Source organism: Primulina huaijiensis, chromosome 4 (assembly GCF_012295235.1).
Source record: "Primulina huaijiensis isolate GDHJ02 chromosome 4, ASM1229523v2, whole genome shotgun sequence".
Classification (NCBI taxonomy): Eukaryota; Viridiplantae; Streptophyta; class Magnoliopsida; order Lamiales; family Gesneriaceae; genus Primulina; species Primulina huaijiensis.
The window spans coordinates 9,968,401-10,040,489 of record NC_133309.1 but is presented as its reverse complement, the minus strand read 5'-3'; positions in this window follow the sequence as shown (position 1 = coordinate 10,040,489).

The following is a 72,089-nucleotide window of genomic DNA, read 5'->3' as shown; positions in this document are numbered from 1 at the left end:
GGATGGTTCGATGATGCTCCGTATTGATTACCGGGAGTTGAACAGGTTACAGTGAAGAACAAATACCCACTTCCGCGGATTCAGGACTAGTTACGGCCACTTAGAGTTCCTTGTGATGTCGTTCGGTTTGACGAATGTGCCAGCGATCTTCATGGATCTCATGAATCGCATATTTCAACCGTATCTTGAGCAGTTCGTGATAGTATTTATAGACGACATTCTCGTCTACTCAAAGAACCATGAGGAGCACAACAGACATCTGACCGCAGTTTTGCTGACCCTACAGAAGCATATGTTATTCGCGAAGTTCAGTAAATGCGAATTCTGGTTAAAAAAGGTGGCGTTCTTATGCCACATCGTTTCTAGCAGCGGTATTGAGGTAGACCCAGCGAAAGTGGCATCAGTATGAGATTGGGTTGTGCCGCAAAATGCATCAGAGATCCGCAGTTTCCTTGGGCTAGCAGTCCCCACAGTCCTCGTATCCCGGTCATTTATAAAGTCCAAGGACCCGTACCTTGGCCCGGGGACCCATACCCCGGTAATTTACAAAGTCCAAGGATCCGTACCTTGGCCCGAGTACCCGTACCCCGGTCATTTACAAAGTCCAAGGATCCCTACCTTGGCTCGAGGAACCGTACCCCGGTCATTTACAAAGTCCAAGGACCCGTACCTTGGCCCGGGGACCCGTACCTGGGTCATTTACAAAGTCCAAGGACCCGTACCTTGGCCCGGAGACCCGTACCCCGGTCATTTACAAAGTCCAAGGATCTGTACCTTGGCCCGGGGACCCGTACCTCGGTCATTTACAAAGTCCAAGGATCCGTACCTTGGCCCGAGAACCCGTACCCTGGTCATTTACAAAGTCCAAGGACCCGTACTTTGTCCCGGGGACCCTTACCCGGGTCATTTATAAAGTCCAAGGACCCGTACCTTGGCCCGGGGACCCGTACCCCGGTCATTTACAAAGTCCAAGGATCCGTACCTTGGCCCGGGGACCCGTACCCTGGTCGTTTACAAAGTCCAAGGACCCGTACCTTGGCCCGGGGACCCGCACCCCGATCATCTACTGAGCTCGTGGACTCGTCCTCGGCCATTTACTGATTTCAAGGGCCTGCACCCCATTTATTTAACAAGCCTAATTACCTAAGGAATTTTACTTGATAAGGGTTGATTAAACCCCGCGGGGATCGGGAAGAAAAGTCAATATGACACTTGAAGATATGTTGAAATGATTATTCGAGGCAAGAATAAACAGGAAAGAAACATTTCATTAAAGACAGAAATATTTACAGGGTGCCCGAAAACTCGGGAAATAACTAAAAAACTTTAAAAGATAAAAGATTCCTAGTCTACTTAGGATCTTGTTTCTCCTCTTCTTCCTCTTCTTCCGGGAGGGAAGCTGCAGCTTTCTCCAAGTCAGGAAAGTCTTCCTGATCGTAGGGAACTAGGCCTGCCTTCTGGAACTGCTCTAGGCACTTATTGAAGCCAAGGTCAAAATAAACGAAAGCTTTATCAGCTACCATCTTTTTGAATCCCTCGGAAGACAAGAATTTCGCCATGTCCTCCTCACGGGAAATCTTTTCCTGTTCCAGTGCGACAATCACCTCTTCAGCTCGGGCCCGGGAGGATTCCGCTTCTTCCTTAGCTCTTTGCGCCTCCAGACGAGCCGCCTCTAAGTTGCAGTCATATTTCTTCCGGGAGGATTCTAACACCGACCGGGTTTCAACTAGTTCCACTTGAACTAGGTCCACTTGCGGTTTCCAGCCGGCCTTTTCCCGGGACAGAACATGCTCGTGGACCTCTGTCATCCGGTTCACCTCCTCTTGGAGCTTATCATGCATCTCCCGGGCAGTGGTGGCCTGATTATTAGCCCCCTTAGCAGCCTGAGCCACTCGCTCAAAGGCCGACATAAGCATTTGCAAACCCTGAAAATATAAAAAGGAAAAAAGAGGTCAGAAAATTGATACGTGATTCAATGATAGAACAAGTAAAGGACTTGCGGAGAAGGACCGGGCCACTCCTTCGCATAACAACTCATTAGGGTGGAGTCCCTGAAGATGCACCACTTTGTCAGGGGGCAGAAGGCCCCGGATCATCTTTACGAGATCCGAGCTGATATCATCCCCAAAGATATTGGGAAGGACCCAAGACCTCCCACCCTGAGGACCAGCAGAAGAATTGGGAGTAGATGGTCGAACTACCTCCTATAGGGACCCGGACGCTAATTCATTTCTTAATTATTCTTTGGAATAATTGGATCAATTAAATCAATTGGGTCTAAAATTTTTTTTTTTAAATACTATGCGGAACATAATGTAATCAATCTGATATACATATCACAAGTTAAAAGTACAAGTCTTGTACAACATAGATCCATATCAAACTAGGGTTCAACAACTACATATCAATTGATGAAACCTATTCTACTGTTGGGTCCGAATCTCCGCGCTAAACTTGTTCTCTCATTCTCTTCTTGACCCTGATCCTGTCCCACCTGTTGTCATGCACACATACCGACACAACAACAGCCGGATAACTCCGGTGAGAATAATATTCCCAGTATAAACAATGTGTACACGCAATCATATGAATCGATATAAAAGCATGCAATAGATATCAATCACATGTATCTTAATCTGAAGGACATGAATCAATATAAAACTGTAAATAACCATGTAACTCAATATCTCAGACTCGACTCATTTCTAATTTAGGGATCCCAATTTCTGGACATTGGCATAAGATACCAAATCTCCGCAATATAAGCCAATCTGCTCCTACGCAACATCGATATAAACCAAGCATCCAGTGTCTTGGCATATCCGCCAAAGACTTGGCACCTCCGCCATTGACTAGGCACCTCCGCCCTGACTCAATACATGCTTTGCTATAACTCAATAGACGAAGCATATTAATCTCATCAATTGCAATCATCAATGCAATAAAATAAAGTATGTGATTTAGGGAAACTGAAGTAAGATCTAACTCGAGTTATATCCTCCCGGTTCAACATTGATTTATACCTTTCGTTTTTCAGTTGAAAACGTTGTTTCTTTTTCTATCGGTTTCAAAGGAAGTCTCGATGACGAAGCTGTCAATACCAATCTGAAATGACAATGTCGAGTAGCACAATATCAACATATCAGTCCATGTCAGACATGTAAGGATCATTATTCACTCTCGGTACATTTTGACATTATAACGGCGTCATTTCGATATACCGACAACTCAATCATCAATCGAGTCAATATCACAACATCATATAAATCTCATAACCTCAATTTGTACAATAATCTGATACCAAATCCGTATAATCTTAATCAAATCAACTCTGAAAAATCATAACAATTTCATACGGTATCTGTTCTTCAATTTGATTTCGATTATACGATGCCTAATATCTCAAGAACACCATATGTTAATCATATCTGATTCCTTCAATATCATATTTTCAAATCATATGAAAACATAAGAAAACTTACGTCCTTGTGTAGCCGTTGTCGAGAGGAGCACGGTACTGTGTCCGGATCCAAAATCAGATGGGCAGATCTTGAACAAGCAAATTTCTAAGAACTGAAGATTATCATCTTATATATGCATGGCTAGGACCAAGTGGCTCCTCTTTTGAGCTGCACGTCTCGCGCATATGTGCGACCTTCCTCGCTCATATGCGCGAGACCTATTGTATCGACTTATCGGAAGTCATCAGCTCGCGCATCTGCGTACACCACCTCCGCGCACATGCGCGACATTCTCTGTACTCGACATTGTCAAGTGCACCTATTCGCGCATATGCGCACCTAATGTCTATGCAATAGTCTTCCCGCTCTCTCGCGCATATGCGCGTCTCTCTCTCGCGCATATGCGCGGGGTTCTCTGCCGGCCTCGCACATACGATATCACATGTACCTCAAATCAAATCTCGGAGGGGTCCGTCTATAATCGCAACAATTAAGAATCGTTAATCTCAAACTAACAAAATCGAATCTCGAGCATTACATTTCTTCCCCTCTAAGACACGATTTCGTCCCCGAAATCATACACAATCAAATCATATACACTAAGAAATGTATAACAGAAGCTAAACAGGAAACTCACATTAGTTAAATAATTCTTGGAATTTCTATCTCATGTCTGCTTCAGTCTCCCAGGTAGCTTCTTCAATGCCATGACGACTCCACTGAACCTTCACAAGCGGAATATTCTTCGTTCTGAGCTGTTTTTCTTTACGATCAATAATCTAGATCGGCTTCTCAAAATAACTCAGAGTTTCATCAAGTTCGGCCTTGTGTGGCTGAAGAATATGTGAAGCATCAGGAATGTACTTTCGCAATAAAGATACATGAAAGACATCATGTATTCAAGATAAAGAAGGTGGTAATGCGAGTCGATAGGCGCGATCTCCTATCATCTCGAGAATCTCATACGGCCCAATATATCGTGGAGACAATTTCCCTTTCTTGCCAAATCTGACAACGCCTCTGAAAGGTGAAATCTTCAAAAATACTCTGTCTCCTGCCTCAAATACCAACGGTCTTCGTCGAGCATTGGCATATTTGGCATGTCTGTCTTGCGCTGTTTTCATTCTCATCTGAATCAACTTCACTTTCTCAATCATATCTCTAATCATATCAGGTCCAATCTTAGGTACCTCAGAGATATCATCCCAATGAAGAGGGGATCTACACTTCTTGCCGTACAACTCTTCAAATGGTGCCATTTCTATACTCGTCTGATAGCTGTTGTTGTACAAAAACTCACAAAGTGGCAAAGAATTTTGCAAACTAGTGCCAAAATCAAGCACTACAGCTCTCAGCATATCCTCCAGTGTCTGGATAGTCCACTCTGAGTGTCCATCGGTCTGAGGATGATATGCGGTACTCAGATGTAATTTCGTACCGAGAGCCTGCTGCAAACTGTGCCAAAAGTGCGAAGTAAACCGAGGATCACGGTCTGATACAATCGACTTTGGCACTCCATGCAATCTGATCACTTCTCTGACATAGATCTCTGCCATCTGGTCATGTCTATACGTCATCTTGTACGGAATAAAACATGTTGATTTTGTCAATCTGTCAATCACGACCCAAATCGCATCACAACCTCTGGAGGAACGTGGTAGCTTCGTCACAAAATCCATAGAAATGTGATCCCATTTCCACTCAGGAATAGACAAGCTATGTAACAAACCTCCTGGCTCTTTTCTTTCGGCTTTCACCTGTTGGCAATTCAGACATCTGGCTACAAACTCTGCAATATCTGCTTTCATCTGTTTTCACCAGAACTGTATTTTCAAATCGTTATACATCTTTCTACCACCAGGATGAATACTGAATCGACTACAGTGTGCTTCTGACAATATCTGTTGTTTCCATTCTGAAACATCTGGCACAACAAGACGATTATTCACATATAAGACACTGTCATGAACCTGATATTCGGATTGATGTCCTGCTATGATCATCAAAATCGAGTTCTGAACATTCTGATCAACTTTTTGAGCTTCTTTAATTCTCCATATCAGCTGTGGTTCGACTTGGATAGCACACAATCTCAGTGGCTTACAATCTGTCTCAAATACCAATCCAGACAAACAGAAATCTTCTATCAATTGTGAAACACCAATCGTCGACAAGGATAAAAAACATACCTTTCGACTCAGTGCATCAGCTGCTGCATTTGATTTTCTCAGATAGTACTTGATTTCACAATCAAAATCTTTCAGTAAATCAAGCCATCTTCGTTGCCTCATATTCAATTCTGACTGTGAAAACAGATACTTCAGACTTTTGGGATCATAATAAATCTCAAATTTCTCACCGTAGAGGTAGTGTCGCCAGATCTTCAAAGCAAATACAATGGCCGTTAATTCAAGATCATGAATTGGGTAGCGAGTCTCGTGTGGCTTCAACTGTCTCGATGCATAAGCAATCACATGCCCTCGCTGCATCAAAACACAACCCAATCCTCTGTGAGAAGCATCACAATAAATAACAAAATCACCAGTACCTGACGGAATAATCAACACCGGAGCACTGGTTAATCTCTTCTTCAACTCTAGAAAACTGAACTCACACTCCTATGACCACACAAATGGCGCATTCTTCTGAGTCAGCTGAGTAATCGGCTTAGCAATACTGGAGAAATCTTTAATAAATCGACTATAGTATCCTGCTAATCCCATAAAACTGCGTATATCTTGTACAGATGTCGGTCTCGGCCAATTGATCACGACCTTAACTTTGCTAGGATCGACAAAAATTCTATCTCCAGATATAATGTGACCCAGAAATACAACTTGTCTCAACCAAAACTCACATTTCGACAATTTGGCATACAGTTTCTCAGCCCTCAGAGTTCTCAATAAAATTCTCAAATGTTCAGCATGATCATTCAAATTCTTGGAATAAACCATAATATCATCAATGAAAATAATCAGAAAATCATCAAGGTACTTCTGAAACACACGGTTCATCAGACCCATAAATACTGGTGGAGCATTGGTTAAACCAAATGGCATGACAATAAACTCATAATGTCCATACTGTTAGAGTAGGTGCACGTCGAGCCAAGTGTTGGCCGAGTGTTCACAATGAAACTCTATGTATAAGCAATCTTTATTTTAATAATATTTGAAATTATTGTTTTGGCACATCTTTATCTATATACCCATGCTAGTTGCATAGATAAAGCCCTTGAATATACAAATAGTAGAAAGAATATGAGATGCTCATATGATGAGTATCATGAAACTCATATTTGGAATACTGTATATTCTAAACGGTTCCTAGTCGATTCAGCCGCCGCTAAGAAGGATATAGGCCGCTCGAGCTTGAGACTAGTATCTGCGATGTGAGTACCATGTTTCATTGGTAGGGGACATTGTGATGTCCGAGCATGCAGATAGGTGCTCCTGGTAGAGTGCACTGAACAACCCTCCATTAAAGGACTTTCCAAGTGGTTCTCACTTATCGAGTGGAAAAGTCCTAGTTTATGGTTGTACACCATTAGTCCTTATGACCCGGGACAACATTGAGACTCTATGTGCTAGAATTACACTTTGACTTGTTTACCGACTCTCATGGGGTCATCAGGTGGCAAGGTTGGGTGTTCTGTCGAAACATATAGGAGTCGATGCATTGTAGTCGGGGATTCACCGCTTACCTACGGGTATGGATATCCTATGTGTTTTTCATGTATATGTAGTTTGAAATCTCTGATCAGAGTATGGTGGTAATTATGAAAGGGGTTTCATAGATTACACCATCGATGCAACTACGACATGACACATAGTATCGATTCATTGACAACTCTCGATAAACCAATGGTTGTCGAATCGGTCGGGATATATGAGTTGAAGGGACCGTACTGTACGCTAACCATAATTGAATGGTTCTTGCAGGCACTATCATTTGATACCTAGGGAATCATGTAAGCGATGCTGCTAGGCGTTTAACATGATTGGTTGGGTACTATCAGACTTGAGTTCTGACGTTCTTATTATCAAGGAGTTGATAAATAAGAATGGAGCAATTGGGGTATGCTCATATAAGGACATGTTTAGTCCGAATCACATGGAGATGTGAACCCACGGCTAGTTGTATCAATGAACCATTGAGGGCCACACAAGTACTAGCTTTCTAGATCCCGTTGAGAAGTAAAATAGTTCAATGTGTTGAACGGCTTATAAAGGAGTTTATAAGCGTAAGGAAAATTAGAAGTATGACTTCTATAAAGGAGAAAATAGTTCAATGTGTTGAACGGCTTATAAATGAGTTTATAGGCGTAAGGAAAAATAGAAGTATGACTTCTATGAGAGAAATGTAAATTTTAATTTATGGAAGTGTTCCTAAATTAAAATTTGGCCAAGTGAATAATGTATTTGAAAATTGTGATTTTCATAAACATTATTATGGACTAAATTAAATTAATTCAAGTGTTGAATTAATTAAACACTAGTGGACCTAGTAGAGTCCAAATGATTAAATTAATTCAAGTGTTGAATTAATTAAATCATATTGAGTCTTGTAGAGCTCAATTTAAATAATTATTTAACTAGTGGGACTTGAGTAAATTCAAGTAATGTTTAATTAGTCTCAAATATGTTTGAGATAATTAAAAATAAGTCTATGGATTTTTAATTATTAAAAATCAAATAAAACTTGCATGCATGGAGGTGAAAGGTTGGGAGACAACTTTTTGTATAACCAAGGCTTGGCATGCAACTTTTTTACTTTAACTTTTCCCACAACCAAAAAAAATGTCTCTCCTTCTCTCCTAGCATGAATAGTGGCCGAAAATACTATTCATTCTCTCCATTTTTGTTCTTCAATGGTTGGAGAAAACACTCACTTCTCAAAGAAAAATCCTCATATTTTTCTAGTGCAAAATATGAGGGGATCTACCTAGTTGGTGGTGGGCTTTATTTTAGAGCAAGGAGTGCTCTTTGGAAGCTTGTAGAAGTTCTTGCCATACAAGAGCTAAGGTGTTTACATCTTAGTTGGAGCCAGCATCAACCTCAAGAGGTTGATAGGTATTTTTCTAAACACACTATGCATAGTTTGTGTTTTTTCGTATTTGCTACACCAAGATATGGAGGTGGCCGAAATTTTTATTTATAAATTTGTTTTTTAAACTTCCGTTGCGCTTCCGGTCACCGTAACCGATCCCCTTTCACATACCTGGTTCTAAAAGTTGTCTTTGAGATATCAGAATCTATGACTCTCAGCTGATGATATCCAGATCTCAGGTCGATCTTGGAATAAACAGAAGAACCCTGCAACTGGTCAAATAAATCATCGATACGAGGCAAAGGATATTTATTCTTTACCGTAGCCTTGTTTAGTTGCCGGTAGTCAATGCAAAGTCTCATTGACCCGTCCTTCTTTCTCACAAATAGTACTGGAGCACCCCAAGGAGAAACACTCGGTCTGATGTAACCCTTGGCCAGTAAATCTTCTAACTTATCTTTCAACTCTTTCAATTCTATCGGTGCCATTCTGTACGCTGCTCTAGAAATAGGAACTGTACCTGGTATCAGTTCAATGCTGAAGTCTATTTCTTTGACTGGAGGCAATCCCGGAATCTCATATGGGAAGACATCAGCAAACTCACATACCACTAGCAAATTAGCCAATGAGGGGCTCGATTTCAGTACGTCAACTGAATATACAAGGAATCCCTCTCCTCTTTTTTGCAATAATCGAGTCATAGACATAGTAGATATCAAAGGAATTCTAGCTCTAGAACTCTTACTGTAGAATTTTCATTCATCAGCCATATCAGGTCTGAATTTCACAATCTTATGGAAACTATCAACGGTTGCTCTGTACTTGGTCAGCATATCAATACCGATAATACAGTAGAAATTAGACAACCCAAGTACAATACAATCTAACTCAATCTCATGACCATCATGCTGTAGCATACAATGTTTAACAGAATTCACTGATATCAATCATGTCCCCAAAGGAGAAGAGACAGATAATACAGCAGATAAAGATTTCACATGCAATGCATGAATCAATGCAAATCGCTCCGAAATAAATGTATGGGATGCACCGGTATCAATCAACACGTAAGCAGGATAACCACAAAGAGAACAGTTACCTGCAACAACATCATCTGGTGCTTCCTGTGCCTGTTTCTCAGTTAAAGAAAATACTCTGGCCTGCTTTCTAGGAGGCTGGCTAACTGTCTGCTTCCTCCTGGCCTCGGCTGTGACGGAGTAGGGGCTGGCTGGAACGAGTGAACAGCAGATGCTCGTCTATCAGGCTGTGCCCCTGATCCAGCTGATTCTGCTCCTTAGGATCCCTGGGAACCTCTCTGTGGAAATACTCTAGCAAAATGTCATTGCTGTCTGCAGATGCGGCAACTACTGTGGGGACCCGGGTCCGATATCTAATACTAATAATTATAATTGTAACAAACCAAATGATCGAGTAAAATACATAATTTGTGGTTCACAAATCCACTTAAACATCGTCAAAATAATTTAATTGTCTCAAATGTTTGAAATATAATTTTCAACATGCCAAAATAAAGAAATCCCAACATCATAAAATAGCTCCTAAGACCCGAGAATCCCACTCTAACTCGTATCCCCTCGCCTAGAGCTGGACTCTAGCATCCCAAGCCTCGCCTCACCTACCGTCAAGCACATGAAAACAAGAGGTACCGGACATGCCGGTGAGTACAAACCTAGTATGATACAATCAATAACATATGAGATTTAAAATGACAAATAGTTCACATGATATTCATAAAGATGCAATATAATGCAATGCATGATCAGAAGCTGTGGGCTATCAATAAATCTCAAGATCAAGTGAATCATCTGGTCATACGGTGCCCAAGGAAAAAGAATCCCCCAGCAACATCCACCGACTCATCCGCTCGAGGTGGGGTGCTGTATTCTACAATCCTAGGACTATGGTGCGCATATAGAGAGTGTTCAGGCCATAGCAGCGACCTCCGCATACACTATGCCAACTCAACTATAGCCCCATACGTCCAACAAATCAATAAATCAAGGCGACCTCCGCCATATCAAATCTGAATCAACAAGTGGCTCAATATGCAATGTAATGATGCAAATCAATATCATCATTTCGATATTATAATAAACTCATCTCAAGGCCACAATCATCATCAAATCACAAGTAATTCATCGAGCCATAGAATTTTCAATTTAAAATAAAAATGATACTTTTACCTCGTATGTTACCGACCGTAACATACCTTTCAAATATTACCAAAAGAAGATCGAAATGTGTAGGTGAGAAGTCTTGAACCTCTGAATTCTACTATAACTCAAGAACTTTGATCATCTATCAAAACAGAGTAGTTTCTGTTCAAAATTCATAATTAATCCAATACTGCTTCAAATCAAGATCCGTAACTTCTTAATCGTAATATGCCATAAAAACATTTATTGAATCATTTTATCAAACACATGTCATGCGTGCTAAAGAGTTAACTCTTTTACTTTGTCATTGGCTTCAATTCAATTTTAAAATTCAAATCAACACAATTTCAACATCTCCAACATCTCAATATCTCAAATATCAATTCAAATATCAATTCTAAACTTTAACGCACTTCCAAACTTGAATAAAATATAACATACTTACACCATCTTGAGGATCTTGAAGAGAGGATCACAAATCTAACTTCATTTCATAATTTCCTTGAACAATTCTCCCATATATTGAAGAAGAAATGTAGAAAATGGAAGGAAGGAGGGTTTCGTTGGAGGAGAAAGAAGAAAATGAGGAAAATTATGATACCATTAGATTTATATGCCTTCCCAACACCAAAACACGTTTTTTGTACAAGTGTTGGGTGCCATGGCGCGTGTTTTGGCGCAGGGTCGCGCACCATACTGCCCAACACCCAAAATTTCAGCACTGGGCGCGCCATCGCGCCGGATCCTGTGCAGGGGCGCTCAGTATTCTGCCAAGAACGCATTTTTAACTTCAGAATTTGCGAAAGTAGTAAACTACAAAGTTGTAGCCCTATGTCTTGGCTTTCATCTCCAATTAGTCTTTTGTCATTTAAAGATCTGAGTAAAAAGTTATGCTCAATCTCCCAACATATGTCATTGTAGGAACGCCGATACGCACGACACACTTCGGGGCTCTTTTGGCTCGTCTTCCCTAATGATTTGACCAAAACTCAAAATAAAAAAGTTATAGCCTTATGTCTTATCTTTCTAATAAAAGTGGCATCACATCAATTGGATCAATATACAAAATATTATGCTAAAAACTACAACTACTGCCACATTTTTCATACCGTTTCTGCACTTCCATTACCTATTTAGCTCAAATTCAACCTTTGATTCTACCCATCCATTATCTATTCCATTCAATAACATTTATTACCATTCATACCATAAAGTAAAGCCATAAACCATCACATTTTTTTTCAAAATTCGGGCATTACAATTCCTCCCCTCTAAAAATATATTCCGTCCTTGAAATCAATCATCTCTTTCAAGTCTAAGATGTAATGATCAATACTGAAAATAAAACCGAGAATAGAAGCGTACTTCATTTGAATAACTCTGGATATTTATGTCTCATTTTATCTTCTAATTTCCAAGTTGCCTCTTCGACACCATGTCTGTTCCACTGTACTTTAATTTACGATATCAATTTATTTCTGAGTTGCTTATCTTTTCTATCTAGAATTTTAATCGGTCTCTCAATGTAGCTCAAATTCTGATCTAACTCAACTTCATCGGGTGGAAGTACATGAGAAGGATCTGGATGATATTTCCTCAACATGGACACATGAAAAACATCATGAACACCTGATAACGCAGGAGGAAGAGCTAATCTATAAGCCAAAACACCAACACGTTCCAAAATCTCATACGGACCTACAAATCTCGGTGATAATTTTCCTTTCTTTCTAAATCTAACTGTACAACGGAAAGGAGATATTTTCAGAAAAACTCTGTCACCTTTCTCAAAAATCAACGGCCGTCTCCTGATGTTCGCATACTTAGCCTGCCTATCCTGGGCGGCTCTTATACGACTCTGAATAAATTTCACCTTCTCTGTCATATCTCTTATCATATCAGGTCCTACAATTGGTGCTTCAGATAAATCGTCCCAATACAAAGGAGATCGACACTTCCTGCCATATAATGCTTCAAATGTTGACATTCCAATGCTCACTTGATAACTGTTGTTAAAAGAAAACTTGACAAGTGGTAACGAATCCTGCCAACCAATGCCAAAATCCATAACAACTGCTCTCAGCATATTCTCTAATGTCTGAATAGTACGTTCTGACTGTCCGTCTGTCTGAGGATGATATTCTGTACTCAAATGCAAACGAGTACCAAGGGCCTCTTGTAAACTTTGCAAAAAATGAGAAGAAAATCTGGGATCACGATCTGATACAATTGACTTAGGCACACCATGCAATCTCAAAACTTCTCTGATGTACAATCTGGCCATCTGATCATGCCTATATGTCATCTGATAAGGAATGAAACACGAAGACTTAGTTAATCTGTCAACGATAACCCAAATTGCATCGCAACCCCTCGACGACCTCGGCAATTTCGTGACAAAGTCCATGGTGATATGGTCCCACTTCCATTCTGGAACCTTAAGGCTATGCAAAAGACCTCCTGGTCGCTTTTTTTCTGCTTTCACTTGTTGACAATTCAAACAACGAGATACATATTCTGCTATGTCAGATTTCATTCTTTTCCACCAAAATTGTTTCTTCAAGTCATTGTACATCTTTTTACTTCCAGGGTGTACACTGAATTTACTGCAATGAGCATCACGCAAAATCTGCATCCTCAACTCTGAAATATTAGGAACTACAATACGATCATTCACAAACAAAATACCCTCATTATTGACCTAAAATTCTGATTGATGTCCTGATTTAACGAGTTCAACTGATTTCTGAATGCTTTGATCCAACCTTTGGGCTTCTCTAATTTGTACAAACAACTCGGGCTCTGCTTGAATCATAAATACTCTTACATGTTGAGTATCTACCACAAAATCCAAACAAGAGAAACAACATTCTTCTACTAAATCAGATACACTGCTAGTGATCAAGGACATACTGCATACTTTCCTTCTCAAAGCATCGGCTGCTGCATTAAACTTGCTTGGATAATATTTTATTTCGCAATCATAGTCTTTCAACAAGTCTAACCAACGTCTCTGTCTCATGTTCAACTCCGCTTGTGAAAAGAGGTATTTCAAACTCTTATGATCAGTGAATATCTCGAATTTCTCACCATACAAGTAGTGACGCCAAATCTTTAAGGCAAAAACCACTGATGTTAGTACCAAGTCATGCACTGGGTATCTAGACTCATGTGGCTTCAACTGGCGTGAAGCATAGGAAACAACACGGCCATGCTGCATTAATACACAAACCCATCCTTGATGTGAAGCATCAGTGTGCACTGTAAATCCTCCTACACCTGATTGAATAGTCAGAACTGGAGCACTAGTCAATCTCTTTTTAAGTTCAACAAAACTAGCCTCACATGCTTGCGACCAAATAAATGGTGAATTCTTTTGTGTCAGCTGGGTAATTGGCCTCGCAATCTGTGAGAATCCTTTAATAAATCTGCGATAAAAGCCTGCCAAACCCATAAAACTACGTACCTCAGGAACTGATGTCGGTCTAGACCAATTGATGACTGCCTCAACTTTACTCGGATCAACTGATATACCAGCCCTTGAAATCACATGTCCAAGGAAAACCACTCTATCCATCCAAAACTCACATTTGGATAATTTAGCATACAACTTTTCAGTTCTCAAAATCTGCAAAACAGCTCTCAAGGGCTCGGCATGCTCAAATTCAGATTTTGAATAAATAAGAATATCATCAATGAATATCACAACACATTGATCTATATACCTTTGAAACACACGGTTCATCAAATCCATGAATACCGCAGGCGCATTGGTCAACCCAAAAGGCATAACCAAAAATTCAAAATGCCCATACCTGGTACGAAAAGCAGTCTTAGGCACATCTGCCTCTCTAACTCTTAACTGATGATATCCAGATCTTAAATCAATCTTAGAATATACAGAAGAACCCTGCAACTGGTCAAAAATATCATCAATCCTTGGCAAAGGATACTTATTCTTTACTGTGGCTTTATTCAACTTTTTATAATCGACACAAAGCCTCATAGACCCATCTTTCTTCTTCACGAATAAAACCGGAGCACCCCAAGGTGAAACACTTGGTCTTTTATATCCTTTAGCCAATAGATCCTCAAGTTGTTCCTTCAGTTCCTTCAGTTCAATTGGCGCCATCTTATAAGGAGCTCCAGAAATAGGCTGTGTACCTGGCATCAACTCAATGTTGAACTCAATCTCTCGGACTGGAGGAAATCCTGGAATTTAATCTGGAAATACATCTGAAAATTCACTAACAATTGGAATATCTGCCAATTTAGGTACTGACCTTGAAATATCAATTTCATAAACCAAGAAACATTCTGCTCCTTTCTGCAACAAACGAGTCATGGACAAAACAGATATCAAAGGAATCTTAGCTCGAGAACCCTTACCATAGAATGTCCAGTGATCTGTCATATCAGGCCTAAACTTAACAATCTTCTGAAAACAGTCTACAGTAGCCATGTATCTTGTCAACATGTCAATACCAAGTACGCAGTCAAAATCAGACATCTCCAACACAATACAATCAAGCTCAATGACATAATCCTCATAACGAAATTCACAACCACTTATCATTTCTGCTGACCTCATCACTTTGCCCAGTGGAGTAGAAATAGATAATGTAGATGTTAATGGAATAGAATGCAGTGAATGCAATGAGACAAAGTGCTCTGCTATGGAAGTATGTGATGCACCAGTATCCATCAAAACATAAGCAGGATAACCTGAGAGAAGACAATTACCTGCAATGACATTATCTGGAGCATTATGTGCCTCATCCTCAGTGATTGCAAAAACTCGACCCTGTTGTCTAAGTGGTTGTCCTACCCTGTGGCTACCACTCTGTTTGTTTTGATCTGACCGGTTTGATTGCTGATAGGAATGAACTGTAAAGGTCTGACGATTCTGATGAGGTGTCTGTCTTGATGTTCCCCCACTCTGAGAAATATCACTGCCACGGTTAGGACACACTCGAGCATAGTGTCCCACTTGGTTACACAAGTGGCAAGCTCCCGAGACTCCTCTACACTGATCGATATAATGTCTACCACCACACTGACCACAAATCGGACCTGAATACCTAGTACTCTGAACTGAACCAGACTGTCTCGATCCACTAGAACTCGAAATTTTACTACCATTCCTCTTAAATTGCTTGCCTCTAGCCCAAAACTGCTATCTTATGTTACCACTGTTACCGCCACTATTACCCTGTCTGAACTGCTATCGATATTGTGGCTGTTGGGGTTGTTGCATCTGAGAACCTCTTTGCCTAATGATTCCGGTTTCAGCTCCTTTGGCTCGATCAAGAGCCTCAGCAAAAGTGTTAGGCCTTCCGGTATCAACCAGGGTAAAGATATCAGGGTTAAGACCATTTATGAAATGATCGGCCTTAGCTTTTTCATCAGATGCTACATGAAGAGCAAATCTAAGTAAATTCGAGAACTTAGCAACATAGTCCTCAATATTCATATTCCCTTGCTTTAAATTTACAAACTCGGCTCCCCTATCTTTCCTGTAAGAGGTAGAAAAGAAACGCTGATAAAATTCAGATTTAAAAATATCCCAGGTAACAATCATACCTCGACCCTCTAAAGATTTCTTAGTCATGATCCACCAACTCTTAGCAACATCCAATAACTGATGGACAACTAATTTGATTCTACGATCATCTGGATACTCTAGAGATTCAAATACCTGATCCATATTTTCCAACCAGTTCTCACACTCTAATGCATTCTCTGTACCCTTCAACATCGGTGGGTGCAAAGACTGAAATCTGGCTAACAGTATCTCCATCGGAGTCGGAGTTATATCCATCTGAGTATGAGTAGCACTACCCTGATCTTGTGTCACTGGTATGTTCTGCCTAGGTCTATCACGACCTCTACCTCGAGTAGCCATTTCTGATATAAAATAGATCAAACACATATAAAATCACAATATCATAATCATCTCAATCTTGTATCAATCATCTCTGGCTCTCGAGACTCAATAATCTCAAAAATCTCGAATAAAGCTCAACAATATAATATCTCAATTATAATCATGTATTTCACAGTATGGCACAATGAAAATACTAGCAAATATATCACATGATCAAGAAATTCGAACTGACTCGATTTACCCTTTTCCCAAATATCATATGCTCTGATACCACCTAGTGTGGGGCCCTGGGTCCGATATCTAATACTAATAATTATAATTGTAACAAACCAAATGATCGAGTAAAATACATAATTTGTGGTTCACAAATCCACATAAACATCGTCAAAGTAATTTAATTGTCTCAAATGTTTGAAATATAATTTTCAACATGCCAAAATAAAGAAATCCCAACATCATAAAATAGCTTCTAAGACCCGAGAATCCCACTCTAACTCGTATCTCCTCGCCTTGAGCTGGACTCTGGCATCCCAAGCCTCGTCTCACCTACCGTCAAGCACATGAAAACAAGAAGTACCGGACATGCCGGTGAGTATAAACCCAATATGATACAATCAATAACATATGATATATAAAATGACAAATAGTTCACATGAAATTCATAAGGATGCAATATAATGAAATGCATGATCAGAAGCTGTGGGCTATCAGTAAATCTCAAGATCAAGTGAATCATCTGGTCATAGGGTACCCAAGGAAAGATAATCCCTCATAAACATCCACCGACTCATCCGCTCGAGGTGGGGTGTTGTGTTCTACAATCCCAAGACCATGGTGCGCATATAGAGAGTGTTCAGGCCATAGCAGCGACCTCCGCAAACACTATGCCAACTCAACTATAGCCCCATACGTCCAACAAATCAATAAATCAAGGCGACTTCCGCCATATCAAATCTGAATTAACAAGTGGCTCAATATGCAATGTAATGAAGCAAATCAATATCATCTTTTCGAAATTATAATAAACACTTCTCAAGGCCACAATCATCATCAAATCACAAGTAATTCATCGAGCCATAGAATTTTCAATTTAAAATAAAAATGATACTTTTACCTCGTATGTTACCGCCCGTAACATACCTTTCAAATATTACCAAAATAAGATCGAAATGTGTAGGTGAGAAGTCGTGAACCTCTGTATTCTACTATAACTCAAGAACTTTGATCATCTATCAAAATAGAGTAGTTTCTATTCAAAATTCATAATTAATCCAATACTGCTTCAAATCAAGATCCGTAAATTTCTTAACCGTAATATGCCATAAAAACATTTATTGAATCATTTTATCAAACACATGTCATGCGTGCTAAAGAGTTAACTCTTTTACTTTGTCATTGTCTTCAATTCCATTTTAAAATTCAAACCAACACAATTTCAACATCTTCAACATCTCTATATCTCAAATATCAATTCTAAACTTCAACGCATTTCCAAACTTGAATAAAATATAACATACTTACACCATCTTGAAGATCTTGAAGAGAGGATCAAAAATCTAACTTCATTTCATAATTTCCTTGAACAATTCTCCCATATAATGAAGAAGAAATGTAGAAAATGGAAGGAAGGAGGGTTTCGTTGGAAGAGAAATAAGAAAATGAGGAAAATGATGATACCATTCGATTTTTATGCCTTCCCAACACCAAAACACGTTTTTTGTACAAGTGCTGAGCGCCATGGCGCGTGTTTTGGCGCTGGGGCGCGCACCATACTGCCCAACACCCAAAATTTCAGCACTGGGCGCGCCATCGCGCCGGATCCTGCGCAGGGGCGCGCAGTATTCTGCCAAGAACGCATTTTTAACTTCAGCATTTGCGAAAGTGGTAAACTACAAAGTTGTAGCCCTATGTCTTGGCTTGCATCTCCAATTAGCCTCATGTCATATGGAGACTGAGTAAAAAGTTATGCTCAATCTCCCAACATGTGTCATTGTAGGAACGACGATACGCACGACACACTTCGGGGCGCTTTTGGCTCGTCTTCCCTAATGATTTGACCAAAACTCAAAATAAGAAAGTTATAACCTTATATCTTATCTTTCTAATAAAAGTGGCCGCACATCAATTGGATCAATATACAAAACATTATGCTAAAAACCACAACTACTGCCACATTTTTCATACCGTTTCTGCACTTCCATTACCTATTTAGCTCAAATTCAACCTTTGATTCTACCCATCCATTATCTCTTCCATTCTATAACAATCATTACCATTCATACCATAACGTAAAGCCATAAACCATCACATTTTTTTTTCAAAATTCGGGCATTACAACTACCAAGTACTCCTTTGCATTGCTCTGTGGGAAGTCTCCCTCCGCAAGTCCAGCAATAAGCCCCGGTGTAACTCTGTCTGGAACCAATGGAGCTAGAAGAACTGCTGCCAGAATTTTTAAACTGTTTCCCTCTAGTTTTCAACTGATCTTTCCTTCCACTGCAACTACCACTCTCATATCTGAGAGGGTGTTGCTGGAACTGAGTAGTAGATGGCTGATGTGGTCTCGGTGCTGGGGCAACATACGAAGCTCCTTTCTGCCTAATCAGGCCGGCTTCAGCTCTCTTTGCTCTGTTCAGGGCATCAGCAAAATTATTCGGTCGCCCTGCGTTTACAAGTGTAAAGATCTCGGGATTCAATCCATTGATGAACTGATCAGCAACAGCTTCGTCATTTTCAGGAACATGTGGAGCAAACCGCAACAAGGTAGAGAACTTGGCCACATATTCTTCAATATTCATCTGACCCTGTCTCAAATTTGCAAACTCTGCTCCCTTGTCTTTTCTGTACGATACTGGGAAAAGTCTTTGATAGAATTCATCTTTAAAGACCTTCCAAGTGATAGTCGTACCTCGATGCTCCAAGGCTCTCTTCGTTGTGATCCACCAATTCTTTGCAACGTCATGCAATTGGTGCCCAATCAGTTTAACTCTCCGCTCATCTATGTAGTCCAATGAATCAAACAGCATCTCAATGTCATCTAGCCAACTCTCACACTCAACTGAAGTCTCAGTACCCTTCAGAGTCAGTTGATGGAACGACTGAAATCTTTTCAGCAGGGTTTCCATCGGTGTTGCTGTCACATCCATCGGATTCGCAGAGGTACTGCCCTGTTCTGTAATTCTTCGAGGAGGCATATCTGATTATCAAAAGGGTTAGCAAACATAGTTGACAAATCAGCCTCAGTCCCCTTCTGATCATCTTACCTCTGATCCAGAATCGGTTCTGATTAATTATCAATAATACATGTTACCAATCAAATCAGATAATCAGTTAAACATGTATATTCCAAAGCAGTAAACATGCTAGCACACAGAAGTAGGAAAGAAAACTCAATCTACCCCGCTCACTAGCTTCTATCTCAGGCTAAAGGAACCTACTGCTCTGATACCACCTGTTGTGGGGACCCGGACGCTAATTCATTTCGTAATTATTCTTGAGAATAATTGGATCAATAAAATCAATTGGGTCTAAAAAAATTTTTTAAATACTATGCGGAATATAATGTAATCAATCTGATATACAAATCACAAGTTAAAAATACAAGTCTTGTACAACATAGATCAATATCAAACTAGGGTTCAACAACTACATAACAATTGATGAAACCTATTCTACTGCTGGGTCTGAATCTCCACGCTAAACTTCTTCTCTCATCCTCTTCTTGACCCTGATCCTATCCCACCTGTTGTCATGCATACATACCGACATAACAACAGCCGGATAACTTCGGTGAGAATAATATTCCCAGTATAAACAATGTGTACACACAATCATATGAATCGATATAAAAGCATGCAACAGATATCAATCACATGTATCATAATCTTAAGGACATGAATCAATATAAAACGGTAAATAACCGCGTAACTCAACATCTCAGACTCGACTCATTTCTAATCTAGGGATCCCGATTTCTGGACATTGGCATAAGATACCGAATCTCCGCAATAGAAGCCGATCCACTCCTACGCAACATCGATATAATCCAAGCATCCAGTGTCTTGGCACCTCCGCCCTGACTCAATACATGATTTGTTATAACTCAATAGACGAAGCATATCAATCTCATCAATTGCAATAATCAATGCAATAAAATAAAGTATGTGATTTAGGGAAACTCAAGTAAGATCTAACTCGAGTTATATCCTCCCGGTTCAACATTGATTTATACCTTTCGTTGTCCAGTTGAAACCGTTGTTTCTTCTTCTATCGGTTTCAAAGGAAGTCTCGATGCCGAAGCTGTCAATACCAATCTAAAATGACAATTTTGAGTAGCACAATATCAACATAACAGTCCATGTCAGACATGTAAGGATCAATATTCACTCTCGGTACATTTTGACAGTATAACAGCGTCATTTCGATATACCGACAACTCAATCATCAATCGAGTCAATATCACATCATATAAATCTCATAACCTCAATTTGTGCCATAATCTGATACCAAATCCGTATAATCTTAATCAAATCAACTCTGAAAAATCATTACAATTTCATACTGTATCTGTTCTTAAATTCGGTTGCGATTATATGATGTCTAATATCTCAAGAACACCATATATTAATCATATCTGATTCCTTCAATATCATATTTTCAAATCATATGAAAACATAAGAAAACTTATGTCCTCGTGTAGCCGTTGTCGAGAGGAGCACGGTACTGTGTCCGGATAGCAAATCAGACGGGCGGATCTTGAACAAGCAAATTTCTAAGAAATAAAAGGCGTAAGTATTTCTTCTCGGTTGTTGCAGCTGAAGTCTAAAGAACTGAAGATTATCATCTTATATATGCATAGCTAGGACCAAGTGGCTCCTCCTTTGAGCTGCACGTCTCGCGCATATGCGCGACCTTCCTCGGCGCATATGTGCGAGACCTACTGTATTCACATATCGGAAGTCATCAGCTCGCGCATATGCGCGCACCACCTCCGCGCACATGCGCGACATTCTCTGGACTCGGCATTGTCAAGTGCACCTGCTCGCGCATATGCGCGAGACCTACTATCTCTGCAATAGTCTTCCCGCACAGCTCGCGCATATGCGCGTCTCTCTCTCGCGCATATGCGCGGGGTTCTCTGCCGGCCTCGCACATACGATATCACATGTACCTCAAATCAAATCTCGGAGGGGTCTGTCTATAATTGCAACAATTCAGAATCGTTAATCTCAAATTAACAAAATCGAATCTCGGGCATTACATCTCCTCTGGTTCATCCTCCACAGTAACCGTCTCAATCACCGGCTCTGTCACGGCCTTTTTCTTGCGGTGATTCAAAGGGGTCGTGTCCTCTTCATTAACTAGGGAGGTGGTCTCCTCTCAGGTATGAATATTATCCCCCTGTGCTTCAACCTCTGCCTTGGCCCGGCGCTCCTCAATTTCACGGGCCTCAGTTGCCGCCCGGGCTTGACGTTCTTCATTTTCCTGAGCTTCCCGAGCTCTTTTCTCCACCCGGGCTTTCTTCTGCTCGGCTTTCTTCCGGGCAGCTGCTTCAAGAAGGCTGGCCTTGATCATTTCTTCCTCTTCTGCATCAGAAAATTGGTAATTAGAAAAATAGCGCAAGTCTAAGACAAAGTTGAAGGGAGAATAATTTACCAGCCTGTGACCTGGCTTGGTCAAATTCATCTATTATCTGATCGACGGGGTCTTGTGAAGACCCAATCCCGTAGTAGATTAATTTTTTTCCCCCGATCTGTACAGATGACAGGAAGGTTTGGCCTTCCAAGGCATCCCGCACATGAGTAAAGGTGGGAAGAAGTTTGAAGTCTCGAGGTAGTTCGGGTTGAGGGGGCATGGAAGAAATAAAGCCTGTCGAACAGGTCGGGAGAGTTGGGAGTTGTATAAAGAAGAATTTTGTTTTCCACCCCTTCAAAAAAGAAGGGATGTCTGTCAGAAACCGATAATGCATCCGAGCCATGAAAGAAAAGACCCCGTCATTAAATCGGCAGGAATAAAAATAATGAAAAATGGAAGAATTGATGGGGATGGTTTTCATACGGAACAAAATAAAAGTGGCTGCCATAATCCTAAATGCGTTTGGGTGAAGATGATTAATTGAGAGCCCAAAGAACCGGGCAACCTCTTCAAAAAAATGATGGATCAGGAACCGAAACCAACTCTTAAGTTGTTCGACAAAAAAATGTGATAACCTGGGGGTGGGGTGTCCGGGTGATCGTTGGGTTGGGGAATTCTTATGTTATAAGAAGAAGGAATTGAACCTAAGGACCTAATTTATTCTATGTTTCCCGAGCGAAGGGTGGAGGTTACGGTAGAGAACCATAAGGGTCCTGTAACCTTTTCTTTCCCCTTGACAATAGTAGGTCGGGAAGAAGAGATTTTAGATCTTTGTTGAGAAGCAAGTCGGGAAGAAGAAATAGGGACGCCTACAGGAATGTGAGCATATTGCTCGGAAGGAGTCGGGAAGTTATCCTCTAACAGACCCCTAACGTTCCTACCAGATGTAGAAGAAATGGAATCTGACATGACTAAGGATAAAAAAGGAAGGGAAAAGCACTTACGAAATAAAGACGGTAGTAGAGGGCTGGTAACAGAGATCGCCGGAGAAGATTTGCGCGTCGGAAATTTCGAGAGAAAAAATGGCAAGAGTTCGGCCGCTTTTTTGAATTTGAAAGTGATTTTTGGAAAACTAGTGAGATGCTATATAAAAGGATAAGAATTAATCTACACCGTTGATTTAAAATGAAACGGATGGATCAGATTGACATGGGAAATCGCGCAGGCTATTTGAAAGGACAGGCGCGGAGTTCAAGGCGTCATGATGATTTGTATTCTCGGGATACGAACGGACTCTGACAACTTGTAACTCTAGGGCTTACATCAACACTGACAACATGACATCATTATCATCTCGGGGAAACTAAGCAACAAAATGTCTCTCCTGACCGGGCATACAAGATTAATTGGGACAACGAGTACGACTCTAGCCCGAATATTTAAGGAGGGAGTGATGATATCTCGGGATGTCCCGGGACATTCAGTGCTCGGGATCTCCTGATGACCCGGGTCCCAGAGCCGAGATATGGATAGAGCCCGGATCAGAGGAATGGATTGATCCTGAGTCGACAAGGTGACAACCTGAGGGCAGATCCAATTCTCGGGATGGTTGGGACATTGAGAGTGACTTGACAGGAAGTGTACAAGAAGAGGCCAGTCAAAAGGCCGGGCCATCGGAGCAGCCGAGATATAATTTCCCCGGGCTATTAGATGCCCGAGCCCTCCTGTAATTTCCCGAGAGGCATTCTGCCCAAGCCACTTCGATATAAATGCTGCATTTAATGACGCTGACTGCGTAGGGTGTGCACAGCCGACCTATCTCTGACAATAATATAAATGGTTGGCAAAATTAGGTGGGCTGGATGTGACTAATATACGATTTGACATGTCAGAATACAGGGTATAATCAGCCGCCCTACTATAATTAATAATCAGCACAAAGAACGAGATCATCATTACATCCTCTACTATAAATACCAGGTTTTATCTTTGCATTTACTATCTGTGGACACAATAAATACTCTCATTTATTGCTCATCTACTCTCCACTCTCTGCACCAATTAGATAGCCATCACTTGGTTACATTAGTTTTCTTGCTTGAGTACCCTACTGACTTAAGCATCGGAGTGGTCGCGCCGGACACCCCTCCGGCGCCCATTCACGTGGTTACCTTCTTGTTTACATATCTCTCAAGACAATCAAGGGAGGAGAGAAGTTTTTAGTCCGGACGTCCAACTCATATTTCCCTCGATATATTGATAGCAAACCCGGTAGAGTATCTGACCCAACTCACCCTTTTCACCCGGGTTACATCACTAATCCTCACTAAGTTAGGTCATAACAATGTATCAACGTCCTAATGAGACAATAGCGCTAAAAACCAAAGCCCCTCAAACTTTGGACTAGCACCTATACGCTGACCATGTGGCGTTGCAGTGCTTATTTAGCGCCTATGCGCCCAGTATCAGCGCTGCAACGGTACAAGTTCGAAGACCAGGCGCTGCGGCTTCTGAAGTGCGGCGCTGCGACAGCAATGTTCCCAAACACCTCAATGCAACCTTCTGCCCTACTATCAACCAATCCGAGCCAGCCTCAAACCAACACGTCCTAGCTCACCTTTGAACCTGTTAGAGTAGATGCCCTGTAAGTCAACTGTTGGCTGGGGAATTTATTGACCCAAGTGTAATAAACAACCTGTTAGAGCAGTTGCCCTGTAAGTCAACTACTGGCTGGGGAATTTCCAAATAGTACACGCGATGCCACTATTATATGTGTCACATAGTTATCGAGTTTATATGCAACCCTCGATGAACCAATGGTTGCAGATTCGATCGGGATATATGAGATGAAGGGACCGTACTGTACGTTAATCATAATCGACTGATTTCTGCAGGCACTATCAATGATACATAGGGGATCATGGGGCGATGCTAATAGACGTTCTTACCATGATCCGATGGGTGCAATCAGAAATGAGTTCAAACATTCTTGATCAAGGTGTTGATCAAAAGAGTGGGGCAAACTAGGGTAAGCCCGGATAAGAATAAATGTTATTCTGAATCACAAAGAGTTGTGAACCCACGGCTAGCTGTATCCCTGAACTATTGAGGGTCATACAAGCACTGGATCGTTTGTTCCCGTCGAGAGAATAAATTCAAGGAGTTGAATTTATATTATGATATAGTAAATTCAAGGAGTTGAATTTATGATAATTAAATTTTGTGAAAATAAATTCAAGGAGTTGAATTTATGAGATAGTAAATTCAAGAAGTTGAATTTATGAAATTTGGAGAGCCTAAATTGTTTGGGCCTAGGGTGCGATTTTCTGATTTTTCAAAACTTTGGATTAAATTGATATTTTATGAAAATTAGTCAAATTTATATTTGAAAAATTAATTTTTGGAAAATTAATAATTTCTTGTAAAATAAATAATTAGAATGTGATTTTAATTATTTATGGTAAAAATGAGTTTTACAAGAAATCAATTATTATTGATTTAATTGGAAATTAAATAAAGGTGTTTATTTAATTTATTAAATGTTTTAATAATTGTGGTGGTTAGTGATAAAATTATTAGATATATGATTTATCAGTTATTAAAATTTGTTTAATTAATTGATGTTAATATTTGATATTAAATGCATGAAGGATGATCGAGAGCTTTGACCAATGTGTTATGTGTATGTTAGGATAGTTTACTGTTTTATTCATTTTGTTAATATTTGATATTATTAAAGTGGGCCTGGTTTATGGCCCGTTCCCACCCCATGAGATGTATCCCTTATGTGCCATGGCTATTTAAATGTAATTATTAGAAATAATGAGAGATCAAGACTGGAATATGGTGGGCCCGATGCACAGGATGAAGACATGTAAAATATTGGAAGCTCTTGTAATAGTTGTATTTGCATCCTTGCATTCACCTAGGTTTTGGACCTGGATCCATGTATGGCTCACATGGATCTAATAGTGTTGGCGATCGATAATCCTTATTTATTGTTGAATGTAATATTATGATATATATGCGATATATAATATTATGCATGTATGTATATTATTAGATAATTTAGTTGCCTGAATCCGGCAAACATACAAACTCGTGGCACGCGATTTAAAAATTAAAATGATGAGACAATTTTAAATTTAAAATCCCTCATTTTGAATATGATTCAAAATTTATATCAAATCGTAAAAGTAAAAATTAAAAGAGTTTAACTTTTCCTTGGCTTCCATCAACCGTGGTTGCATGTTGATCGCTACCCTCGGACAGTGTCTGACTCATATTATTGGAGAGGCCTGGACGCCGGAAAGATGTGATTTCCACCGGACATATGATGTGAATTGAGTGGAACTCCCATGACTTCGGCTCATATTATTGGGGGAACTCATGGCGACCGTCTACTACAATTCAATATTGATGGGTCGGTTTGACACGCGAAAATAAACGCAGTCACATTATTGGGCCCTTATTAAACGTGAGGCAAAACACGCGGAGGTTGCATATGGATGCTATTGGATTCTACCTTTTAGAAATTATAATTGGCTGATATTATTCAAGATTATAATTGGCTAATTGGTCTCTACGTACCCACTAAGGAAATACGATTTCCTTTTTTCATCAGAGAGTGGTGAAAATGTCAATATAGTGGGAGGGAATTTATAAAATAAAAATCTATATTTTATATCTTAAAATTATTTTAAAATAATCAGCAACAATTGTTCTGTTTCCATATCAGTATATTTTTGATTTCGTCACGTAATACATTTTTGTTATTAACAAGCTAACCGAACTAAACATTCAACACTGGTTGAGAAATTGTTCTGAATTCGGAGAAAATGCGTACACACTAATGTCAGTCCTGTTGAACTGACAAAGCAGGCAAGATGGTAGGACCATAGTATGCAAGCTAAAGTGTAACATGCTCGCTTTTATGTCAAATGAACTGTAGGGACAGTTTGAGAAAATGTTGAATGCTGCTGACATTCGAATGCACTTGCAAAAGTTGCATGGTGCATGAAACTCATACAATGATGCACACCACTTTCAAGGAGCTCATGACTACACTTATGCAAGATGGGGCTTTGGCCCATGAGCGTGGTGTACGTATGACTGGGCTTATTGAGAATGTGGTAGGCCTGGAATATGTGATTCCTAACGAGTTACTAGATAACATCAATTTGTTGTCTCTCTCTTCCTTATTTGACGGGGTTATGGTGAACTTCAATTTGAATCTGATAGATGATAGCCTTGAAGAGCTATTCAATACGCTTATGACTTATGAGATCCCCATAAAAGAGAAAAATGTTGTTTTTCTAATGGGCCTCTCGTCAGACGAAAAATGGCCCACAAAGTAAGGGAAAGAAATCTTCTGTCCCTCAGAAGAAAAACAAACCCAATAAGAGGCAAACTCTGAGGGACACTTAAAGGGCCTACAAAGCTCGATAAGTCAAAACATATTTATTTCACTGCAAGAAGTCTGGACATAAGAAATATATAAGTCAGAAATGTTCTGAAAATGATAAGTGAATGTCCAAGTAAAAAGGATTTCAACAACAAACTAAAAAAAGTTAGATGATCCAAATCCCACACAAATATGGCACGCTAAACTAGGTCATATTTGCCAAAGAAGGATGCACAAGCTAGTGGGAGAATGCATGTTTGACCTGTCAGACATAAATTCTCTACCAACTTGTGAGTCCCGTCTAAAAGGAAAAATGACTAAGACTCCATTTAATGGAAACGTGGAACGTGCGCATGGTCTACTGGATTTGATCCACACGGACGTTTGTGGCCCGCTAAGTGTTAGCACAAAATATGGGCAATCCTACTTCATTACCTTTACAGATGACCATTCGAGGTATGGGTATGTTTATTTGATGAAACACAAATCTGAAGCATTTGAAAAGTTAAAAAAATTCAGATATGAAGTAGAAAACCAACTAGAAAGAAGTATTAAGGCACTTCGATCTAATCGAGGTGGAGAATACTTAAGTACTGAATTTTTGAGTTATCTAAAAGAGAATGGGATTCTCTCACAGTGGACTCCACCAGCAACACCACAGTTGAATAGTGTTTCTGAACGTCGAAAGCGAACCTTGTTGGACATGGTTCGATCCATGATGGGATTCACTGAATTGCCTACATCGTTTTGGGGCTTTGCGCTTTAAACTGCTGCAATTTTGTTGAATAATGTCCATGCTAAAGCAGTGAATAAAACACCATATGAGATACGGATGGGAAAAACTCCCAAATATTCTTACATGAGAATATGGGGATGTCCTGCTTACTTAAAGCAGACAGTGGGAGAAAAATTGGATAGTTGATCCACTTTGTGCTACTTTGTAGGATATCCAAAGAATTCTATTAGATATTATTTCTATCATCCTAATGAAGCAAAAGTGTTTGTTTCAAGAAATGCCACCTTTTTGGAAAAGGAGTTTCTATTAGATAGAAAAGGCAAGATGATAGAACTTGAATAAATCCAAGATACTCCCTCAACTATAGTAGTTGAACCTAATCTCCAACAACCAGTAGTTGAAGTACAAGATCCTGGAAGGTCTGATAGGGTTATTAGACCACCTACAAGATATACACTTCATCATGAACAAGGCCATGATGAGCCTTGTGTTGGATGTTATCCGATGAATTTCAAAGAAGCAATATCTGATACTGATTCAACAAAATGGCTTGAAGCCATGCAGTCAGAAATGGATTCTATGTATTCAAACCAAGTCTGGACATTAGTGGATCCACCTGAGGGAATCGTTCCCATAAGATGCAAATGGATCTACCAAAGAAAGCTTGGGGTGGATGGGAAGGTAGTGACATTCAAAGTAAGACTGGTTGCAAAAGGTTATACTCAAAGGCAAGAAATTGACTATGATGGAACTTTTTCACCAGTAGCTATGTTTAAGTCCATTAGAATACTACTAACCATAGCAACATGGTATGACTATGAGATATGACAAATAATTGTAAATACTGAATTCCTCAATGGAGACATCAAAGAAGAAATTTATATGTCTCAACCTGAGGGATACACATCAGTAGGAAGTGAGCATAAGGTATGCAAACTTCAGAGATCTATATGGTCTCATGAAGGCGTCAAGGAGTTGGAACCTCAGATATGATAGCACTATCAAAGAGTTTGGTTTTTGCTAAGAATCCTGAAGAACCATGTGTGTACAAGAAAGTTAGTGGGAGTGCAGTGACATTCCATATACTTTATGTTGATGACATCCTATTCATTGGGAATAATAAAGGATTGCTGCTGCAATCAACTAAAGTATGGTTAGCAAGTAAATTCTCCATGAAAGACATGGGTGAAACATCCTATTTATTGGGAATACAGATATATAGAGATAGATAAAAAAGGATGCTAGGACTCACCCAAGCCACTTATATCGATACCATTCTGAAGCGATTTTCTATGAAAGAGTCCAAGAGAGGATACTTACAAAATGTGTCATGGTGTTACTCAATCTAAAGCAATGTGTCCTAAAACTGATGAAGAGATAGAGATGATGACATGTATTCCATATGCGTCAGCTATTGGTGGTATCATATATGGTATGATATCGACGCGTCCTGATGTTGCTTACACTCTGAGTGTTACAAGCAGATATCAGGAGAACCCTGGTCCAATGCATTGGAAGGCCGTGAAAGATATTCTTAAGTACTTGAGAAGGACTAAGAACTTGTTCATGATCTATGGAGGTGGAGAATTGAAATTGGAATGCTACACTGATTCTAGCTTCTAATGTGACGTAGATGATTCGAAATCGACCTCTTGTTTTGTATTCATGCTAAATGGTGCGGCTGTCTCTTGAAAAAGTTCCAAGCAAGGCACCGTTGCGGATTTCACCACTGAAGCTGAATACATTGCTGCAATTGCTGCAGCCAAAGAGGCAGTTTGGATGAGGAATGTTGTCCAAGAGTTGGGCGTTATTCCTAATGGAGTTGATCCAGTCCCGATGTACGGCGACAACACTGGTGTCATTGCGCAAGCGAAGGAACCAAGGTCTCATCAGCGACCAAACATGTACTGGGAAAGTTCCACATCATATGGGAGATTGTGAGAAGAGGAGACATATCAGTCGAAAAAGTCCCCTCTGCAGATAATGTTGCTGATCCACTTACAAAGCCTTTGCCAGGACCATTATTTGAAAAGCATCGCAAAGCAATGGGATTAAAGTTTATGGATAGTTGGCTGTGGGGCAAGTGGGAGATTGTTAGAGTAGATGTCCTGTAAGTCAATTGTTGGCTGGAGAATTTATTGACTCAAGTGTAATAAATAATCTTTATTTTAATATAATTTACCTTTTAATGGTTTCGTTATACTTTATCTGTATACCCATGCAAGCAGCATAGATAAAGTCCTTGATTATGCTTTAATACAAATGAATCGTAATTCGATGAGGAAACTCATTTTTAAACACTTCATATTCTAAATTTGTTCCTAGTCGATTAGGCCGCCTAAAACAGGGATAAAGTTCGCTTGAGCTTGAAACTAGCATCTGTGATGTTGTGTACTGCGTTTCTTGGTAAGGGCAAAGAGATGTCCAAATATGCAGATGGGGTAGTCATATGATGATTATAGCAAACAACCCTCTCTCGGACTTTCCAAGTGTTTATCATTCATCGAGAGGATAAGTCCGTGGTTTTGATTGTACACCATTAGTCCTGACGACCCGGGACAACACTGAGGCTCTATATGCTACGGCTGTGCTTTGACTCGTGTACCGGCTCCAGGAGAGTCATCAGGTGGCGAGGTTGGGTACAGGTGCGACACATATAGGAGCCAGTGCATTGTAGTCGCGGATTCACCGCTCACCTACGGGTGTGGATATCCCATGTGATCTGAAGTAATAAAAGTGCATGCAATCTCTGACCAGAGTATGAGTTGTACGTTGGAGAAGGAGTTTTCTAAATAGTACACGCGATGCCACTATTATATTTGTCACATAGTTATCGAATTAATATGCAACCCTCGATGAACCAATGGTTGCAGATTCGATCGGGATATATGAGATGAAGGGACCGTACTGTACGTTAATCATAATCGACTGGTTCTTGCAGGCACTATCAATGATACCTAAGGGATCATAGGGCGATGCTACTAGACGCTCTTACCATGATCCGATGGGTGAAATCAGAAATGAGTTCTAACATTCTTGATCAAGGTGTTGATGAAAAGAGTGGGCCTAACTAGTTTTATCCCTGAACCATTGAGGGTAACACAAGCACTGGATCGTTTGTTCCCGTTGAGAGAATAAATTTAAGAAGTTGAATTTATATTATGATATAGTAAATTCAAGGAGTTGAATTTATGATAATTAAATTTTGAGAAAAAAATTCAAGGAGTTGACTTTATGAGATAGTAAATTCAAGATGTTGAATTTATGAAATTTGGAGAGAATAAATTCAAGGAGTTGAATGTGTAAAATTAGATAATTTAATTTATTAAACTCAAAATTCGGGTGCATTAAATATTAAATTTTGGAGGTGATAAAATTCAAGGAGTTGAATTTATAATTTAAATATTAAATTCAAATGTTGAATTTATAATGTATTTAATTTATTAAGCTCAAATGTTTAGTTTATTAAATATTAAATTAAATGTAGTGGAAAGTATGTTTAATGGGCTTGAAGTAGTATAAGTCCAACATACTAAATAATTAATGTTTTTAATGGACTTTGATTAATTAATTAAACTAGTTGGACTATCCCAATTAATTAATCAAGCTCATTAATGTTGATTATGTGTATTAGGTTTTGGCTGAATTATAAATAGGAGTGATCAAGCCATAACCCTAGCCTCCACCTTCACAATTTTCGAAAATCACAAGTTTTTCTGTCCAAAATTTCGGCCACTTCTTTTTTAAGAAAAGGTTGAGCCGTCTCTCATGTTTTGATCTCTAACGCAAAATCTCTTCTACTTTTCTATTGCAAATTAGAAGAAGACCAAACCATCTAGTCGTGGACCTGATTAGAAGAAAGGATCCCTTGAAGAAAGTTCGTAGGGATTTCATCAAGAGCTATATCCGCTAACCTCGGATTAGTTGGAGACGTGTGATTAATTCACCAAAGGTATAAATTCTAAACGCCCTATGAATGTTTTGATCGTAAAACCATACGAGTGCCTAAAACAAATATATTTTGATTGTCAAAATATAATAAAATTTTTTAAACTTCCGCTGCGTTTGGGCACGAGAAAACCGAGATCCAACAGAACCAACATGGGCCTCGGCCCATACCCATGCACCACTACTGGTCATGGGTCGTTAGGATGGTCCATGCACCGCCACTCATAGAATATCTAACCTTGGAAAGTTGTTTCTTCCGCCTTCCCCAACACTTGAATCCAGGACCTCCATGCATAACTACATAGATTATTAAATTGTTGGTACCAGTTGAGCTACTGGTACCAACACTTTAAGAATCTAAGTACTTATGGTTGGAGGTCCTATGTTCAAGTGTAGCTCAACTGGTACCAACACTTTAAGAATCTAGGTACGTATGACTGGAAATCCTTGGTTCAAGTGTTGGAGAAGGCGAAAGAAACCACTTTTCAAGGGTGAGATATTCTATGAGTGGCGGTGCATGGCCCATGCTGAACTATTCTAACGACCCATGACCAGTAGTTATGCTCATGAAAGTTATAGATCTATGTCTTGGCTTTCATTTTCCATTAACCTCACACAATTTGAACATTGGTCACGAAAGTTATGCTCATTCGCCTAAAATGTGTCAGTGCTGGAACTTCAGTGCACACGAAACATTTCTGGATGATTTTGCCCCTATTTCCAAATGGATTTGATCAAAATTCAAAATATAAAAGTTTTAATTCCTTGTATTATTTTCCAATGAAAATGGTTTAATTTCATTTGAAATAGTATTCAGATAATTATACTAGAAAATGTAACATGTGTCACTTCTCTATTGCGGTTCAGCATACTTTTCAAACATAAATCAATTACTAACACAATATTTCATTATCACAACATATTTTCTCACTTTCATTACCAATTATATATTTCATACACTTAATAATATGACAAATTTCATGAATTATCGAGAATCGAAATATGATTTACGATAATACGATGCGAGGTCATTACAACGCGTGTGAGTCAATTGCTATGTTTTTGGTAATATAACAATGTTCTGGTCCAACCGTTCAATTGAACTTGTCCGATCGGTTGAATAGTTATTTTAAAGTAGATCGGTTCGATCACTCATCCGATTATGGAAAGATTGATATGATGTTGATATAGGGAATTATTTTTTTGATCTCATAACTTGTATATTTCTCATTTTTTGTCATATTATCCGTTAATTCACAATCTTACTACACTAACATGCATTTTTTTTTCAAATTTCAAATTTTTTTACTGAAATATTGATATGACATGAGAAAATGCTCACATGGTATTATAATATTATAGATTAGAATTTAGTTGATTGAAGAAAGATAGATACTACTTTTTAATGAGTTACTACTTGTTTAATATATGCAAGTATTTGTAATTTATCTCGAAAATTAATTAATTTATATATATTTTAAAAGCAATTTATTTTCGTTCTTACTTACATATTGGCTTGTGATTTTTTCCTCTGTTGTATTTATTGTGTACAAATATAATAGGTGTGATGAGACACGTGGTTAAGAGTAATATTATATATATCGATTAATACTCTCTTGCCAATTACTATATTTAATTTCTTACACAACAAAATATTTAATTTTATATTTCATAATTAATAAAGTATTATGCACATTTGATTTTACTCTAGTTCAAGTATTTTTTTTATGATGTGAGTATCCGTATTTGCTATTATTCGATGTGCATTAAAGTTTGAATATATTTCGATAGTGAACTGCTTCCCGATCCATACACTAAAAGATCAAATGTAAAAATATTTAGAAATTATTTAAGTTCACTAAAATAAAAACAATTAGCTCTGTCCATGTAAAATTGAAAAAAGTAAAAGACCTTTCAAGGGTTTTTGTCCAAGTCAAACTCGAGAGAAAAAAAAAACTATTGTTACCCTCGCTAGATTGAGTCAAAGCCCTTTGCTTAGAGCAGCACCAAGTTCAAACTACGAATTTGAAATGTTATTACGAACCTCTAATATATATATATATATATATATATATATATAGATGGAGCGTGTTTCTGTATTAGTTGCGTGTGTGTATCGCCCAACGATTCTTTTACAAAGTATTATTTTATTATTATTTTGGTTGCATCATATCACAGAAATTAACAAAGTATCGTTGGACTTTTTCTTGGCATATTTACGACTCAAGCAACAATTTCTTTGATAACAACTTAATAATACTCTGAATTTTCCAAACGAAGTGTGAATAAAAATGAGAGTTGTTGGGACTGCCGCTCAGCAAAATCCCCATGTTCATATATGTTGATATACCAATTTCTCGTACCTAAGACGCTGCGGAATTTTAAATTTTTTTGTCATGACGTTCAAAATGTTTTTGGACAACATATGTGATGCAATCCGGGTGAAATGGATGAGGCGGGTCGGGTGCTCCACTGGATCTGCTATCAGTATGATGAGGGAAATAAGAGTAAAAATGTCCGGATTAGAAACTTTCCTCCCTCGGGTAGCCAAGAAGATCTGCGAACATGAAAATAACCACGTGAATGGGCGCCAGAGGGGTGTCCTGCGTGACAACTCCTATGCTTAAGTCAGTGAAAGACTCAAGCTAAAAACAAATGTAACCAAGTGATGGTTGTGAGATTGGTGTAGAAGGTGAGGAATAAGTGAACAATAAATATGATCATTTAATATCTGAATAGAGAATAAATGCAGTGAGAGAACATAGTATTTATAGTAGGAGAAGTAATGATGACCTCGTTCTGTGTGCTGATCATTAATTATGGAAGGGCATCTGATTATATCTTATTATTCTAACATGTCAAATCCTATACTAGTCACATCCAGCCCACCTGATTTTCTCAACCACTAGTATTAATGTCAGAAATAGGTCGGCCGCACACACTCTATTATGTCGGAGCAATTAAATGCAGCACTCATATCGAAGTGGTTCGGGTAGAACGCTTCTCTGGGACTTATCTGAAAACTCGGGCATCCAATAGCCTGGGGAAATTATATCCCGGATGTTTCAATGGCCCGGCCTTTTGACTAGCCTCTTCATATACTCTTCCTGTCAAGTCAGTCTCAATGTCCCAGCCAACCCGAGATCAGGATCTCCATTCAGGTTGTCACCTTGTTGACCCGGGAATAATCCATCCTCCTGAACCGGTCACTATCCATGGCCCGGCTCCATGACCCGAGACATCTCGAGTGCTATCCATGTCCCGAGACATCCCGGGATATCATCACTCCATCCTTAAATAGTCGGGTTAGAGTCTTGTTTACTGTCTAGATTAGTCTTGTGTACCCGGTCAGGAGAAACAATTTGTCGCTTAGTCTCCCCAATATGATAATGATGTCATATTGTCAGTGTTGACGTAAGCCCTAGAATTAAAAGTTGTCAGAGTCTTTCCGTATCCCGAGAAAATAAATCATCATGATGCCTCGAACTCTGTGCCTGTCTTTTCAAATATCCCGTGCGATTTCCCATGTCAATCTGATCCATCCGATTCATTTTAAATCAACGGTGTAGATTAACTCTTCTCCCTATATATAGCAGTTCACTAGTTTTTCAAAAATCACTTTCAAATTCAAAAACCGGCCGAACTCTTGCCATTTTTCCTCTCGAACTTTCCGACGCGCAAATCTCCTCCGGCGATCTCTGCTACCAGCCCTCCACCACCATCTTTATTTCGTAAGTGCTTCTCCCTTCTTTTTTTATCCTTAGTCATGTCAAACTCCACTTCTTCTACATCTGGTAGGAACGTTAGGGGTCGGTTATAGGATAACTCCCCGACCCCTTCCGAGCACTCTGCTCACATTCCCGTAGGCATCCCTATTTCCCATTCCCGACCTCTCCCAAAACCCAAAGCTTCTTCATCCCGACCTACCGGAAACCCTGGCAAGGGGAAAGACAAGGTAGCAGGACCCTTGTAGTTCTCCACTGTGACTTCTACCCTTCGCCCGGGTAATCTAGAAGAGATCAGGTTCTTAGGCCCCATTCCTTCCACCTACAAAATATTAATCCCTAAGCCTAGCGATCACCCGGACACCCCTCTGCCCGGCTACCACACCTTTTCTGTTGAACAACTTAAGAGTGGGCTTAGATTACCCATTTATCATTTCTTTGAAGGGGTTGCCCGGTTCTTTGGGCTCCCCATTAATCATCTTCTACCGAACACCTTTAGGATTATGGCGGCCACTTTTGTTTTATTTTGTATGAAAATCATCCCCATCAACTCCTCTATTTTTCATTATTTCTACTCCTGCCCATTTAATGACGGGGTCTTTTCTTTCATGGCCCGGATGCATTATCGATTTTTGACTGACATCCCTTCTGCTTTGAAGGGGTGGAAAACAAAATTTTTTTTTACAACTCCCCACTCTCCCGACCTGTTCGACAGGCTTTCTATCTTCGATGCCCCCTCAACCTGAACTTCCCCCAGACTTCAAATTTCTTCCTACTTTTACCCACGCCCGGGATGCTTTGGAAAAGCAATCCTTCCTGTCCTCTGTGTTAATCGGGGGAGATAACCTAGTCTACTATGGGATTGGGTCTCATCCTAAGGACCCTGTCTACCAAATAATAGACGAGTTTGACCAGGCCGGGTCTCAGGCTGGTAAATTAATCTCCTTACTTTCTCTTCTTTTTTTTTTTGCATGTTACTTTTCTGACTATTTAATCTTTGATGCAGCCGAAGAAGAAATGATCAAGGTCAGTCTCCTTGAGGCAGCTGCCCGGAAGAAGGCCCGGGCTGAGAAGAGAGTTTGGGTAGCTCAGGAGAATGAGGAAAGACAAGCACGGGCTGCAGCTGAGGCCTGGGAAATTGAGGAGTTCCGGGCCAAGACAGAGGCTGAAGCGCAGGTGGAGACGGTCCCTACCCGAGAGGAGACCACCTCCCTGGTTAATGAAGAAGACCCGGCCCCTTTGAACCACCGCAAGAAAAAGGCCGTGACAGAGCCGGTTATCGAGACGGTTACTGTAGAAGATGAACCGGAAGAGATGGTCCGATCACATCCTCTTCCCGGTTCGTTGGCTGGTCCTCAAAGCGAGAGGTCCTGGGTTCTTCCCAATATCTTTGGGGATGACATCAGCTCGGATCTCGTCAAGATGATCCGGGGTCTCTTGCGTCCTGATGAGGTGGCGCATCTCCAAGGAATCCACCCCAAAGAGCTATTATGCGAAGGAGTGCCTCGGTCCTTCTCCGTAAGTTCTTCTATTATTATTCTGTCACCTAATCATGTATCAGTTTTTCTGACTTCCTTTATATTTACAGGGCTTGCAAATGCTCATGTCGGCCTTTGAGCGAGTGGCTCAGGCTGCCAAGAGGGCCAATAATCAGGCCACCACTGCCCGGGAGACGTATAATAAGCTCCAGGAGGAGGTGATCCAGATGACAGAGGTCCACGAACATGTTCTTGCCCGGGAAAAGGCCGGCTGGAAACAACAAGTGGACCTGGTTCAAGCGGAACTAGCTGAAACCCGGGTGGTGTTGGAATCCTCCAGGAAGGAGTATGACTGTAACTTAGAGGCGGCTCGTCTGGAGGTGCAGATGGCTAAAGAAGAAGCGGAGTCCTCCCGGGCCCGAGCTGAAGAGGCGATTGTTGCCCTGGAACAGGCAAAGACTTCCCGTGAGGAGGACATGGCGAAATTCTTGACGTCCGGGGGATTCAAAAAGATGGTAGCTGATAAAGCTTTCGTCTATTTTGACCTTGGCTTCAATAAGTGCCTTGAGCAGTTCCAGGAAGCAGGCCTGGTTCCCTCCGATCTGGAAGATTTTCCTGACTTGGAAAAAGCTGCAGCTTCCCTCCCGGAAGAAGACGAAGAGGAGGAGAAACAAGACCCAAAATAGACCAGGAATCTTATCTTTTGTTGTTGTTTTTTATTTCCCAAGCTTCCGGGCACCCAGTAAAAATTTCTGTCTTTAATGAAATGTTTCTTCCATGTTTATCCTTGCCTTGAATAATCGCTTCAACATACCTTCAAGTGTCATATTGCTTAAACTTTTATTCCCGTATCATCGTGGAGTTTAATCAACCTTCATCAAGTAGAATTTCTTAGGTAATTAGGTTTGTTAAATAACCGGGGTGCAAGCCCCTGAAATCAGCAAATGGCCGAGGTACGTGTTGCGTGTTTTCTTAATTGCTCGCAAGCGCACGACGTCAAGTTATAGTAAAATGTATTTTTGAGTGCAAGTGTCGATCCCACGAGGAGTGTAAATAAAATATATATCAATGCTCGTAATTAAATAGTCAAGACTTTATCTAGAAAATTCAATAACCAGATTGGTTTGTTTAAAACAGTTCAATTGTGAATAAATAATCAATCGAATTACCGAATGGAGAAATATCAATGATAAAAAATATTTAGAGGAGTGATTTCACTATGTTTCTACGATAATTCTTCGTGGTTGGATTTAACTTCATGAGTTCCGGTTATACAATGGCTAAGAACACTTACGTATTTTATTCTCCCTTTCCCAAGTGATGAATAAATTGTATCAATCAAACTTTGATTCAATTATTCCTAATAAAAATCTAAGTTTGATATATAAATGCAAACAATGTTCTTGCCTAAGCCTCGCTAAAGTTTTACGCCTTCCGAACGATATAAATATTCAACGATGTGTCTCTAATGATCTATAATCCTAATCCCTCTCCCGAGTTGTAGAATTAATCAGACAACACGCAATTGATGGCCAGTAAATCGCGCGGTGGCGTGCGGGCTACTGGTTCTCAAATATGCTCCTTTGCGTGCTGTCGCGCGTGAAGTGGCGCGGTCGCGCGCACACCTCTATCCGTGGGTGTGCTCACGGCTGCGCACTACTCTGTTTCTTAGTCCACTTGGTTTCGTGTCCACCATTTTCTCCATTCCTGAAATGACAAAAAAAACAACCCAAAAACGCATAATTCAGTTCGAAACAAGCATAATTCAAAATGGATTCTAACATAAATTAAGTGCAAATCTTGCACTTATCAAACCCCCCAAACTTGAACTTTTGCTAGTCCCGAGCAAAATAGAATAAAAGCTAATAAAGAAGGAAAATTTACGCAAACTACTACAGTCATGGATATGCGAAAAGTGATATTGGCCTCCGACTTATCTAATTTCATATAATTCACGATTTCTCAAGAGTCACGTGCGTGTGTGATATGTCAATGTTCATTTACCCAATCAAATGCTCAAATAGAGTTGTAATACCCATTTACCTTACAGAATCAAGAAATCCTCAAATCAGTTCAACTCACACTTCATTAAAATATAAATTCATATTCACAGATCACATAGGACTTTATCGGTGATTATTTGGGTCGAAAAATAGTCAATACAAGTATGCCAAAGATGAAATCACACAATGAGATGCTTGCAAGCAAGTGATTAAAGTTCATACTCGTTAACCATATTTCTCAGGTATCCATAGGCTTGACTTGAACAACTTTTCTCCACTAGTATATTGGATAAATGTGACAAGGTTAATAGGTCTTGTATGCTTGTAACGTTAGGCCACAGCTCACTGCTACAATAAAGGTATGGAGATCAAAATTTGAGAGAAATATTTGAGCGTTCTGAATTTCACTCACTTTCATTCTCTTTTCATTCGCCATCCACTTATTGTTTTCTTCTCATTCATATCCTTCATTTCCCAAATGTTTTCTTTTTCACCACTTTTGATTCGTTCTTTTCATTGTTTTTCTTCCTCTTTTCTTTGCCAACTCCTTTATACACATTTAATTTTTTTCTTTTTCTTTTGAAGGAGCATTTGAATCATTACAACACCAATGAACTTATTTCTCTCAAAATTAGGTAGGACAATAAATGTATAAGCTTTAGTAGGTAGTTCTTGTGGGGTGTAGAATAGATACAAGTGGGGGCTAATTGTATGTCATTGACATACACCACTTGATTTTTTAGTAGGCTCAAAATGGGACACTAGGGATATTTCATGTTCATTTGGTAGGCTCGAAGGCTCAACGGTTTCAAAGATCGCCTAAATCATTCTTATGTCACATATTATCCGTATTTCGCCTCGAAAAGTGCTCAAACAAGTTCTAGATTACCGTCAATCCATTAGTCAACTCATACAAACCAATCACATGCAATTTTCAATCAAAATGATATATGAAATAGGTGCACGAAGAAAAATTAAGCATCTCAATTAACTTGAAGATCAAAGGGCTACAATTGAGAGTAAACAAAGAACATAGGCCCAAGGATAGTGTGAAAAATTTGCCTAGCTCATTTCTATGATTGCAAAAGTGTCAATCAATGTCGTGCAAGAATTACCAAGAATCAGATCTCCATCGTCTATTTAGCATCACAGGCATGCAACTTGTCTCTAAGCAACGATAGTATCAACAAACACGACAGTGCAGAATAATTGTGACGCCTAAGTTATCATGAACACACATATATATACTTCAGGACCGCAATTCACTTTTCATCATCGGCCTCACATTTTACTTATCCATGACTGTTCTTAACAAAACTAGAATGCAAAAAGTAAATAAAAACTAAAAAAAATAGAATTTAACTACTGAGCAATAAAAATAACAGATAAATTCTAACAAGCAAGCAAATTCACCCACCCAAACTTAAAGTATGCATTGTCCTCAATGTATAAAAATAAAGAACATGACAACACATACTTCGCTCCCGAGTGTCAGAACTCGGGGCTCGAGTCATCGTTCCCAGTATCTTCAGCATCATCGTCCATGGGCTGTGGTGGTGAAAGATCTGGTGGTGGGTACTGTGGTGGCCAGGCTGGATGTGGTGGAAAGGGAGCATCCTCGGGTCCAGTAGGGGGGAAACTCTGGGCGAGTATCGACGTGAAGTTCATCATATAGGATATGAAAGCATTAGTTCTGTGTCGGTGCTCGTCTTGCTGTTGGCGCTGTACTCGCATATCATGTTCCATGCGGAACATCCTATCTCGCAAACTGGCTCAAGGGATCGATGGTGGTGGCGGCGGCGGTTGGCGTTCTCTGGCCCTCTGATTGTAAGCCGCCCTAGTTTCTCGTCGTTCCAACTCGCTTCCAAAGCGTAAACGGTGTGCTTCATATACCGTGATTGGGCCCTTGGCTTTCAAGACCAGTTCATCTGCACCCCATTGCACACCGGCATGAAGACATAGGGCAGTGATAGTATGTGCACAAGGGAGGCTGACGGTGATGAGTCCCGTACCAGCACGCATGATAAAACCGTGAATGAGCTTCCCAAGATCCACGGTTTTCCCAGTCATTATGGCGTAAATCAACGTCACTTTGTCCTTTGTAATTTCTCTCTGATTTGAGGAGGGCATGATCGGTGAGAGAATAAAAGATGCCCAATTGCGTGGGTCACGGCGTAAGTCAGAATTCTTCAGAATGACTGGGGAGCCCTGATTCAAGCGCCACTCTGCACCCTCGATGCATAATGTACTGATAATCGCATCATTATCCACAATCCTCGTAATCAAATCAGTATTCTCGTCATTTTCAAAACCCGGCAGATTATAGATTGCATTAATGGTTGCCGAATCGAAATAGACCAGTTTCCCTCGCACCAAAACTCCGTATTCCTCGAGTTTGATTCTCAGATTAGCATAAAATTCACGGACCACTGAAATAATTGCGTCTGGTGGTGACTGGGCTATATCTACTCATCCCCTTTGCACAACTTCCTCAATTACAGCACAGTTAAGGTATGTCAAATCTATCCCTCTTTCTCTAATAATCGACCTAGACATGGTGCCCTCATAAATTCGAAATGCTTCATCGTTCCAAAATTTATGAGCATCGTATGAACGAGACGATGAAGCCACATCCTTTGATCTCCTTCTAGGCGGCATGATTATGAACACTATCCACACTTATAATCAACAATATAGACCGAAATACACCAACCATTGCTTGATTTCTGAAAATTATCTTCAAACAGTAACAACGTAAATGAAACGGTAACCTTGAGTGTAGAAGATTAACCGGAGATGACGCGTGGCGGTAGCAAGCGGCGGCGGCTGTGTGTTGGTGGTGGTGGGTGTAAATGTTTGTTGAGGGAGGAGTGTTTGTGGTGTTGAGGTGAGTAAAGGGGGCTGTGAGTTGCAGAGGGGAGGAGTTTATGAGGTTTTGTGAGGGGAGATGATGGATTTATGGAGGAGAGGAATTTTTGGAGAGAAAATCGTGAGATAGGGTTTTTAAAGTAGGTTTGGTGCGCGGCGCGCGCGTGATATGGTGCGGCCGCGCGCGCGCCTTTTTTTGTCGTCAATAATTGGGGACGCGCGGTCACGCGCGCTTCTGTCTACCATGTATGCTTGAGAACGCGCAGTGGCGCCAGTTGTGGCGCGGTCGCGCACAAGGTTCTGTTCTTCGCGGATGATGGGGCAAGCGCGGTAGCGCGAGAAATGGCCCCATGGCGCGCGAGGTTCTGGTCTCCCCACTGGTTGTCAGCGCGCTGCTGCGCGAGACGTTGCGAGGGTGGCGCGCCTACGTCTGTCCATTTTTTTTTTTTATATATATAAACCACACCTGCAAAAATTAAACCAATTAAAATTACTACGCAAAATAAACAAAAAAATTAAAATCAACAAATAAAAATGAATGCGAAAAATAATCGTGAGGTGCCTCCCACGCAGCGCTTGGTTTAACGTCGGCAACCCGACTCAGGTCTGCTTCAGGTAGATTCGGCCAATGAGATATTGTCCATGTTCCGCACTTCATCTCCAAAATAGTGTTTAACTCGCTGACCATTCACTTTAAACGTTCTACCATCATTGCATTTGAGTTCGATTGCTCCATATGGTTGTACAGCCTCCACTGTAAACGGCCCTGACCACCTTGATTTTAACTTTCCTGGAAATAGTCTGAGACGAGAATTATAAAGCAGCACCTGTTGTCCCGGTTCAAACGTTCTTCTCACAATGATCTTGTCATGCCACTTCTTGGTCTGTTCTTTGTAGATCTTGGAATTTTCATAGGCATCAGTTCGGAATTCATCCATCTCACTCAACTGCAGTTTTCTAAAATCTCCCGAAGCTTGCAAGTCAAAATTTAATTTCTTCACAGCCCAAAATGCTCTATGCTCCAACTCCAACGGCAAATGACATGCTTTACCAAAGACCAGTCTATAGGAAGACATCCCAATAGGTGCCTTGAACGCAGTCCGATAGGCCCACAATGCATCATCTAACCTAATGGACCAATCTTTCCGGTTTGTGTTGACAGTCTTCTTCAGTATTTGTTTAATCTCCCGATTGGATATTTCAGCTTGTCCATTTGATTGAGGATGATATGCTAATGTCACCTTGTGCTTCACACTGTATTTAGCCAAAAGTGAGTTGAAAATTCTTTTGCAAAAATGCGTACCTTCGTCACTTATGATGGCTCTCGGTGTTCCAAATCTGGTGAAGATGTTCTTATGCACGAATTTAACTACACCACGAGCGTCATTAGTGTTGGTGGCGATTGCTTCCACCCATTTCGAAACATAATTCACAGCTAGTAAAATATAAGAATTACCAAAAGAAGGGGGAAAGGGACCCATGAAATCTATGCCCCAAACGTCAAAAAGTTCCACTTCCAAAACATTTGTCAGTGGTAATTCGTGACGCCTATAGATGTTTCCTAACCTCTGGCATCTAGCACATGATTTTACTAAGGTATAACTATCTTTAAACAAACTAGGCCAATAAAAACCAGATTTCAATACCTTAGCTGCTGTTCGTGATGATCCAAAATGTCCACCATATGGTGAAGAATGACATTTCTCCAGAATTTGTTGTGCTTCGAGGCCTTCCACGCATCTCCTAATCACTTGGTCAGCACACCTCTTATACACAAATGAATCGTCCCAATAAAATAACTTGATATCATGGAATAAATTCTTCTTCTGATGATAGCTCAAATCTGAAGGGAGGGCGCCGCAAGACAAAATATTAGCAATATCAGCAAACCAAGGAAGTACAGACTTTACCTCAAAAAGCTGTTCATCCGGAAATGTTTCATGTATAACTTCCTCTTCTTTCTTCTCCTCCAGCTCCAGTCTTGACAAGTGGTCAGCCACTTGATTTTCAGTTCCTTTCTTATCTTTGAATTCGAAGTCGAATTCTTGTAGTAGCAAAATCCACCTTATCAAACGTGGTTTTGCATCCTTCTTGGCGAATAGGTAGCGAATAGCTGCATGGTCAGTAAAAACAATTACCTTTGTGCCGATCAAGTAGGGTCCGAATTTGTCGAAAGCGAACACCACTGCAAGCATCTCCTTCTCAGTTGTAGTGTAATTTTGCTGTGCAGCATCCATTGTGCGGCTTGCGTAGTAAATTGCCCTAAACATCTTTTCCCTTCTTTGGCGTAAGAGAGCGCCCACTGCATAATCACTAGCATCACACATTAGCTCAAAGGGCTCCTTCCAGTCCGGCACTATCATAATCGGTGCAGTCCCCAATGCCTTCTTGATCTTTTCGAATGCCTGCAAACAGTCATCATCAAATATAAAAATAGACTCTTTCTCAAGTAAATTACACAAGGGTTTAGTAATCTTAGAAAAATCTTTGATAAATCTACGATAAAACCCGGCATGTCCTAAGAAACTCCTAATCCCTTTGATGCTCTTTGGTGGTGGAAGCTTGTCAATTGCAACCACTTTGGCTCTGTCTACCTCTAATCCCTTAGAAGAAAATTTATGTCCAAGAACAATGCCCTCTTGGACCATAAAGTGACACTTTCCCAGTTAAGAACTAAGTTCTTTTCCTGACATCTCTGCAAAACAAGGGATAAGTTATGTAAACAATGATCAAACGAAGAACCAAATACCGAAAAGTCATCCATGAAGACTTCCATTATTTACTCCACCATATCTGCAAATATGGCCATCATGCACCTCTGGAAAGTGGCATGTGCATTGCATAGCCCAAAAGGCATTCTCCTAAAAGCAAACGTGCCATAGGGACACGTGAAAGTAGTCTTATCCTGATCTTCTGGCGCTATAGCAATTTGGTTATTACCTGAATAACTATCTAAAAAGCAATAATGACAATAACCAGCAAGTTTATCAAACATTTGATCAATAAAAGGCAGTGGAAAATGATCTTTACATGTGGCATTATTCAATTTTCTATAATCAATACATACTCACCATCCAGTCACAGTACGAGTAGATATTAGTTCATCATTGTCATTCTTTACCACAGTCATTCCACCCTTTTTAGGCATAACTTGTACAGTAGACACCCAACTACTATAAGAGATGGCATAGATTACACCAGCATTTAACAATTTTAGTACCTCATTTTTCACGACCTCCTTCATGGCTGGATTTAACCTCCTCTGATGATCCACATAAGGAGTATATGACTCTTCCATTAAAATTTTATGCATGCATATAGTGGGGCTAATTCCCCTAATATCAGAAATTGACCATCCTAGAGCATTTTTATATTTCCTCAATACTCTCAATAGTTTATCTTTTTCGACACATGTAAGAGAGGAGGAGATGATGACCGGATATGTCGACTTCTCACCCAAGAATGCATAGCAAAGGTGACTTGGCAGATCCTTCAAGTCAGGGGAAGATTGTTTTTCCTCAATTTTTTCATTTACATTCAACTCCTCATGTGGTGCATCTTTCCTCCTTTCTTTCTGTAGTGCCTCAAGAGCCACCAGTTGCTCTTTCATATCCCAATTATCTTCATCAACAGTTCCTACAGCACCTATCACACAGCTCTCCAAAGGATCCCAAGTTCCTGCACATTCAACAGACATACATGAGTCTATAACATCAATGCTTTTACAAGTGCTTACCCCATTTGATTCCTTCATGGCATGATAGTTATTAAAAATGACTGCTTCTCCACCAACTCTCAAGGTGAGTTCACTCTTATGTACATCTATCAATGCCCTTCCAATCGCCAAGAATGGTCTCCCAAAGATTAATGGAGAATCATGATCCTCTTCCATATCTAAAATCACAAAGTCTGCAGGAAAAATAAATTTATCCACTTTTACCAGTACATCCTTGACGATCCCACGTGGATACGTGAGACTTCTGTCTGGAAGCTGTAAGGTGATAGTGGTTGGTTTGAATTCTCCAAGCTCCAATTCCCTGTAAATAGAAAATGACATCAAATTAATACTTGCTCCCAAATCACATAAAGCTTTACTACATTTAGAACCACCAATAAAACAAGGAATAGTAAAACTCCCTGGATCTTTTAATTTCTGTGGTAGCTTCTTTTGCAGTATGGCGCTAAATTCTTCAGTCAGTTTCACAGTCTCAAACTCCTGCATCCTCCTCTTCTTAGACATTACATCTTTAATAAATTTTGCATAATTCGGCATTTGCTCCAAAGCATCAGCAAATGGTATGTTGATGTGTATCTTCTTAAAAATCTCTAAGAATTTTGCAAACTGATCATCCAAATTCTTCTTTTTGAATCTCTGAGGGTATGGGAGGGTCGGCTTAAATACTGGAGGTTGTTCAACTTCAATTTCAGCTTTGAATCCCTCAGTCTCCCCTTCTTCAACTGCCTTCTCCTTGTCCATTTTTTTCTTGGAACTTTGCACCTTTAACTCTTTTCCACTCCTCAAAGTGATTGCCTTGCACTGCTCTTTTGGATTAACTTCTGTGTTGCTAGGAAATTGACCCCTGTTCTGATCTTTCAATGTGTAATGCCCGAGATTTAATCACTGTAATCAGACGTTGATTAATTGACAGAATTAAGATTTCAGGAGCCAGAGTAGGAACTTAAGTGGAGAAGCCGGGCGTCGGTGCATTATAAGTTAAGATGTTGGACAGAACATCTGGCGCCCGAGCGGTAGAAACGAACCGCCCGAGCTCCAGTGCACCATAAGTTTAGCACTCGGACAGAACGTCTGGCGCCCGAGCGGTAGAATATTACCGCCCGAGCGCCAGTGGATAACAATTGAAGGCTCTGACAGAAAGTGCCGTGCCCGAGCGGTAAATTTCAACCGCCCGAGCGCCGACAGAAATGTGTGGAGAGTGAGCCACGTATCTTAACCATGCATGCTATATATATATAAGGTTATTTCTCAGAAATGAGAATCGAGAAATCGAGAAAAGTTTCAGAAAAAGCTTTTGAAATCCTTACGCCTTTTTATTTCGATCCGCCCGTTAGATTTTAAATCCGACTTCAGTACGGTGTTCCTATCGACGCGGGCTACAACTGGACGTAAGTTTTGTTACGTTGTGATATGTGTTGAAATTATGCTATTGTCAGAATTGAATAACATTCATATATGATGTTCTTGACATGTTAGACATCATAGAATCGAAGTCAGATTAAGAAACAGATTGATTACGGATTTGTTATAATTTTTCAGATTATATTGAGTTGTATTGGACAGATTTGGATTATGGTTGGATTATGGATTATATTGGATATTGGTTATGATTTGTAATTGATATCTATTGCTGTCTGAGTTGACGGGGATATTGAGATTGTGCCGTTATGCCGATGATTTGAATTAAAAGCAGATTAATCAGATTCAGTATTGAATTGAGAATGGAAGGTTGATATTATTATTCTCGATATGTTCTTTCAGATTTACAGAGACAATCTTGAGTTCAGAACTTCCGTTTCTTCCGACCGAGACTACAAACGTAAGGTATAAGTCAATGTGGTATTGGGAGATCGACACAAGTAGGATATACTTGTGTTTTCCTAAATCACATACTATTTGTTATTATTTGCATTGATTTGATTTGATATGCTTGTTCTATTGATGTATAGAGAGCATGTGTTAGACGAATATTAGATGAGTGATCTTGTGACAGAAGTACCTGATAGTGGTGGGATCGCCACGGGCACATTGCACGATGTCACAAGATAGTGTATTGGCGATATTGCCACAGTCTGTGAAGGATAGGTCAAGACACTGGATGTTTGGTTATATCGACGTGGATAGAATCAGAGTTTCTTCTATTACTGTTGGTCGATATAGGAATACCAACGTCTGGAAACCGGGATCCCTAGACTAGGATTGAGTCTAGTCTGAATTGTAAAGTTACGAGCATTGTCGACAGTCTGATATTGATTATGTTTCAGATTTTGATACATATTGCTGTTATTTGTTACATGCTTTATATTTGTTTATATAATTTCATGTTTCGTTGATTTATACTGGGATTTATTCTCACCGAGTTATCCGGCCGTTGTCGTGTTTGTATGTGTGCATGACAACAGGTGGGACAGGTTCAGGGTCGAGGAGATGAAGAGAGAGATTGTGATTAGAGTGGAGACTACGGACTTGATCTGAGATAGGGTTGAACACTTGATATTTAGTAGTTGAACCTTAGTTTGTAAATGATTGTATATAGTACAAGACTTGTACTTTTCTTTTATAATGATATGTATAGTAGAGTGATTCCATTACGTTCCTCATTTGATATTATATTTAACAAGAAAAAAAAAATTTAGAGCCTGTCTACTATAATTGATTAATTAGTCCCAATGACGCTTAAGAACATGATTAGCGTCCAGGTCCCCACACAATGCGTTGGCCAACTGTCCAATCTGAGTCTCTAAAGATTTCATTGTGGCTCCCATATTTCCCATATGAGTCTCCATATTGTCAAGACGAGACTCAGTCCTTGCCATCCTCTTCCCAGATTCAGCAACAAACGTTCCAACAAAATCCTCAAATGAAGGCTTCCCTTCCCCATTTGATGTATTGAATCTCGGTGGAGGATTCGACACATTTTTATTATTTGCATATGAAAAATTTTTGTGATTTCGTAATCCAGGATGATACGTATTAGGGGGAGGGTTACCTCGATATCCTCCAAATCCACCAAAGTTTCTGTTGTTGACATACTGAGCTTCTTCAAGAAGAGATGGTTCTTCCGCAATAATCGATGGAACCTCAGTTTCTGATGTGCTCACCTTATTCATAGCTGCTATCTGTGTAGTCAATGTTGATACTTGTGCAGTGAGTGATGTGATAGGATCCCCAGCATAAACTCCAGCTGTCTTCTTTATTCCTGACCTCTCGGATGGCGACTGGTAGCTGTTTATAGTCATCTGCACAAGCAAGTCATAAGCTTGCTCAGGAGATTTGGCAAAGATCGTGCCACCAGCCGCTGCATCCACTGTTCTTCTTGTTTGCCCTTTCAGACCGTTGTAGAATGATTCGATTTGCACCCAGTCTTCGAAGCCATGATTCGGGCACTTCCTCAACAGCTCCCTGTATCTTTCCCATGCCTCATACAATTGCTTAAAATTAGTCTGCCTGAAAGTGCTAATCTCAATCTTTAACTGTGCAGACTTTGCAGGGGGAAAGTATTTTGCTAGAAATTTTGTCGCCAGCTCCTGCCAAGTAGTGATACTTCCTAAAGGAAGCGATTGAAGCCATCCTCGTGCTTGATCCCTGAGAGAAAACGGAAACAAATGCAGTCTAATAATATCATCAGAAACATTATTAATCTTTACCGTATCCGTTATCTCCAAGAAGGTTCTCAAGTGAACGTGAGGATCTGAAGTGGCAGTTCCAGCGAACTGATTTTGCTGAACCATATTGAGTAGAGCAGGCTTCAATTCGAAATTGTTGGCGTTAATGGTCCCTCTTGCAATACCAGAGTAATGATCGTTGATCACTGGTCGGAAGTGATCTCTGATAGGAATAGCCTCTGGCGGGATGTGTCTGTTATTCTCTCTGTTCTCAGCCATTGCTTGGATCTCTTCTCTTCTTGCTTATCTTAATTTTCTCGCAGTTATTTCGATCTCCGGATCAAAAATAAGCAAGTCAGGGCTTTGCGATCATAGCATGCACTGTCAGGCAGAAAAAAAATGACAACTCAATAATTATAACAAAATAAAAAGATTTAAATTAAAATCTAGACTATTGGTAACAATACTGATATAAATTTAAATTTTGACACTCCCCGGCAACGGCGCCAAAAACTTGTTACGTGTTTTCTTAATTGCTCGCAAGCGCACGACGTCAAGTTATAGTAAAATGTATTTTTGAGTGCAAGTGTCGATCCCACGAGGAGTGTAAATAAAATATATATCAATGATCGTAATTAAAATAGTCAAGACTTTATCTAGAAAATTCAATAACCAGATTGGTTTGTTTAAAACAGTTCAATTGTGAATAAATAATCAATCGAATTACCGAATGGAGAAATATAAATGATAGAAAATATCTAGAGAAGTGATTTACTATGTTTCTACGATAATTCTTCGTGGTTGGATTTAACTTCATGAGTTCCGGTTATTTAATGGCTAAGAACACTTACGTATTTTATTCCCCCTTTCCCAAGTGACGAATAAATTGTATCAATCAAACTTTGATTCAATTATTTCCAATAAAAATCTAAGTTTGATAGATAAATGCAAACAATGTTCTTACCTAAGCCTCGCTAAAGTTATACGCCTTCCGAACGATATAAATATTCAACGATGTGTCTCTAATGATCTATAATCCTAATCCCTCTCCCGAGTTGTAGAATTAATCAGACAACACGCAATTTATGGTCAGTAAATTGTAGTAAAATAAATGTAGAGAACACAATTAAACAAAACGGAATTCAATTATCAAAATATCAACGTCAAATCATCGCATAGACAAAGCTACGTCAACCTCTAGGATGGAAATTTAATTCATCACGAAATCCAAGCAAAAACAAGACATATTCCTAGTTCTAGACATCGCTACACAATTAAAGAAAGAAACGAAGGAAAAGATAACAAATCCGAAGTGTCGTCTCTGTACCCAGATCCGTCGTTCTTCGTATTTGTGATTGTTCGTCGCACTCTGACTCTTCGTCTTGTGTATGCGCTCCGTTTCTCGTGTCTTTTCCTTCCCAAGATGGTGTTTTTTCGTGTGATTTCTCTCCACGGCGGCTGACTCTCCTTTTCTGACCTAAGAATTGCGCCTTTTATAATAATCTGGACGCACGGCGTGCGCAGTGGCGCCTGATCTTGCGCGGTTGCGCGCGGACTTCTGTCGTTTGGCTTGCTGCTGCGCGTGCGCGGTCGCGCGAGTTGTGGTGCTGCCGCGCGCGCCTCTCGGGACTTCATGTTCTTCTGTGCGCGTGCGGTCGCGCATGATGTCGCGCGGTGGCGCTCGGGCTACTGGTTCTCGCATATGCTGTTTTGCGCACTGTCGCGCTAGAAGTGGCACGTCCGCGCACACACCTCTGTCCGTGGGTGTGCTCTCGGCTGCGCACTACTCTGTTTCTTAGTCCACTTGGTTTCGTGTCCACCATTTTTCCATTCCTGAAATGACAACAAAAACAAACCAAAAACGCATAATTCTGTTCGAAACAAGCATAATTCAAAATGGATTCTGACATAAATTAAGTGCAAATCTTGCACTTATCAGTACGGGTCCCCGGGCTCAGTAGACGACGGTGGTATGAGTCCCCGAGCCAGGGTGCGGATCCCTGGTCTTAGTAGATGACCGAGGTGCGGGTCTTCGGGCCAGGGTGTGGGTCCTTGGTCTTAATAGATGACCGAGGTGCAGGTCCTCGGGCTAAGGTGTGGGTCCTTGGTCTTAGTAGATGACCGAGGTGCGGGTCCTCGGGCCAGGGTGTAGGTCCTTGGTCTTAGCAGACATGTTTCTTTGAAATTTCTTTATTTGATGTATAAGCAATAGGTACAAAAGCTTTAAACATAATATTTGTTTAAATGAAATCATTCCACGGTCTTTTAGGGGTGTGTCCTTGAGAATCTTCCAAATAATAAGTGGCTCCCGAGCTAATTTTTTGAATTACTTTGAAGGGTCCTTCCCACCGTGCTTCCAATTTTCCCACATCACCCACTAGCTTTACTTTTTTCATGACTAGGTCTCCAACCTTGAAATCTTGCGATCGAACATGCTTGTTGTAGGATTTAATTACCCTGCTTCGATAGGCTTCGTTTCGAATGGCTGCCCGATCTCTTTTCTCTTCAACCAAATCAAGTTCAATGGCCTGGGCCTGATCATTGTTATTTGGATAAAATTCCACCCGAGTAGATGGTTGTCCGATTTCTACAGGCAATATAGCTTCCGAACCATAGAAAAAGTTGTAAGGAGTTTCCCGAGTACTCATTCGAGGTGTAGTCCGATATCCCCATAGTATACTCGGTAATTCTTCAACCCAGCCCTTTCTTTTTCCAAGAAGCCAGGATTTTAACGCCTGTACAATGATTCTATTAGTCACCTCAGTTTGGCCATTGGCTTGTGGGTAGGCTACTGAGGTGAAAGATTGAATTATCTTCATTTTTTGGCACCAAGATGTAATTTTCATCCCTTGGAATTGCCTACTGTTATGTGAAATCAATCTTCTTGGTATGCCAAATCCGCAAACAATGTTTTTCCAGAGAAATTTCATTAGCTCTTCCTCAGTAATTTTGGCCAACGGCTCTGCCTCCACCCATTTGTAAAAATAATCTACAGCCACAAGAAAGAATTTTTCTTTGCCCGGGCTGTAGGGAAAGGGCCCACAATATCCATGCCCCACTGATCAAAGGGACACGATGCTGAGATAGGTTGAATACCAGTAGTCGGATTGTCTTGAAACTTAGCATGATATTATCAACCCTTACATGACTGGACAAGCTGACGAGCATCTTGATTCATTCGGGGCCACCAAAACCCAGATAATATAGCTTTTCGAGCCAAGACAGTTCCACCGAGATGCTCACCGCAACACCCTTCGTGTATTTCTCGGAGGACATATTCCACTTCATTCTCTGATAAACATTTAAGCAAAGGACCCTGATATGATCATCTATACAAAACATCATTCCAAAGGACAAACCTAGGTGTTTGCTTTTTTATCTTCAAAGCTTGAGCTCGATCTCCCGGGAGCTTGGTATGGACTATATACTCGATTAGAGGAGTCATCCATGAATCTTTCCGAGTAGGCGGCATTTCTTCATCAACAGAGAGCACTAGCCGGGTAAAACAAAGAACTTTCCGGTGCTTATATCTGATATAGAAGCGGCTAATTTAGCCAATGTATCTGCCTCCCCATTCTCTTCCCTAGGAATCTTCTCAATGCTCCAGTCAGTTAGAGATGGTGCTCGAGCCATGATGAGCCCTAGATATTTGAGCATTTTTTCATTCTTGGCTTCGTATGTTCCTTTTATCTGTTTGGCAAACAGTTGAGAATCAGAGTAAATAATGACCCGGGAAGCGCCGACTTCCCGGGCAGCCTGTAATCCGGCCAGAACGACTTCGTATTCAACTTCATTGTTGGTGTCCCTGGAGCCGAATCTTAGAGCTGACTTGATCTTCTATCCTGATGGAGCAATCAAAACCACCCCAACTCCACATCTTGATAAATTAGATGCACCATCAACAAAAATTCTCCATATCTCCTCCTCTCCTTGTTGAACCATTTCTATCAAGAAGTCTATCAATGCCTGGGCTTTGATAGCAACTCGAGGTTTGTATTCAATGTCATATTCCTCGAGCTTGATTGTCCACTTAACCATTCTGCCCGATAATTTGGCGTGTGTCATGATTCTTCCCAGCGAAGAGTTGGTGAGAACTACGATAGGATGTGAGAGAAAATATGGTCTTAGCTTTTGGGCAATCATCACCAGAGCTAGGACTATTTTCTCTATTTCACTGTAACTCAACTCGGCTCTTCGGAGGTCATGACTGACATAATATACTGGTTTTTGATCAGCTCCTTCTTCCCGGATGAGCACAGAACTAACAGCGTGTTCAGTAGCAGATAGATAGATCCACAATTTTTCCCCAGGCTCAGGTTTGACAAGGACGGGTAGCTCGGATAAATGCTTCTTCAGATCTTGAAAGGCTTGCTCGCATTTCTCGTCCCACCCAAACTTTTGTGCCTTCCTCAGGACTTGAAAAAATGGATAACTTCTATGGGCAGACCGGGAAATAAATCGTGATAAGGTAGCAATTCTCCCGGTTAACTTTTTTACCTCCCGGATAGATTGAGGAGAAGGCATGTCAAGCACCGCTTTGATCTTCTCAGGATTCACTTCAATACCTCTATCTGTTACTAAAAAACCCAAAAATTTTCCACTTCTCACCCCAAAAACACATTTGGCTGGGTTGAGATTTATTCCATATTGCTTCGGTGTAGCAAAGGTCTCGGCTTAGTCAGCAACAAAATAAGAGGCATCCCGGGTTTTGACTAGGATGTCATCCACATAAACTTCAACATTTCTCCCCATCTGATTCTGAAAGACATGATTCATCAAACACTTGTACGTGGCTCGGGCATTTTTCAGTCCAAAGGGCATGACTACATAACAGAAAGTGCCTCTAGAAGTAATAAAACTCGCCTTCTCTTGATCTTTCCGAGCCAAAAGAATTTTGTGGTATCCCTGATAGGCATCCATAAAGCTTGATAATTCGAAACCAGAAGTAGAATCTACTAACTGATCTATCCGAGGAAAGAGGTAACAATCTTTAGGATAAGCTTTATTTAGAACCCGGAAATCCACGCACATCCTCCATTTCTCCGTAGCTTTTGGAACAAGGACTACATTGGATAGCCAAGTGCGGAATTTCACCTCTCGGATGTGGCCGGCCTTCAGCAATTCCTGCAAATGTTCATCAATAACTTTATCTTGTTTAGGGCCAAAATGCCTTTTCTTTTGCTTTACATGCCGGGAACCCGGGATAACATTTAGCTTATGCTTGGCCACTTGGGCCGAGATCCCGCCTAGTTCCTGCTGAGACCAAGAAAAAACATAAACGTTAGCTTTTAAACAAGCCAAGAGATTTACCCGGTTGGAAGCTTCAAGGTCTCGGGCCACCCGGACGTTCTTCCCTGGTTCAACATCAACCATTTCATGTTCTTCCTCTGCCACAAAATTCACCTCCCTCTCCTCTGTCATCTCCTCCACTCAGGTTACCTTCTTTCCTTTGTCTTCCTTCTTCACCCTCTTCTGATCCACTCGGACAGTCTCTCCATAACACTTCCGAGATGAGGGCTCGTCTCCCTTGACTTCCCCGACTTGTCCTCGTACTGGAAATTTTATTTTCTGATGGTAAGTTGAGGCCACAACCCTCATCTCGTTCATAGCTGGTCGCCCGAGAATAATATTGTATGAAGATGGGGAGTCCACTATTGTAAAGACCGTCATGACGGTCTTCTTTAAATCTCCACTTCCCAACGTTAATGGTAAGGTTATCTCTCCCTCTGGATAGACAGCATGGCCCGCGAAACCAAATAAGGCAGTCTCAACCGCCTCCAATTGATAATCCTGCAACTCCATCTGTACTAACGCCTCTTTTAAGATGACATTAACAGAACTACCATTATCCACAAAAACTCTCAACATATCATAATTAGCACCTGGCTTGGATGACCAAGACATCATTATGGGGTAAGCTGACTCCTCTAAGATCTTCCGGGCCAAAGCTTATGACCGGCTCATTCCTCCTCCTCTCATCAACTTCCAAACACATTCTCCTTCCCCTCGCCTTCCGAGCCCGGTTGGAATCACCATCTGTAGATCCTCTAGAGATCATTTTTATTACTCCTCGACTCGGGGAGGAGTTTCTTTTCTCTGGCTATCTACTTTTTTCTTCCCGAGAGCTTCCCTCCTCCCTCCTACTTCCACTTGGGATATCTGCTGTTCTCCAGGGAACATTAGATCCGAGACGCCGAGATAACCAAGGTGGTTGTCAGGGCCCATCTCGGGAGGAGTGAGGTTCTTGCATAGAGCGTCTATTGGACTCCTTCCTCAAAGTTCGACATTCATTTGTGTTGTGAGAACATTATTTGTGAAGGGTGCAAAACCCTTTCTTTTCTGCTCTTGGCGGTTGTGCTGCTGAACTCGGGTGAGGGGTCATGTCCGAGCTACATTCTTGGATTACTCGACCCCAGGCAATTCTCAAAGGGATGTGAGAGAAATGCCCTGGACCACTCTTCTTATGAGCTCTCTTCTCAGACTTGACAACCCGGTCCCCCCTGGATCTCTTCAAGGCTTCACTTTTTTTATTATGGGCCTCCTCCATGTTTATGTACTTTTCTGTCCGAGATAGAAGATATTCAAAGTCCTAGACAATTTTTTGGTCAGAGAGCGAAATAAATCTCCCTCCCACAATCCTTGCATAAAAGCTGTAATTTTTGTCTCTGGAGCACATGCGGGAACTTCCAAAGCTACTCGATTAAACTTCTTGATGTAGGCTCTTAGGGTTTCATCTTGGCCCTGCTTCACGTCAAATAGACTAAAAGCAGCATTCTTGTATTTCTTACTGCTGCTAAATTGATGCAAGAACACTTTTTGAAAATCATCAAAACAATGAATGCTCTGAGGTGCTAGCCCTTCAAACCATCTTTAGGCCAAGTCTACCAGGGTTGTAAGAAATACTTTGCATTTAGTTTGATCCCCCTAACCATGTAGCATGGCCATGTTTTCAAACCTGGCTAGATGCTCTTCAGGATCGGAGCTCCCATCATAATCCTTAACCCTGGCTGATTTGAAATGCCCGGGAAGTTGTTCCCGGACGATGGTATCAGAGAAGGGGCAACCCTTGATAATTTTTGCACTGCATTTAGAGACAACTTGCTCCTCTAACACTGTCACCTTCTTCCTTAACTCCTCCAACTCCTCTACCACAGTAGGAGACTTAGATCCTGCACTTGACTCCCTCTCCTCCTCTCTTCTCTTCCCCCTGCTCCTCTCGCGTGTGCTCCGGTCCTTGCTCTCGCCGGATAGAATGATTAGCAAGGGGTCTGTTTGCCAAGGCTACCTCCACGACATCAGATACAATTTTAGCCAAATCCTCAGGTGTTAAGTTAATAGTAGGCCGCGGGCCAGTAAGCGGCGGGCCACCTGCACCAGAAAGATGTGTGTTATTCTCTTCCTGAATCCGAGAAGTGTCTTGGTTCGTTCTCCTGGTAGGAGCCATATCCACGTCTTATAACTCTATTTCCCACAGACGGCGCCAATGATGCGATCTGGGTGAAATTGATGAGCCGGGTGGGGTGCTCCACCGGATCTGCTATCAGTATGATGAGGGAAATAAGAGCAAAAATGTCCGGAATAGAAACTTTCCTCCCTCAGGTAGCCGAGAAGATCTGCGAACAAGAAAGTAACCACGTGAATGGGCGCCAGAGGGGTGTCTAGCGTGATCACTCCGATGCTTAAATCAGTGAAGGACTCAAGCTGAAAACCAATGTAACCAAGTGATGGTTGTGAGATTGGTGTGGAAGGTGAGGAATAAATGAACAAAAAATGTAATCATTTAATATCTGAATAGAAAATAAATGAAAGGAGAGAACCTGGTATTTATAGTAGGAGAAGTAATGATGACCTCGTTCTTTGTGCTGATCATTAATTATAGTAGGGCAGCTGATTATACCCTATTATTTTGACATGTCAAATCATATACTAGTCACATCCAGCCCACTCGATTTTGCCAACCACTAGTATTAATGTCAGAGATAGGTCGACCGCACACACTCTATTATGTCGGTGCAATTAAATGGAGCACTCATATCGAAGTGGTTCGGGTAGAACGCTTCTCTGGGACTTATCTGAAAACTCGGGCATCCAATAGCCTGGGGAAATTATATCCCGGATGTTTTAATGTCCCGACCTTTTGACTAGCCTCTTCATATACTCTTCCTGTCAAGTCACTCTCAATGTCCCAGCCAACCCGAGATCTGGATCTCCATTCAGGTTGTCACCTTGTTGACCCGGGAATGACCCATCTTCCTGACCCGGGCACTATCCATGGCCCGGCTCCATGACCCGGGACATCCCGGGTGCTATCCATGTCCCGGGACAACCCGGGATATCAGTATGATTTAAATTATTTATATGATGTTCATATTTGATTTACATTTACGTATTTAACATCGACTTACTATCTCGGTGTCTAGACATTAATAGCTCTTCTTGTAAATTTTTACTAAATTTGTTCAACCTTCTAATTCGATCCATTATCAGAAACTTTACTCATATCCTAAATTACACTTGAAAACTAGGAGAAATTTATGTCCAGATGGCCATCGGAATTTCCAAAAAACGAAGGTGATGGCTTAGTGGTGATGCACTGTGAACTACAGTGAGGGGAAAAGCTCGGCCGAGCCATTTTAAAAAATGAGGGTCGATTTTTTCGATCAAATTAAAGAGAGAAAGAGAAATTCTAGAATTAATTTTTCTTCTTGTGTTTATTGTGTGTTATCAACTCTTTGTTAACATGTTTTAATAAACTTAATATTTTTTCTCACGAGCATTCTATATTTTCATTATTTAAAATTCTCATATGGTATTTTTTATTCTTAAAAATATCATGGATAGTCGAGTCTTGATAAAGTATGAACATATATACATATATATATCAACATATATAAAATTAAATAATAATTATTTAATTATATTATAATTAATTAATCGATTTTAGAATTCTCTGGATTATTTCATGAGAATCTTATAATTAATAGTCACTATTACTAATTTATTATTTAATTACTATATTCTAATTTCATTAAATAAATATTTGTGAACTCATTATAAATACGATTGACGATCATACAACGTCGATGTGTCGATGATACAATTCTAGTTTATATAATGAAAAATGAAAATCTGAAGGCCGAAATTTTTCAGTGATTCATTTTTAGCAGCTGAAAGTTTTGTGAACTCATTTCCTATAACATATAATTTCACTTTCTTTACTTAGTCAGCAGTTAAACTAAATTCCACAATTTTCAATAATTGAATCTACTCATAAACTCTTTTATAAGAAGTCTATTTGTAGTGCCCAAAATCAGTACACGTAAATTCCATGCATTTAGTTAATTGTTAAAATCATTTATTTAAAATTTAAAAGTTATGTAATGATGCATTATTTTATTCAAATTGTGTTATTTTAAATTACTTATGTTTATGTGATGCACGTTAAAATATTTTCTCGAGTTTCATGTTTCAGGCGATGATTCGAGACGGGATTGAGGAAAAGACCGGTGACGATTCTTGGCAAAAATTTTAATGCGGTATTTTATTTTAAGTTGAGAATTAAACGTTTTAAATAATTTATTTAATGTCAGCATTTTAAAGCCTAATTATTTATGTGGTGATTTAGAAATTTAAAACCTTTAGAATTTATCCATGTTGTGTTTTAAATTTTAATTTGGGATGTGTAGAAAATTATAGGGGAGTTAATATTTCAATTAGTATTTTAATTAACACTTAATTAGTCAATTAAGCACTAATTTACCCCTAATTACCTACACCACTCACGCCACACACACACACTACACGTTTTACACACACACACAATTTCGTTCCACCTTCACTTTCATTTTTTAAAAGAAAAACCTAGGGTTCTTCTACCTTTCTGCAGCCGCCCCTTCCTCTGAAATTCCAGCAAGGTTTTGTTGTGTTTTCTTCAAAAAAAATAGTGCCACGTTCGTCTCGGATCAAGCCTCGCTCCGTTTCCGCGTCGATATCGTCGTTTCGGTACTTTTAATTATCAAAAGGCACGTATATACTGTTTCTTTCTGCGTCGATCATGTCATAGTATGCGTTGCAATGCATTTTGTATGAAAATCATGTGAATGTTGTGTAGAAGTTTGAGCAATTATGTTTAGATCACTTTTGAAACCGTTTTTGGATCTAAAATAACGTTTTTTGCTGTCTTTTTAAATACTGCGAATTTTAGGTCATGATTTCGAGAAAACTTTAGACACAAAAATCGTAGAACTTTTTGATACCTTTGATTTGATATAAAATTCGAAAATTTTGGATTAAAATTGAGTGAGTTATGACCGTTTTAATGGGACTGCTCAAACTGCGTTTTTCTGAAAAATATGTTATTGATGAATTCTTGAAGTTTTATTATTGCAGGCTTCGTTGGGGATCGACGGGTGATCGCTGCTGCATATACGTATATTGTTAATGATGTTGGGATGGTTATAGACATTTCGTTTCGTGTCGTTAGGCACTTGGGAGAACGAGTAGTCGTAAAAACTATTTTGGTGTCAAAATTTGAGGTTATGGGTTTTATTGTATTGCGTGAGGTGCGTCTTTTCTTTGGGAACATTTGGGATGTTTTGTGGAGATAAGTCAGTGCCATAGTATCCTAGGATGGGTCTCGAGGCGTTGTTCACTGTCTGTGTAATCAAATTTGGGGAGAATAAGTTTCTAAGTCACGGAGCCCAGAAAACTCGGCGCCCGAGCGCCACTCATTCTGTCCGAGAGTGCAGCTTCTGAAAATTCAGCGCCCGAGCGGTAACATTTTACCGCCCGAGCGCCATCCTCACTGTCGAGAAATAAAATTTTAAAGCTCGGCGCCCGAGCGGTAATTTCTCACCGCCCGAGCGCCACTCCTTCTGTCTGAATACTTGGTTTCCCCTTCTTTTCAAGTTCAAATAGTGAGTTCATGTCTTTTATTTTTGGGAAATGTTCACACAGCACTTTAAGTATTGTTCGGGGTTCGATGTCATGGTTAGTATGATTAAACGAGGTCAAGCCCCGAATGAACTAGAATGTCCTAAACTACTTATTCACTTTGGTGGTGAGCTTGAGTACCTAAGACTAAGTTATACAATTTAAGTATCTTAAAATCATGTTAGTCTGTGCAGCAGCGGCCCCAAAGCGAGCTCCAACGAATCCCTCAATGCAAAGTAAGTATGTTCGACGTGCAAAGAAAATATTTTCAAATTTTTGAGGTATGCTAATTGTCTTGTGACCAAATTATGTATGGGGTTGGAAAGCGTTAAATCATGAACGGGGACCAACCCACCCCGTCAAATTATGAACAAGCTTAGATCAGGATTGGAAAGCGTTAAAGCATGAACAGGGACCAATCCACCCGTTAAAGCATGAACGGGGATCTCATGTATGTAGCAGTGGATACGTCTCTGTCAACCCAGTACTGTGGTTTGTCTGATCATGCATTTATTATGTATGGGTCACTTGCTTTGAAACATGCCTCTACGCGAAAATTATGAAGTTATGTATGTTCAAGTATGCAAGCATGTTTAAGAAAAGTTTTATGTTGATGGCACGTCTATGTATGTTTGTACATATGTTCAAGCTTTTGATATGCAAGTTCAAGTTTCAAGAATGTAAGCTCTATTTCGAAGTTGAATATGGTTTTATTACGTATTATTCGTTACTTCCAGTTTATACGTGTTGAGTCTTTAGACTCAATAGACTTGATCGATGCAGGCGAGGATGTTTATGAGGAGGCTGGAGGTGGGGACCAAGGCGCAGGCTTGGACTGAGCGGGAGGCTAAACCCGAAGACCGCCATGTTTTAAGTTTTATGCAAACATTTATTTCTTATGTCAAACTTTAAATTTCAAATCTTTTGTTGCAACAACTTGAGAGACGTACAGTTTTACTTCTGTTATCGAATTTTGAATGTTCACTTTTTATTTAAGAAAATTTTTAATTTTTCCGCAAATTTTAAGTAGTAAAAGTACGGTACGTTACACTATTTTATCTCCATCAAAGTACACTCTCGAAATTCAATTCATTAAATTCGACTATCTCAACCAGAATATCGAATCCAATATTGTTTTCCTCTCAATGGTTCAGGGATACAGCTAATCGTTAGTTTACAACTTCATATGATTCAGAACAACATTGTTAGGATCGGGAAAAAGTTTAGAGCGAGATGAATAAACTCTTTGAAAATATTTGCTTTTAAAATTTGTTTTCAACCGTTTTTGGGCGGTTGAAAGTTTTTCTCAAACTGTTATAAATGTGAACCACTTGAAAGTGCGGAAACTGGTTCAATAATTCTGATGATGATTTCAACCGGTTGGCAATCTAATCAACAAGTTATGTTTTGAAATGTAAAAGCTTGCGAAAAGTAAAGACACGAGATTTTTATGGATGTTCGGAGATAATACTCCTACGTCACCCCTTCTTTCTTTGTAGACATGATTCCACTAAATCTTTCCAACAGCCCTCTCCAATCAAGACTTATCACGTTGCCTGTTTTTGAACTCTTAGTGATCACTTTACATTTCTGGATTTTAAGAACCCTCGGTTCACCAGACACCACTATTAATCAAATAACCAAAAAGTTACTGATGTAAGTAAAATAATATGTTTTAGTAGCACTAATATGATCTATGAATGATCAGACATCTTTCAGTTGAATACGTGCTTCATGAGCGATGAGATGTATGATCTTTGATTGTGCTCAAATTCTTTAAGTATGCAGGATTGAAATAATTTCATTGTTGAAAGCTTGATGATTATGTATCTCGTTGTTGTATTCCACTTGCTTACTTCCATCACTTTTTATATAAGATGTCATTCTAACAGTCGGAAAATGATGAGTAACTTTAATTTGTAATCTTAGAATGATGTGTCACTATCAGCTGCAAATTCTTTAAATGTTCTTCAGCAAAGCATTTAATGTTCTCTTTGCTGGCACAACTTTGAATTCCATTCCTTGAAGAGTCACTCATGATTATTCTTTTATGGCAACTGTTTTTACCATCAGAAATTGTAGGATATAAGTATTCTTTCTTTTCTAGGATAGTGACTTAAATACAGATCAATATTGGGACTGGTGCAGAACATGTTTGACTTGTAGCGGTGCAAAACTATTTAAATGTTCTGAACCGATTAGAGAATGTCTTTCATTAAGTGTGCAATAAATAGCTCTTTAATGACTTTACATAAAGTCTTCGAACAACCGGTTGAGAAGATTCAACTTCTTCTGCTACAAACGGTTGAAAGATGGGAGGACTGAAATTCAAGCGGTTGAAGATTTAGCAGTTGAATCTGTACCTATTATACACAAAAGATTGCAGCTGTTTCCTGAAACAGTTAAGTGTTGTTTTGAATTTGTCGATCACCAAAACTCTAGGGTAATAGTAATTTCTTAACAATTCTCCCTTTTTTGGTGATGGCAAACCTAGCTGCACAACTATACAACAATTTACAGATATTTTCACAAGCTTAATAAATGAAAAGTTGTATTTCATTGAGTGAATGAAATTACAAACTCAAGTTGATACAAATAAGAAAACATAACATCTAAACAAATACAATACATTAACATTTCTTTTGTTATTTGATTTATTTAGCTTGATATGCTTTGTCACGCTCTGCAACACTTTTCCTAACTGATTCTTCTACTCTCAAAGCATCCTTTTACTGCTCTTTTTCCCCTTTTTTGACATCACCATAGACAAAGAATTGCATGATCTCAGTTAGTTTTGCTCCTTGGGAATCCAGGTGTTGATCAACATGTGTTTTGAGGAGAGATATTTGACCTGAAAGCTCAGTGCACATATTGAGATGTGAAGAGTTATGCCTGTATTGTCGGAGGAAAATACTTGTATTCATGGTGGAAAATTCCTTGGAAATGTCAGATCTTATCGATTGAAAGGCTTCCTTCAGATCAAAATGCTTCTTGTTAAGAGCAAGAATCGATTGATCCATCGTTGTAAGTTTGTCCAAAATCTCCCTTTGTCAATTTTCCTCCAACAATTCTTGTTCTTCAGGTTCAACTAGATCGGCTGAAGAAATTAATCTAGCCTTGAATGAGGTCAATTGAGAGGAGGATGCTTTATCAGTTGACTTTGAAGTCTGAGGGTCATCAACAGAGGCTAAGTTATCTATCACTGTGTCTAATTCTTCAGTAGAAACATGGATTCCTTTGCATGTGGCTTCTTGTGCTCCCCGAGCATTTGATGGAGCTTCAGATGCAGGGGAGACTAGAGGCAGAGAAGCAATAGTTACCTCGTCTTTCTGTGGGTCAGTAGGTGAAGACACTAATTGTTCTTGGAGAATTTCGAGAGCAGTATCAACAGAAGTAGACTTTGGACAAGAAGAGTTTTCTTTGTGAATTGTGCCCTGATCAAACTCAGACAGAGATTGCAAAATTTCTTCGATAGAATTGGTTTGTAATTCGGAAAGACCGACGTATATTGAGAGAGGAAGCACAATGGATTCAGTCTGTTGAGCATATGCATCTTCCTCATGAATCTTGTAAGAGGCTGGAGAAAACCCCAGTTCATCTTGATGGTAGAATTGTTCAGTAATAGGAACATCCTTAGGCATAATGATTTCATCTGGTGGCAGGATGTTGACCGCAGTACTGGTCATAGCATTTTCAACTGGTACCTCTGAAGGTGGAGAATTAGTGGGCATAGCAGAGGATGAACATGGTTGATCCTTAGTAGTGGATGGATCTTTGAAGGTCTCAGAACCTAGCACTTCATCAAAGTTTATATCTGAGTCTAGTTTGCTTTTATTTTCAACTGCAGGCAGTATAAGGTCATGCCGCATCTGAGTGACAATCATTGAGAGTGAGAGTGCGTCCATCTCAAGTTGAGAAATGACAGACGAGTCATCTTTTGATGTTGGACAAATAGGAACAAATTGTTCCTTTTCAATTGAATCAATGCTCTGAGACCAATCTCTTTCATCTCTATTTCCATGAAATATCGACGAAGCAGAGCGGTTAAAATCTTAGATGTTTATGTCAATTCCACTATTGAAAGTTCAAGTTTTGCAGTTGCCTTGATCTTTCCGGTTTGAAGAAGTGAATCAAAGGTTGTGACTGTTCGAAATTTAAACCATCTGTCAAACATTTCCTTTTTTCACCTGAACGATCTCATTGACTCGTTAGCTGGTCAGGACAATGGTGGTGTGAATGGGATTGTTCTGTGGTGGCTCTTCAAGCAGAACTTTCTTCTATTTGTCTGTTGGGTGAAGGAGAAGAACGCCTGAGAAGTAGGATGTGATTTCCGGTTCAGCAATCTCGATTCCTTTGAGTTTTGTTGCTTTGATTGCTGGAATTGGAGGAGAGACCAACGGTGCTGAAAGATGCTTGATCATCTTAATATTTGCAGCTTTGTGCTTTTTTGACAGTTTCTTCTTAAAAACATGAGAAACGGGTACATCATCCTTTGACTCTTCATCGAAGTTGGATTTCGGAACCAGCTTTGAAACGTCTACTAGTGTTAAAAAGTGCGTAAATATTTTTTTTAAAGCTCGAATTTTCGAAATATCATTTAAATGTTTTGCATGCATACGCTCTACAGAAAAAAATAAGATTTAAAAATGATCTTAAATATTTGACAGTAAAAATAGTGCAGTTTAAAATAACCAAACTCGTCCAAAATCATATGTAAATATAAACGTATAAAAATCTTAAAATCATCAACGTACGAAAATGTCCATATGCTCTCAAAACTCGTAAATCAAAATGCGGAAAACATGCGGTCCTCGGGTCATGTCACTGTACCAGAGCTGCCTATTCAGAGTTTAGCACCTCCAGTCTCCTCAACATCAAGCTCACCTGCATCACACATGCCTAGTGAGTCTAAAGAATCAACACACATGTACTAGTAATAACAAGTACATATACGTAGCACACAATAGTGAAAATAACATAATCAACATACATTTCGTTTCTGCAGTAAAAATCGTTTAAGTAAACGTGTCCTCTCAAAACATGGTAATAATCATAGCATGTATCATCGTATCAGCATATACGTGTTAAATCATGTCATCTCATGTCATCATAAACGTATACATTTTCTTTTATTAGAATTCAGTACATTAGTTGTGACTTTCGTATCAGCTCTATTCGATGGATCCATCTATAAAACCGTGATACCCGGCGACGGGGACATCAGCGACAACATTACCCATCCAATGAGCCTTGGCTTCAGCTCATCATATCTCATGTCATCGTATACATATACATCATCAGTCACAACCAACTCTCATCCTTCAAAAACATCATCATATTCACCACTTAATAAAAACATGCATATACGTTATTTTTCCTTTAAACCAAGCATGCAACGTATTTATCATAATTACATAAAAATCATGAATATGATGCATAAACATTTAAATCATGATAAAATATGCTAAGGGCGCTGCCAGGACCAAAATCTAATCCCGGGTGCAAAAATTACTATTTTACCCCTGTAAATCCAAAAATTACCGTTTTGCCACTAGACGTAAAATTTCACATTTTTGACATTTTCTTAATTCAATTGACTCTAACATGTTCCAAATAATTATTTAAACCAATATGAATTTTTCTATATTTTTATTTGGCTTAAATCGATGACTTTTAAATTAATATTTAAATGTAACATATTAATGCGTTTTAATCTCGAATTAAACCAAACATCATCATAAAATTCCCAAATTAAAAACTTTGACTTCTAATAATTATCTGAGCTTAAATATAATTTTCTATAATTTTATTAAACTTAAATCTATGCTTTTCAATTAATTCTTTAATTAACGTTTCGTGCGGCGATTTAATACCGGATAAATCCAAAACTCATTATTATAATCCGAAGCTAACCAAACTCTTAAAAATGTCCCAAAACATATTTAAAACCATTCTTAGACGTAAACTCGATCCTATTTCATAACTTAACCTAATTGTTTTAAAACATAGACCGCGGTCCCGGTTTTAACCCGAATGTACTCGAAACTTAACCAAATTCTTCCCAACTTCTTACCACACCTCATAAACACTTAAAAGACCCTTAAATCAGTCAAGACTAGGCTCTTAACCCCTCAGCTAAGTCCATAGAGTTGCTGGAAAATATTAGTTACCCTCCCTTACCACCCTCGACGTGACCAACTCGAAATCAAGCATCCTTAGACTCAACCAACTTGCACCAGCCACAAGCCCACGCTCCTAGGACCTATACCAGACCATAATGGACCTACTACCCCAACGAACCTAGCCCCATGCGCGCTGGAAATTGTGATCACCCACTAGCACACCAAGATCTCCAACGCACAGTCTCTACCCCTCACCCACACGCTTTCGGTTTTCTGGATTGCACCACCAGTGTTCGAGCCTCCCTTAACCACGGCTCAGACCTCAAATGGTCTGGTCAATGCCCTAGGCCGGCCCTTGCACCACCGGCTACATCCCTGACACGCGATCTCCCCCATACCCTCACCAAAACGTGACACCGCCACTCGGCCCTCCATCCCATAGCCACCAGCAGCGATTTAATCTCCAAAACAACATCATGTCTCCATGTTCAGCTCCTTAACAACACATCACAGCAGCCCCTTGCACAGATCACCGGAAACATGAGTGGTTTAAACAAAGTGATGCAAGTTTCATACTAAAACACCACTAAAACGCACGCACATGAAGGATCACAAACCGAACGTACATATACATGTATTACAGAATACTTAGAGCGTAAGTGATGAAAAAACAAAAGTAAAAGCGTGCCTTAGATGTTATAGAAGCGAGAAGATCAAAATCCTTGCGTACTTTATTTAAGTTTTGTATTCTATCTTTCAGTCAGTTATTTTCCGCAACTACTCTTAGTTTAACTGATTGTCATTGACCAACATGATTCCGAGAATCAGTTTGTCACGAAACTGAATTCAAAATTCGAAAAGATTCATTTTAATTGTGAGTGTTTATTCAACCCCCCCTTCTAAACACTCTTGATACGTTAATCGATCCTATCAAGAGGTATCAAAGCAGTTAGATCTTGTTCTTGAATACTTTTGATCTATAAACTTGCTAGCATGACTTCATTCAACGAAATCCCTATGTTCTCCAAAGAAGAATTTGATGATTGGAAAATCAGAATGCAGACTCATTTAGCTGCACAAGATGATGACATGTGGTATGTCATAATTGATGGACCAATGAAGATTCTGAAAACTAATACAGCAGTTGCCATAACAGAAGGGGCACCACAAAGAATAGAAAAGCTCAGAGAAGAATGGACAACTGAAGATAGAAGAAAAGACAATCTTGATAATGTGGCTAAAGACATTTTGTACAAGACGCTGGACAAAATAACTTTCAGCAAAATAAAGATGTGTAAGACAGCCAAAGAAATTTGGAAAAAGCTGATCCAGCTTTGTGAAGGAAATGATCAAACCAAGGAAAATAAACTTTCAGTTGCAGTTCAGAAGTTTGATAATATCAAAATGAAAGCAGGTGAATCAATGCACGAGTATGATGAAAGAGTAAGCAGTATCATCAATGAGTTAAATGCACTTGGAAAAGTGTATACAAACAAAGAAGTTGCACTGAAGGTAATGAGAGGTCTTCCCAAAGAATGAGATGTCAAAACTATGGCAATGAGAGAATCCAAAGACCTGAACCAGATTGAAATTCATGATCTATTTGCTAATCTTAAAGCTTATGAGTTCGAAATGCAAACCAAAGAAGGAGAACCATCCACACCAGCAGCCACAACTACTCTAGCTGCTGTCAGAACAGAACCAACTAGTTCAGTTGAGAAATCTGCTGATCAGTTAAGCAATGATGCTATGTCACTATTCATCAAAAAGTTTGGAAGGTTCATGAGGAAGAATCAAGGAAACTTTCAGAAGTCATACCAAAGAAACAACTCCAAAGATGAAATAAATGCTTGTTACAATTGTGGCAAATCAGGTCACTTCATTGCTGACTGTCCTAAACCCAAGAAGGACAGTCAAGGCTCAACTGATAGAAGAAAGAAATCATATGAGAACAAAAGAAAACCCAAGGATGATAAGAAGTCCTTCAGAAAGAAACATGAGGTACTCTTAGCCGAAGAAAGCAAATCTAAATGGGCAGAAACTGACAGTGAGGAGTCAGAAACAGAAAGCTCATGCAGCTCTAGTGATGATGAGGAAGACAAGTGCCTGATGGCTAATAATGCAGAAGAAGAATCATCTAGTCAACAGGTATTTGATTTCAGCTCAACTGACTTTACACGAGAAGAACTCATTCTAACACTACATGATATGGTAAATGAATATCAAAAGCTTGCATCATTATTCGAAAAAATCAAAGCAAAGCAAACTTATCCCACAGACAATAAAACCAAAACTGATGAATCAGTTGACGGGTTGAGTCTGAAAAGGAAAATTATTGAGTTAAAAGCACAAAGAAACAAAGATCAGTTATTAATCAAAAAGTTGATTCTTGAAAACTCAAAACAGACTGAGCTCATTCCATCTTGGAACAAGTCATCTACTGCACTAAATGAAATGCAGAATTCACAAAAATCAGTTTTTGATAAAACTGGTTTAGGGTTCAACACTCAAGGAGAAATGTGTCCAAATGACACTCAACCAAAGCTAAAAATAGACAAAGGGAAATATATTCACTTTGTTAAATCAGCAGTAGTACAAGAACAAATTGAGCCTAGTAAGCTGATTGAGCAACCTACTGTAAATATGAACAAGGCTAGAAGATATGGGATTGGTTATAGTCAAAAATCCTCAACTGATTCACAAAGTCAGTCATCAAAGAACTTTCACAAAAACTATTCAAATAGCTACTTCAATTACTATAACTGCAAGTCAGTTCAGAAGAGATACAGACTAAACAATCAGTTGAATAAACCTAAAATACATAATGTATCATCTGTATACTACACACCATGCACACAAAAGCCGAGAAAAACAATTTGGAATACAACTACTGGAAAGTCTGTTAGACTAATCCAAGTGTGGGTTCCTAAGGGACTAATCAGCTCAGGTCCAAAATAAGTATGGGTACCAAGTTTTATTATGTGTGTGATTGCAGATAACAGGTACAAACAAGAACTCAATATGGTATTTGGACAGTGGATGTTCGCGACACATGACAGGAGATGCAAGTGTGCTATCTCAACTGAACAAATACAGTGGTCCAAACATCAGTTTCGGGGACAATTCCAAAGGTAGAACTGTGGGTAAGGGTAAGCCTATTTATGGTAACTTTAGTTTTAAAGATGTTCTATTAGTAGAAAACCTGAAGTATAACTTGATTAGCATCAGTCAGTTATGCGACAGTGGATTCTCAGTACAATTTGACAAAAATTCATGTTCAGTCAAACCTTCAACTGATGAAATCATACTAACTGGCAAACGTTGTGGAAACACATATAAAGTCAGTTGGAATGATCAAACTTATGCACCAGTTTGTTTTATTGCTTCCAAGTCATCTAAAAACTGGTTGTGGCATAAGAGACTAAATCATTTAAACTTTAAAACCATTGCCTATCTGAGTAAACATGAACTTGTAACTGGTTTGCCCAAAATAGATTTTTCAAAAGAAAAACTTTGCTCAGCATGTCAGTATGGTAAACAAGTACGATCCTCTTTTAAAAACAAGGGTTGTAAATCTTCATCCCGATGCTTAGAACTGTTGCACATGGATCTTTTTGGTCCTATACCAGTCATGAGCTTAGGGGGAATGAAATACACCTTGGTGGTCGTAGATGACTTTTCAAGATTTACTTGGGTTATTTTTCTCAAATCTAAGGACCATACTGCTTCACAACTGATAAAGCTCTTCAAAAGACTTTTAAATGAAAAATCAGTTGGAATTGATCGAATCAGATCTGATCGAGGAACTGAATTCATCAATCAAACTCTTTCAAATTTTCTAGAAAATGCTGGAATTAAGCATGAGCTCTCAGCAGCAAGAACTCCTCAGCAAAATGGTGTAGCTGAGAGAAGAAATCGGACCCTTAAAGAAGCTGCTAGAACAATGCTTGCTGATTCTGGTATTTCTCAAAGGTTTTGGGCAGAGGCAGTAAACACTGCGTGTTATACTCAGAACAGATCAATGATTAATAAGAATCATATGAAAACACCATATGAGATCTGGCATGGAAGAAAAAGTATAATTACTTATTTCAAAATATTCGGCTGCAGATGTTTTATCCTTGATAATGGTAAAAATTATTTAAAAGCGTTTGATGCTAAATCTGCAGAGGGAATATTTCTTGGATACTCATCAGTTAGTATAGCCTATAGAGTCTTCAACAAGAAAACCCAAAATGTTGAAGAATCAGTTCATGTTGATTTCGATGAAACTGAACTAACTGATAAGCCAACTGATCAAGTTGAGCTAGCTGATCGATTTACAGATATCAGTTTGGAAGATGATAGCAAAAATGAAAGTCACAGCAATCAAAACAGATTTCAAACACCTGAACCAGAAGTACTGGACCAATCAGATGTACATAAAGTCGTTGCTGATGATCAGTTGATAGAGCATAATGATAACACTCAAATACCCGTTGACGAAGCACCAACTGAGACTGAAAATTGTGTTCAGTTAACAACTGAAGAAATTGTTGATACAACAAATACTGAGTACAGATGGAAAAAACCACACCCACCTGAACTGGTAATAGGAAATCCATCAGATCCAGTAAGAACTCGAAATCAAATGCTAAATTTATTTATCCATTCAGCTTTTGTTTCACAACTAGAACCGAAGAAAATTGATGAAGCTCTTGCTGATCCTAACTGGGTAAATGCAATGCAGGAATAGCAAAATCAGTTCACTCATAACAATGTCTGGAACTTAGTTCCAAGACCAATTTAAAAAACTATTATAGGTACAAAATGGGTGTACAGGAACAAACTGAATGAAGGCGGCTCAGTTGTACGCAACAAAGCAAGACTTGTGGCACAAGGATATAGGCAAGAAGAAGGAATTGACTATGATGAAACTTATGCACCAGTTGCAAGACTGGAGGCAATAAGAATCTTTCTTGCTTATGCATCACACAAGAAATTCAAAGTATACCAGCTGGATGTGAAGAGTGCTTTCTTAAATGGTCAGCTGCAGGAAGAAGTATATGTTGAACAACTTCCAAGTTTTGTAAATCATAGTTTACCTGATTATGTTTATCATTTGAACAAAGCCCTGTATGGTCTTAAACAAGCTCCCAGAGCTTGGTATGAAACCCTTTCAAAATTTCTAACTGATCATGATTTTTCCGTAACATCAGTTGATAAGACTTTGTTTAAATTTTCTAAAAATAATCATATCTTACTTGTTCAAATTTATGTTGATGACATTATATTTGGGTCAACTAAACCCAAATTGTGCGAAAAGTTTGCTAAGTTAATGCAGGACAAGTTTGAAATGAGCATAATGGGTGAACTGACATTCTTTCTTGGACTGCAAGTGAAGC